Source organism: Rhinopithecus roxellana, chromosome 13, assembly GCF_007565055.1.
Source record: "Rhinopithecus roxellana isolate Shanxi Qingling chromosome 13, ASM756505v1, whole genome shotgun sequence".
Taxonomy (NCBI): Eukaryota; Metazoa; Chordata; class Mammalia; order Primates; family Cercopithecidae; genus Rhinopithecus; species Rhinopithecus roxellana.
The window spans coordinates 74,684,191-74,740,031 of NC_044561.1; the positions used below are offsets into that span (position 1 = coordinate 74,684,191).

At 44.5% G+C, this 55,841-nt stretch overlaps 3 protein-coding genes across 4 annotated transcripts; 2 read left to right on the top strand and 1 right to left on the bottom strand.

Annotated features, from left to right (window-relative positions):
• Positions 1–20,047: 20,047 nt before the first annotated feature.
• On the top strand, positions 20,048–30,147 carry PRELID3B (PRELI domain containing 3B). Of its 2 annotated transcripts, none has more exons than XM_010365158.2 (6): positions 20,048–20,257; positions 24,677–24,845; positions 26,022–26,111; positions 26,536–26,606; positions 26,721–26,823; positions 28,161–30,147. In XM_010365158.2, exons 1-6 carry the CDS (start codon positions 20,226–20,228, stop codon positions 28,278–28,280), a joined length of 585 nt encoding a protein of 194 aa, XP_010363460.2. In that variant the 5' UTR covers positions 20,048–20,225; the 3' UTR covers positions 28,281–30,147. The 2 variants fall into 2 exon arrangements, with proteins under 2 accessions (XP_010363460.2, XP_030770399.1); XM_030914539.1 differs by having other exon boundaries at positions 20,150–20,257; positions 24,663–24,845.
• A 754-nt stretch (positions 30,148–30,901) lies between these two features.
• Positions 30,902–34,584, top strand: ATP5F1E (ATP synthase F1 subunit epsilon). Its single transcript, XM_010365157.2, has 3 exons — positions 30,902–31,058; positions 32,844–32,970; positions 34,421–34,584. Exons 1-2 carry the CDS (start codon positions 31,027–31,029, stop codon positions 32,965–32,967), a joined length of 156 nt encoding a protein of 51 aa, XP_010363459.1. The 5' UTR covers positions 30,902–31,026; the 3' UTR covers positions 32,968–32,970; positions 34,421–34,584.
• A 1,909-nt stretch (positions 34,585–36,493) lies between these two features.
• TUBB1 (tubulin beta 1 class VI) lies at positions 36,494–44,071 on the bottom strand. Its single transcript, XM_010365156.2, has 4 exons — positions 43,803–44,071; positions 40,158–40,266; positions 39,516–39,626; positions 36,494–39,412 (listed from the first exon to the last, which is right to left on the bottom strand). The coding sequence occupies exons 1-4, from the start codon at positions 43,857–43,859 to the stop codon at positions 38,334–38,336; spliced, it is 1,356 nt and encodes a 451-aa protein (XP_010363458.1). The 5' UTR covers positions 43,860–44,071; the 3' UTR covers positions 36,494–38,333.
• Between the last annotated feature and the right edge of the window lie 11,770 nt (positions 44,072–55,841).

Sequence of the window (55,841 nt, forward strand, 5' to 3'; positions counted from 1 at the left end):
TAATTGTGAAGTTTGTGTCATTTTGTATTCTACTTTTGTTCCCTGTGTAATATTATATCAGATATTTTACTGTGTCTTTCGTGATGCTCACAGGTCTCCATTTTAATGACTGCAAAGTTTTCTGCTGCGTGATTACAATCCCTCTGGCCTAGCCACTCCTCTTATATTGGACATTTAGGTGACTTCGGATTGTTCATTAAAACAAATGACCCTCCTGCGGACATTTATGCATGCATGCACCCAGTGAATGGAATATTCATTTGAACCTCTGTTCCATACAGAGGACACATAAAAGAAATACAACTGTAGACTCTCTTTTGAGGAGCACTGAATGTGCCCTGGACGGCAGAGTCATCCTAACTAATTACAGCGCGGTTGTGTTTGTTGAGGCCTGCGGCATGATGGCCACATGACAAGCCCATCTCTGGACTCAGCTCCAGCTGGAAAGGCAATGCCCGACTGGGTTTGCTTCATCTGCCTCCCTATGGCCAGCACCTAGGTCAGCACCACGTCACTCCTAAACGCTCAAGGTCAAAAGAATGAATGCGTGCAGGAATGAATACATTATCTCTTTTGATTATCCCTATAAGATTGTGAGATAGGTATTATTATCCCATGTCACAGATAAGGAAACTGAGATTCATGAACAAAGGAACGAAGTGCCATAGAAACATAAAGCTTTTCCATTTACCCCCAGGCTATTGCATTTAACCTTCAGCCAAACCCTCTGAGGGACACATGATAATCCCGACTTTGCAAAAGAGAAAACTAAGGACCAGAGAGAAAAATGGAACAACTTTCCTGGGACTGCCAAGCTTGCAAGTATTAAAATCTGGCTTCAAACCTAGAATTTCCAACTCGAAATTCCATGCTCTCTTCCCCATGCCATGCTTTTTCTCAAATACAAGATTATGGGGCAAGAAGGCAAAAACATTTTTATTATTCTACTTTTATATTGCCAGTATATATTTCTCTTATTTCTGTTCAAGAGAAAATTATTTGAACAGAGTAATAAGCAAGTAAAATAATTTGAACTATACCATGCAAGTTACTAGTGCAACTGCAGCTTTACCAGCAATGTGCGTCTTTTTAAACACAACGTCACTCACGTGAACAGTTTAAATGGCACCCCACTGTTACCTTACGTAGCATCTTTACTAATCGAGAAGCCCCACACCTCTCCTTACGTTCATTTACTCCTCGCTCTTGTGTAAATCATCCACATGTGACTTTTGTTTCTTTGCTCATCAGACCCTCCATGTGGTTTCTTTAAATATTAACCCCTTGCCATGTTTGATGCTCACATTTTTTCCCAAATAGTTTCCTTTTTGATTTTTGTTAATTTTCATTTTATAAAAATGCTCTATATTCTAGTGATTGAAATGTTTGGCTTCTTTTATTGCTTCTATTCTTAGAAAGTCTAGTTTAGAATCGAGTATTTTAATTTTTTTTATTTTCTTGAGATGGAATCCCACTCTGTTACCCAGTCTGGAGTGCAGTGGCACGATCACAGCTCACTGCAACCTCTGCCTCCTAGGTTCAAGAGATTCTCCTGCCTCAGCCTCCCAAGTAGCTGGATTACAGGTGCCCACCACCATACCCTGCTAATTTTTGTATTTTTAGCAGAGATGGGGTTTCACTATGTTGGCCAGGCTGGTCTCCAACTCCTGACCTGCCTGCCTCAGCCTCCCAAAGTGTTGGGACTACAGGCATGAGGAGTATCTTAAATTTAATGTGCCAATCCACCTGGAGCTCAACACAGCATGGGGTATAGATCTAAAGTGCAATTCCCTGGCCTGGCATGGCGGCTCATGCCTATAATCCCAGTACTTTGGGAGGCTGAAGTGGGTGGATCACTTGAGGTCAGGAGTTCGAGACCAGCCTGGCCAACATGGTGAAACCCCATTTCTACTAAAAATACAAACATTAGCCGGGCTTAGTGGCATGTGCCTGTAATCCCAGCTACCCGGGAAGCTGAGGCACAAGAATTGCTTGAACCTGGGAGGCGGAGGTTGCAGTGAGCCGAAATCACACCATGGCACCCCAGCCTGGGCAACAGAGTGAGATTTGGTCTCAAAACAAATAAATACATAAATACATAAATACATACAGTGCATTTCCCAATTTCCTAAGTTACAGCAGGGATGACATGAAGTCCATACACACTGGTTCGGCAGCATATGTTGGGAATGGCCAGTAACTGTCGTTACCTCTCAGTGCATGGTGCCCTTGCTATACCAGTTGTTACTATTTTGAACATCACCTAGTTGTACCCAATACCGTATACTAAGTAATGTGTTCTTGTGTTCTTTCATATTTTTTGTGACACTTTCTCCCGTATTTATTTTTTCCCTCCTTTCTTTTCTTTATTTTATTGTACTTTAAGTTCAGTAAAATGCAAGTGCAGAACGTGCACATTTGTTACTTAGGTAACACATTTTCCAAGGGAAACACCATGCACCATGGTGGTTTGCTGCACCTATCAACCCGTCACCTATGTTTTAAGCCCTGCAGGTGTTAGGCATTTGTCCTAATGATCTCCCTCCCCTTGCCCCCCGCCCAACAGGTCCCAGTGTGTGATGTTCCCCTCCCTGTGTCCATGTGCTCTCATTGTTCAACTCCCACTTATGAGTGAGAACGTGCAGTGTTTGGTTTTCTGTTCCTCTGTTAGTTTGCTGAGAAGGATGGCTTACAGCTTCATCCATGTCCCTCCAAAGGCTATGAACTCATTCTTTTTTATGGGTGCATAGTATTCCATGGTGTATATATGACAGATTTAAATTTTACACATCATTTTATTTACTTCTGGCTTTTCTGTTCTATTGACCTATTTTTCTTTCCTTTTTTTTTTTTTTTTTTTTTTTTTTGAGACAAAGTTTCGCTCTTGTTGCCCATGCTGGAGTACAATGGTGCAGTCTCAGCTCACTGCAACCTCCGACTCCCAGGTTCAAGCAATTCTCCTACCTCAGCCTCCCGAGTAGCTGGGACTAAAGGTGCACATCAACACACCCAACTAATTTTTGTATTTTTGTAGAGATGGGGTTTCACCATGTTGGCCAGGCTAGTCTCAAACGCCCGCCTTGGCCTCCCAAAGTGCTGGAATTACAGGTGTGAGCAACCACACCCAGCCGGATGTCTTTTAATTATTATAGATTTAGAATATAATTTTATATCTGGCATGGTGGCTTCAAGTATTGTGGCACCCGAAACTTATACAATTGGGTGAGGGCTGGTATCTCGTGAAGAAAATATTTACTTACATAAAATTTACAAAAGTGTATCACTGTGAGAAAAATAGAGCTCCTCCCAGGCATTACCGGGAGAATCTGTGCCCTGAGTCCGTAGGAGTGAAAGCTTCAGTAGCTTCGTAGTATATCCACCTCGGTCAGCCAGGCTGGTCGCCACTTGCTTAAATTGTTTATAGCTGCACATGACCATTCTTTTCTAATGAATTTTACAATTATTTACGTTAGCTATTTTTGTTTGTTCTGTATAACATCTTCTGGGAATTTTAATTGAACTTGGGGAAAATTACCATCCTTAGCAAATGTGTTCCCTTGAAGGACACAGTATATTCTACCTTCCATCATGTCTTCCTCTGTACTTTTCAGTACATTGTTCATTGCATTTCATGCATCTAGTCCTTACTAAGCTTATTTCTAAGGATTTTCTACTCTTATTATAATTAATGAAATGTTAATGCAGATACACAGGGATACTATTGATTTTAAAGATTTGTTCTGTATCCAGCAACTTTTAGCAGGTTTAGTTACATGTTTTATCACCTGAAAATGAATGTTTTGTCTTTATGGGTCCATTACATATTCTTATTTCTTAATTTTTGATTTTATTTTATTGAATATACATCTCAAAGCAATTTTAAATTAAGGCAGCACCTTAATTTCATTTTGCTTTTAGAGCAATGTCTCTAAGGTTGTCCTTTGGCTATGTTACTTGCTTTTTATTTATTTATTTTATTTATTTATTTATTTTGAGACAGGGTCTCTTTCTGTCACCCAGGCTGGAGTGCAGTGGTGTAATCACAGCTCACTGCAGCCTTGACCTCCTGGGCTGAAGCGATCCTCCTGCCTCAGCCTCCTGAGTCCCAGACTGGGACTACAGGCACGCACCACCACACTTGGCTAATTTTTGTGTGTTTTGTAGGGACAGGTTTTTGTCATGTTGCCCAGGCTGGTCTCAAACTCTTGGGCTCAAGCAGTCCTCCCGCCTTGGCCTCCCAAAATGCTGAGATTACAGGCATGAGCCATCATGCCTGGCCTTGATTTAAAAAAAAAAAAAAAAAAAGTTGGCCAGGCACAGAGGCTTGTGCCTGTAATCCCAGCACTTTGGGAGGCCGAGGTGGGTGAATCACTGGAGGTCAGGAGTTCAAGACCAGCCGGGCCAAGATGGTGAAACCTAATCTCTACTAAAAATACAAAAATTAGCAGGGCGTGGTGGCAGGCGCCTGTAATCCCAGTTACTCAGGGGGCTGAGTCGGGAGAATCACTTGAACCTGGGAGGTGGAGGTTGCAGTGAGCTGAGATCATGCCACTGCACTCCAGCTTGGGTAACAGAGGGAGACCCTGTCTCAAAAAGCAAACAAACAAACAAACCAAAACTATTAATATATTAAGAAAATATACCTCTAGTCTTTTTTTAAAAAAATATGTGGTAAGAATGTGTGCTGAATTTTGTCAAATTACTTGTCAACGTCTATGGAAATGGCTATGTATGGATTTTCATTTAATTCAGTGATGTAGTATTACATTTTGTCATTGAATGTAATACATTGAACCATCCCTGCATTTCAGGGATACATTTTACTTCATAATCCAATGTCTTTTTAATGGGTTTCATTTAAGATTTCCCCACCTGTATTTATGACCTTGGCTAGTTGTTTGGGGTGCTTATCCTTATCAGTAGTATAAGTGTTTCTCTGTCAGGAATACTCATTGTAACATAGTATTATTTATTTCTTTAAAATATTTTTTAAATTATCTGTCGGCCGGGCGCAGTGGCTCAAGCCTGTAATCCCAGCACTTTGGGAGGCCGAGACGGGCGGATCACGAGGTCAGGAGATGGAGACCATCCTGGCTAACACGGTGAAACCCCGTCTCTACTAAAAAATACAAAAAACTAGCCGGGCGACGTGGCGGCGCCTGTAGTCCCAGCTACCCGGGAGGCTGAGGCAGGAGAATGGCGTGAACCCGGGAGGCGGAGCTTGCAGTGAGCTGAGATCCGGCCATAGCACTCCAGCCTGGGCGACAGAGCTAGACTCCGTCTCAAAAAAAAAAAAAAAAAAAATTATCTGTCAGATTCAGAGCCCTCTTTCTTGAAATCTTAATAGTTCTTCAATGATTTTCTGAATGTGTTCCTCTCTTATTAATGTGTAAAGATTTTCTTCATCTCGCATCAACTTTAGAAGCTTTTTTTTTTTTTTGAGACGGAATCTCGCTCTGTCGCCCAGGCTGGAGTGCAATGGCCGGATCTCAGCTCACTGCAAGCTCCGCCTCCCGGGTTTACGCCATTCTCCTGCCTCAGCCTCCTGAGTAGCTGGGACTACAGGTGCCTGCCTCGTCGCCCGGCTAGTTTTTTTGTATTTTTTAGTAGAGACGGGGTTTCACCATATTAGCCAGGATGGTCTCGATCTCCTGACCTCGTGATCCGCCCGTCTTGGCCTCCCAAAGTGCTGGGATTACAGGCTTGAGCCACGCGCCCGGCAGAAACTTTTATTTTGTGTGAAATTACCCATTTCCTTGAGAGGCACAAATACAGTTACATAATTATAAACATTGATTTCTTATAACTTTTATGTCTATAGAGTTTCTGTTTCATTTCTAATTTCTGCTTTTTATGTTTGGCTTTTGTTTTGTTTTGTTTTTCTAGATTAGACTTATCACAGGTTTGTCTATTATCAAAGTTTCAAGGAATCAGCTCTTGCCTTAGTTTACTGTTTATTTTCTTGCTTTCCAATTTATGGCTTTATCTTTTATTCGTTTACTGTGTTCTTTTTCCCCTAAGATGTAACAATGAATAATAAATTTACTTTTTCTTTTTCATTTTAACAATAAAAATATTTAAAGCTGTCATTAACTTGTTCTCTAAGCATTGACTTTTATAGATTTTGATATGTAGTATAATGTTATTATTTCCTAAATTGTCTTTATTGAATTCTTCATTTTCCCATTATCCCAGTTGTTCTTTGAGGGAATACTTTAAAATATTGCAGTAATTTTCAATTTTGTTTGTTTATTCTTAAGACATTTTCTTTCAAATTTTGGTTGTATTTTGGTCACAGTGCAGCCTGTAAAACCCCTGGTAATATTTATTCATTTGATTTTACATAAACTAGCAAGTGATAAGAGTAATGAGCGTTCTTTGAATACTCATAAGGAAAGTATATCTCACTTATAGACTACAGGATTTTATTTACTTTACCTGTTGTGGTCTTGATTATAAGAAATTTAATGCTGCTCCATAACATAACATAATTTTTGTTAGATTCCACTTGAAGTTCTTCTATCCCTCACTTTTTGTGTTTTGTTGCCATGTTATTTGGTGCATATAAATTCACAATTGCTATGTGTTAAGTATGTACTGTATTTATCTTTGTATAACCACCCATTTATTTCACATAATGTTTTATCTTGAATTATTTGATAAAATATGATATTATTTGATAAAATAGGATATTATTTGATAATATAGAAAAGCTTTTGCTTTCCCATATTTATTATCATTGCTTTATCTTTGTATAAACTTTTAATTTTAGGTTATCTGTGTGACTTTTTGTAAGTATGTTATTCAGAGAAAGTGTAATGTTGAAATATCTTTTAGGAGTTCTTTTGAGCATCTGTGCCTTTTAATGGGTGTTCCACTTGGTGCTTTTTTTTTTTTTTTTTAATTATTTTAGTTTCATTCTTTTTTCTTCTACAAAAGTTTTTAAACTTTTGATTGCATATGATTCACTTTAGTAATCATTTCCATTCCTAATATTTTCCTTTGTTTTAAGACACTTTATAAACATTTTTAAGGAATGGAAAGGGAGAAGATCATTGGTATACCCTATATCATCATTTCAAAAGAGCACAGCATCATCTAATGAAATGTAGGCACCTCCCAGTTTCCAAACTCTACCCTTCCACAAGTGGCTCTCTTTTCCTGTTCAGATGGTGTTTTCCTTAATTCTATAGTTTTAATTTTCTCTCAGGAAATGCTAATTCTCATTTCATATGTTTTGATCCCAGGGCTTATTATTCTGGCACAATATTTTTAGCTATATTCTTCAAATGTTAAGTATGCCAATCAGGTTCCTCCTTGTTTCAAAAATACCATATACAAACCTCATTTTATTTCCCCCTCAATTTCTCTACACAACACCACAGCTCTCTGTACTCTTTAAAATTTCAGTAAACCGTGGCATTTTATTAATTCTATTTCATAAAGAGAACTTTGAGAAAATAAAGTTCCAAAAGTGAACTCCTTTTTAATGAATACTTTATGAAATATGCTCTCTCTAAAGGTCACTATTACTCTTCTTTTAATTATAGAATTTGTGTCCCCATGGACTATTAAATATCACCTCCATTTTTTTCTAGTATTAATACTTTCTCACCTTTTGTGATTAAAAATGTGTCATGAATAAATAAGCGCAATTTAAACTCTTCATGCAGCATCAATTTCTCAAAAACGTCACACTTACTTGTAACAATTTAATAAACAGCAACATTAAATTAACTCTTATTAAAATCCAGTTTTATGACTGGTGGTATGTGTAGCAATGAGAAATTTTTTAATGTGGGGGATAGAGAGTCCTGAGAGGGCCAAAGAAGGGACAAGTAGTAAGCAGGACGAAGGACTGTAAGATTAACAAATAAGTGCTATTATTTATTAGTATCAGAATTTCCAGCATTGGTGCACCCCCTACTGACTGAAGTCCAAATAAGGCTGTTTTAAAATATCATTTAACGCATGTCGTAAAAGTAAATCAACCATGTTACTTCGGGAGAGTCTTTATTAATTTTCTTCCTAAGAAACTTTGCTGGATCTTTACTAGCTATAGAGGAAAACCATAACTTAGTAACACAGAGATCAAAGCCGCTCAACACTGAAAGAAATCTCTTGATTATCAAGCAGACATTTGTTAATTAGGAACTTGGAACGATATAAAGATAACCAACCCAGAGTCCTTACATCTTAAATTCTCATGCACAAGATAGACCACTACACAAGCCTCTGAGCCTCACCTCTTCTTACCCCTCCTATCTGCCCCGCACTTGGCCTTCCAGGGCACACTACAGTTTCCAAATCAAACTTGCAATGCACTTTCATGTACCTTTTCTATCATCCTTGCTGCTCTTTCTCCCTAGAATACTCCCACTTCTTCTCCCTCCCCTTGAAACGCAGATTCTATTTCTTCATGATCCAACTAGTGAATCTTTTTTTGAACACTTCAGCTTTTTCCAGCTTTATATTATTACAGACAATTCTGTGACTTAGATTTTGGTCCAAATTTCTGAATTTCCTTAGAGTAAATTCCTTCATTGAGAATCACAAGGGCAAACAGGAATGTTTAAGACTCTTCATAGATACTGCTAAATTGTTCTCCAGAAAGATTGTGCCAACTGATACTTTGAATCAAAGTGTTTGAAAGTACCTACCTCACTTCATATTCACCAACTTTGAATAAGAGCTATATTTTCATTTGCTAAGTTGATCAGCCAAAAATGGTATATGGTTTTAATGGGCATTTATTTGATCCCCAAAGCAGTGGAACATTTTTTCACATTAATCACTTGCATTTTTTCTACCAATTGTCTGTTCATGGTATTTTCATTTTCTAAAGGGTTTTAGTGGGTTTCTAATGGTTATATGAGGAGATATATATATATATATATATATATATATATATATATATTTTTTTTTTTTTTTTTTTTTAGATGGAGTCTCATTCTGTCACCCAGGCTGTAGTGCAATGGCATGATCTTGGTTCACTGCAACCTCTGCCTCCCAGGTTTGAGCAATTCCCTTGCCTCAGTCTCCCAAATAGCTGGGATTATAAGCTCATGCCACCACACCTGGCTGATTTTTTTATTTTAGTAGAGACGGAGTTTCACCATGTTGGCCAGGCTCGTCTTGAACTCCTGACCTCGAGTGATCCCCTTGGCCTCCCGAAGTGCTAGGATTACAGGCGTGAGCCTCTGCACCCAGCCTGTATTTTAAGAAAATTAACTCTTAATCCATTATATTTGTGGTAAATATTTTCATACTATATTTTCCTTTTAATGTTTTTGATGTTTTCTATATTTGTGGCTCTGTCCCACCTAGGCAATTGAAGCTGTATGAATAACTAGATTTTTAGTATTTCTCTCTTTAGGTAATCTCTGATTGATTTAGATGTATAGCCTGAGATAATCCTACTTTCTGTCTTTTCCAAATACCTAACTGGCTGTTCCAGCACCGTTTATTTACTAATCTATCCTTTCCCCTTGGATTTGAAATGCCCATTTAAAGTACATGCTAAAGTGTCATACATATTAAGGTTGATTTTAAGGGTATCCATTTCTTTCTACCCATTTTTGCTCAGCTCCACACTATTTTAGCTACTATAGCTACCTAATATGTTGTACTGTCTGGTAGACTGAATTCCCCTCTTTACCTTTTCAAAACTTTCCTGGCCATCCTCACCTCTTTGTCCTTCCAAATAAACATTAGAATCACTCTGTCAGGTTTCAAAAGTGTCCTATTGAGATTTCAACTGGAATTTCATTCAACTAATTTAGGAAGAATTGACAGTATCAAAACACTGAATCTTCCTGCCCAGAAGCATGGTATATCATCTTTTATTCAAGTTTCCTGTTATGTTCTTCTGAAAAAATTTAAGATTCTCTTCATTTAGATCCTAATACATCTCTTGTTAAGGTTTCTTGCTAGATATTTCATATTTTTAGGTCCTTTTTTTTTTTTTTGGAGAGAGTCTCGCTTTGTTGCCCGGGCTGGAGTACAATGACACAATCTCGGCTCACTGCAACCTCTGCCTCCTAGGTTTAGGCGATTCTGCTGCCTCAGCCCCCCAAGTAGCTGGGATTACAGGCATGAGCCACCATGCCTGGCTAATTTTTGTACTTTTAGTAGAGATGGGGTTTCAGCATGTTAGACGGGCAGGTCTCGAATGCCTGACCTCAAGTGATCCACCCACCTCAGCCTCCCAAAGTGCTGGTATTACAGGTGTGAGCCACTGCACTTGGCCTTGAGTTATTTTTGATAGAGTTTTTCTATTATTGTTTATACATTATCACTGCTGGTTTGAAAGAAAGGTGCTGATTTTTGCATTTTTCAGTTGTTTGATTAACATTTTAGATTTTGATATTAATTTTTCCAATAAATCACAATTACCCAAAGTAGAATTTTAATAAATATATAACCAATGATAATCTTATTAAAAATTAATAATCTTTTAATTATTAATCTTGTTAAAAATGTAAATACCTGAATGTATTTTTGCTGAAGTACCAGTTGACTGATGTAAATGACTAAAGCTATTTGAGGACTAAAGCTTATTTGGAATTATATGCAATACCATGTGAAGAAATGAGAAACCGTTGAAACTGCTTCTTAAGGTAGGCTTTTTCTACATTATTACTCTGAACAGAGAAGTGAGCAAAGGAAAAAGACTAGAGATGTAGATTATGGTCTTAACTCACTGGATTCCAAAGATTGTCAACATATGCGTTCTAGTGCCTCTGTTTCCCCATCTGGTAGGTGTCTGAAGTGTTTGGAAAAAAGGTCTATGTGAATTTAAGATTCCTTTATGATCTATCAGCCTGCAAGTACTCAGAAACATTTTCGTCATTGTTTAACATCACACACAGTCCATAAAAGGGGGTGTTTCCTGTTCGAACTTCTGCCTCACTTTGCAGTCCCTCTTCTTAAGAAAATGTCCTACTTTCCTCTCTTCCCCAGTGGTTTCAGTGCATGCATTTGGCAAATATTTCTGTGATGAAAAATGGAAGTGGAAGGAGCAGGGTGGATTTTGGTACATTTTGACATTAAACAAACTTGCAGCACACAAGTAAAGCAATATGCAAGGGCTGCCTGGTTGCTTTCTAATCAATCATTCGGGCACTTTTTCTAATAGGACCATGCACTGACTAACGACATATGGCTTAGCATTTTTTTCCTCAGCCTAAGGCTCAAGCAAACAGCTGTTGTCTCAAATGAAGGCAGTTCGGGCTGCGGGCACCTGCCTCCCTCCAGACCTGCTCTGCACAGCCAGCTGGGGAACAACTGCTGCTTCTAGGTGCCCTGGTCTCCCCAGACATGGCTTTAGGACCCATAGAGCTGGCAGGGGCACTGCCCAGATTTTGGCATCTGCTGATTCTCTCCCCATAACCTTGTGTTCTTACTGGATTGGGACCTACATGTTATGCCTCACAAGTTGCAAATTCTGGTAAATGTCAGGGCTCATAAACTGTGCACACTATATATTGCTGACCTCCATTGATGATAAATAAGGCATGGTGCTACCTAACACCAGGACTTGGCTTGCTTTCTGTTGATGCCTTTATTCACCCAACAGATGCTTATTGAGCTGTTACTATGTGCCTGGCATTGTGGATATACCTGTGAATGAGACAGACCATCTGTCTGCCTCTTTCTGTCCATGTGCTGTTTCTTACCAGAACTGAGAACATCACAACCCGAGATTCTTGCAGGCCCTTTGATCCTGCTTGGTTTGCCTCATAGTCTAGAATGCTTCAGTTTACTTTACACTTAGTGGGAAAAAAAAACCTTTCAGAAAATTTCTGACGTCATTTTGGAGCATCTAAATATGAAGAGGACTGCCTTTTCTTGGAGGACATGCATGCATAAAGCTGGAAAGGACACATTTCTTTGTTTTATTTTGTTTGGGAGGAGGATACAAGAATGAGAATGTAATGAGAATAGAAGCTGAAATCTCTATCATCTCTTCCTAAAAGTTACTCGACGTGGGCCAGACACGGTGGCTCACGTCTGTAATCCCAGCACTTTGGGAGGCTGAGGCAGGCGGATCACCTGAGGTCAGAAGTTCAAGACTAGCCTGGTCAACATGATGAAACCCTGTCTCTACTAAAAAACTACAAAAAGTAACCTGTCGTGGTGGTGGGTGCCTGTAATTCCCAGCTACTCGGGAGGCTGAGGCAGGAGAATTGCTTGAACCTGGGAGACGGAGGTTGCAGTGAACCCAGATCGCACCACTGCACTCCAGCCTGGGTGACAAGAGCGAGACTCTGTCTCAAAAAAAAAAGAGTTATCCGACGTGACTCAGTTGTGCAAATGCTGTGCCTGCACATGGCTAGAGAGGCTAGCCATCCCATATCTGGGTTTCCATCTTGGATGCCAATAATGTGGCTTAGTCTTTCGTTCATTGAAATGACAGAGTCAACTAGTTTGAGTGCATGACAACAGGACAAGCAATGACCTCCCAGGTGAGTAGGAGGGAGATTACTTCCTGGCCCGCAGGTACCTGTTGTCTGGTGCTTGTTGACCCTTGGGGCTTCAGAAGAGACCCACTGAATATATTACTCTTGGAGCCATACTCAATACCTTCCACCTACAATGTTAGGCTCCTCACTCTACTCCAGGGTATCGTGCTATCCTTCTGCACTGGGGGTTCAGAGTCCTGATGTTGAAACAATAAATGTTTTTTAAAAGGACCAGCTCCATCCCTACAAGATGATTCATGACAAACAACTGACTTTCCTTCTACTCTTCCACCCTTTTCTGCTTGATTTAATGCAATTTTTTAAATGTACATAAAATGTCACACTTCTGCAGAATGGACTTCTCAGAAAGACCATGAAAAAGCAAAACGCTGACTCCATCCCAAATTCCAGGAATAGAATCCAGCAAGTATCTATTACACATCCACTTATGTTCGGAACATTGTGATACACTCACCTTCTTACAGAATGAACAGGGGTAACCTGGCAGGTCCCACTTGGATGAACAGCTGTGCTTTGTTTGTTGCAGTCTGAACCTGGGAGCCCAGGGAAACCCATTGCCTAAGCTGTATATTGATGTGGTATCACCTTTAACACCCCATACCATGATCTAGTGATGAGAGAATAAGGCTAGGAATTGGATGGGAGAGGCACCAGCGTCTCTTCGCCTCCATTTTGCATCTGTAAAACTGGAATAATCGTCCTGCTCTCCCTTCCTTTTCTTTTTTTTTGAAACCGGGTCTCATTCTGTCTCCAAGGCTACAATGGTGTAATCATGGCTCACTGCAGCCTTAACCTCCTGGGCTTAAACAATACTCAGTAAGGTGATGAAAACCGCCAAGCTCCCTGACAAGAGCCAGGCTCTGTCCCCTTCTGTAAACCTAATTATGCGGTTCACAAAGAGGATGAATCTTGGCACATGAGAGAGGATTGTTCCCCTTCCCCCTTCATGATGTGAAAGGCGTGCAGTGGACACGTGGGGTTGGCCACGGTCAGCAAGCAGCAGGTCTGTGTCTGGTGACTACAAATAAAAAATGCCCTGCATAATGGCCGGGCATGGTGGCTCATGCCTGTCATCCCAGCATTTTGGGAGGCTGAGGCAGGTGGATCACCCGAGGTCAGGAGTTCAAAAGCAGCCTGGCCAACACAGTGAAACCCCATCTCTACTAAAAATACAAAAATTAGCCAGGTGTGGTGGTGGGTGCCTGTAATCCCAGCTACTTGAGAGGCTGAGACAGGAGAATTGCTTGAACCCAGGAGGCAGAGGTTGCAGTGAACCCACATTGCACCACTGCCCTCCAGCCTGGGCAACAGAGTGAGACTCCGTCTCAAAAATAAATAAATTAAATTATGATAGTAAGTTTATATATATATATATATATATATATATATATACACACACACACACACACACACATCCATATGCATATATTTAGTGATATATATTATGATAGATATTTATATGAGATAGATACATACACATATGTTAGATTAAAATTATAACTCTATCAAATTGTTATCACATAGAATGAACCAAGTGCTGGTTTCTGCAATGATTTTCCTCACCAAACTGGAAAATAGCACTACAAAATATGTTTGAATTTCACAACTCAATTGCAGAGATGGACATCTTTGCAGAAATATTCAAGGACTCCAATATTTTTCCCAAGAGCCTTTTCCAGCTTTTAGCCATTCATATCATTTTCTTTGTGAACCATCCCTTGCCAATTTCCTCTGCTCAACTGTTAACTGCTTTAATTCTACAAAAAGTCATCTATTGTGGGTTAGTGGATAACGAAGGAGTTCTTGAATATCATTCTCATCAACTTGATGGAATTCTGCATCTTCTCCAAGAGTTTTGGTTTCACTTTCCAACCACTTGTGGTACATTTTTAGCCTTGGACAATCAGTGAGAGACTAACCAGCAAACACACAGGCTCAAGAGATGAGGATCTATGCTGGTGCTTTCATAAGGCACCAAGTTCATATGTACAAATTTGGTTCAGTGGCAAATATTTGTTATGATGATTCTTGCTTCACTGTGTGGCCACATTTATAATAAGGATGGAAACCACGAAGAGGTTGATAAGGAGCCATGCTCCCACCCCCATCCTTCCAACACAGAAGTCATCACTTTGTACTTTAAATTGCAGTATGGACACACACACAACACTTCCACAGTGATGTGTCATAACGAGGGCTATATCAAATGCGAACAGGAGCACAGAAGCCGAAACAAGGCACTGTGCTCAGCTAGTGGGGAGAGGCGTATCCGCGAGGCACTTAGAGAGCAGAGTATTTGCACAGAATATCAAGATATGAGTAAGACTCTCCAGGGCAAGTCAGAGGAAAGTGCATTCTGGGTGGAGAGAACACCATAGGCAAAGTTCAAGGGTGTGGAAGTGCATGACCTGTAAGGATAGCAAGAGATTTATGTGGCTGTGGGTTCAGCTGAGTTGGAGAATGGAAGGACAAAACATCAAAGCCAGACAGGTAGACTGGGACAGAGATAAGAGCCTGTTAGATGAACCTCAGGGTTTCAACACTGACATTGTCAACATTTGGGGCCAGATCCCTCTTTGTTGGGGCGGGGAATCAGTTGCCATCTTGTGCATTGTAGGATGTTTAGCAGCATCCCTGGTCTCTACTCACAGATGCCAGTGGCACCCTCACCACCAGCTGGGACAACCGAGCATGTCTCCAGACAGTGCCCATGTCCCCTGTGGAATATTGTCCCTGGGGAAATTGTCACCTGCTGCTGTAGTGTGATGGGGATGACCTAGAATAGACGATCAGTGGTTATTTGTACAATGACTAAATGAAGGGAGCACAGACAAAAAGACTAGAGAGGAGAAGGGACACATTATCTTGGCCAGGCATGGTGGCATGCATCTGTAGTCCCAGCTACTCAGGAGCCTGAGGCAGGAGGATCAATTTAGCCTAGGAGGTCAAAGCTGCAGTAAGCCGTAATCATGCTACTGCACTCCAGCCTGGGCAACAGAGCGAAGCTCTGTCTCTAAAATAAAAATGTAAAACCAAGGCCAGGCATGGTGGCTCATGCCTGTAATCCTAGCACTTTGGGAGGCCAAGGCAGGTGGATCACTTGAGGTCAGGAGTTCGAGACCAGCCTGGCCAACATGGTGAAACCCCATCTCCACTAGAAATACAAAAATTAGCCGGTGTGGTGGTGCACACCTGTAATCCCAGCTACTCAAGAGGCGGAGGCAGGGGAATTGTTTGCACCTAGGAGGAGGAGGTTGCATTGAGCCAAGATCAGGCCACTGCACTCCAGCCTGGGAGACAGAGCAAAATTCTGTTGAAAGAAAGGAAGAAAGAAAGAAAGAGAACAAGAGAAGAAGGAAGGAAAGAAGGAAGAAGGAAGAGAAGGAGGGAGGGATGAAGGGAGGGAGGGAAGGAAAGAGAGAAAAATTCTCAGAGTTAAGTTAAATTCACAGAAAGGATTCATGAGAATACAAAGAGAAGAAGACAGTTGAAGGAGTTCACAGTGAATTTAGAGATAAAGGTCACTGCTGAGAGATTCGGAGGGAAAGGTGGCTTGGAGTTTGAGGAGAATGGATGAGAGTCCAAAAAGCACCTGGGAAGTTTGGAAGTCAGCACCAAAGTGAGACATGCCTACTTTGGGAGGAGATGAGAAGGTGTTAGGAAGCCCATGGGGCTCACTGCCTTATTTTAAGAGTCATGTATTTAGCATTTATCAGGGTAAAAATACTGGTTTTCTATTGAAAGAAGTTATATAAAGTTTCCTTTCAAGTGTATTTGTAAGGAAGCTGATTCTGACAAAAACACGCTGTTTTTCCTACTACTGGACTGTCAACACAGATACACTCCGACATCAGATGTGTAGGGGTTCTCTCCACCAACCACACAATTCTCTAGCAGCCATTACAATTCCGACACCATCTACCTGGAGATGGTATCAAAAGGAGCTTGTTATGAATAATCAAAGGCATCCCTATCATTCAGGAAATCCCAAGGGTTTTAGGAGCTCTGTGACAAGAACTGGGGACAAAGACCAAGTACATTTCTTCTTAGACCACAGTGATATAAAAAATCAAGTAGTAATGGTGTGGCAGGCCAGGTCTCACTAATGCAGGCCTCCATAACAACTGTTTCCATGTTGACTGAGTGGTTCAATGTGAAAAGCCAAAAGAGCCAGTGTCCTTATACAAGGGCTGGAATGTCACAAAAGCCCACCAAGTTTTGTCTAGGCCTTTCCTGGGCCTTGAAGTATGACAAGATGGCGAAGGAATTCTTAACAGAAAATGCTTAGGTTTAAACAAGCTTTACTAGGGGTCTGAAGAAACTCCCCAGGCCTCCACAGACAAGTTTACTGGGGGTCTGAAGGAACTCCCTAAACCTCCATGATTTAGCAGGAGACATGATAAGGGTAATCATCCCAGCACCTGGACCCATTTAAATTAAGTAAATGTACTGAGGCTCCAGAGGAAAGTCTTCAGGACTCAGATCTTAGTTATAGATTAGAAGAAGTTAATCACTTATGTCTTTAGATGAATGCACACTTACACATAGACATATAGCTTAGAAGATATATAAGCTCTGGAAAACTTTGTAATTTTGAGTTGGTCTGGTGATAATTTCCAGGCCTTCTCCCTGTAACCAGTTCTCTCTCAGTTCATCTGAATTTTGTTATTGGGCCTTGAGAATAAGCAGCCCGACCCTCGATTTGGTCTGAGAACAATGGGACAGGTGGAATGAAGATAGGGCAACAACCGTAAAGATGGTGTGCGAGTGAGGGGAATTTGGAAATAACAGTAGCTGAGGCCCAGCCGACGGTGGAGTGCTTCTCCTGCCAGCCTGGAACTGGCTAACGTGGGGCTGCTCATGTCAGTACAGCCATCTGCCTCTTGCTATACCAATCCCTGATCCCAGCCTCTTAGCCAATCCTCTTCTGCCCACCACCTTCCATAAGGACCCAGAAGATGCACTTCAAAGTTCTGGGTCTCTTGGCTCTGAACACTCAACCCTCCCTTTAAATATTCTCCAGTTGATTCTTGCCAGGCACGGTGGCTCACGCCTATAATCCCAGCACTTTGGGAGGCTGAGTCAGGCAGATCACTTGAGGTCAGGAGTTCAAGACCAGCCTGGTCAACACGGTGAAACCCCATCTCTACTAAAAATACAAAAATCAGCTGGGTGTGGTGGCATGCGTCTGTAATCCCAGCTACTTCAGAGGCTGAGGCAGGAGAATCACTTGAACCTAGGAGGCAGAGGTTGCAGTGAGCCGAGATCATGCCATTGCACTCCAGCCTGGGCCTGGGTGACAGAGTGAGACTCTGTCTAAAAAATAAATGAATAAATAAATAAATATCCTCTAGTTGATTCCCGACGTGTGTTTTGGTTTTGGTTCCTGGCCAGTTGTAAAGTTCCTTGTAGGTAAGAGTCACATCTTCATTCTCGTCCCAGACACGGAGCTCGGCAAGATCCCAACAGGAGATCCCAACAGGAAGGGTGTGGAGATATGTGTCATCCCTGGGGCAAGGGCCGTAACTACCAGTCACCTAGTTAATTTCAAATCAAATTAATGACCTGTTGTTAATGACTTCTCTGTTTCTGTGAGAGGCACTGTCAAGTAATACAAGGCTTAGGTATCTAAAAACCATTAATTTGCTTCCTCTGTGTCTCCTAAGAGAGTCTCCGAGAGATAATCATTATGAAAGTCTTGCCCTCCAAATCCAAGTAAGAGGTGGTATTACTTCCACCATGAGGAGACACACAGAGAAGACACTTGGGTCCTGGATCTCCATCTTTCCATGCCCCATCCCATCACTCTAGATCTAGTAAATAAAATTAGACTGATGTAGTGTGTGTGTTGCGGGCAGAGGAGATAGGTGTCATTTAATTTTCATGACTAAAACACAGAAATTTTGAACTTGAGGGCAGAATAATGTTCTCTAAATTAAACAGAACAGGAATGCTGAACGGTGAACAGCCTCATGGAACTCCAGGAATAGCAGGGACAGGCTGTTCTGTGCTGATGGTTCCTGAACCAGTGTTTTTAACAGCCAGCGATGTTAACTTTGCATCTTAGTCAAGGCTGAGGTACTCTCAGCAGCAGTTAAAGCATTACCTCCCCAAGAAATCACTCTTAAGTACTGTAGGTTTAAAAAAAGAATATCGCAGGTACCACAAATTGCACTTAGCAACTACCCAACCATATTATTTCCTTCCTGTCTAATGTAATTTTTGTTTTCCTGTATAAAGGACTTATGCTATTTTGAAAAATTATCCTCCCTCCTAAATTAACCTGACTTTTTATTTGTTTTTAGCAATCAAACCGGCTAAGAACAAGAATGAGGTGGTCCTTCTAACTAGCTTCTAAGTAACTAGATGTAAAGATTTTCCTCCATAACCTTTATTTAAAATGGCAAATTGTTCTGTTAGGAGGTAGACGGCTGTGGAGAGTGGGGGAGAGCAGGGTGGGAAGTCGTATTCTGAAAGGTAAACCAGGCAGTTTGTCCCCTGGACAAGGCTCATCTCTGAATGAAACCACGTGCCACCTCCTCCTGCCCCAGCACTTCTTAGTCATTCTTTCATCCATTGATGCAACAAATAATTGTCATGTAGGAAGGGGGAAATCATTGAACAAGTCTGGCAAGAGCCTCGCCCTCAGGGGCTTACACTCTAGCGGAAGTTACAACGAATAAACTAGATGACTCCATTAATTCATTCATCCCACAAATAGCTATTGATTTTTTTCATTTTTCAATAAATTATCATTGAGCCGTGACTATACGAGACACTGAGAATTATTTTTGAGCAAGACCGGCAAGATTCTTGCCTTCAAGGACTCAGTTCGATTGGGAATTATAACAAATAAATTAACAAGATGATGTCAGAGGGGTAAGTGCTATAGAAAATGCAACATGATATTGTGATGGAGCAGAGCAACGAGGTGACAAACGGTGACGAAGGAAGTCTCTCCGGGAGGCCCATCTCAACTCAGATCCATTCTATGCACCTAGGGCAAGGTGTGCCCGGCAAGGAAGCTTTTCCACCCGACCCCTGGCACCGTGCTTCCGGACTGCACCCCTCGTTGGGGTATTATTATTCATGGGCATGTCTGATGTTAGCTTCTCCGCGTCGTGCCTTATTTATCCCCTCCGAGGGCTCCAAGCTCCTGGAGGGCAGGTGGGACGGCCACAGCTGGTCGGCTGGTTGGCTGGTGGATTTGGGACAACAGCGGGGGCTGACCCAGGAGGTGGCAGGAACTCTCCTATGGGGCACTAGGAAATGTTGCACAAGTGACCACCACAAGGTACATCCATGTCAGCAGGCTGACCGCATGCGTCCACACGCCTCGAAATGCCAGGCGAGGATATGCTGGGCCAGAAGGACAAGTTAGGCCAGGCGGGCGCCCAGGCACCTCCTGGACCGGACCCAACTCTGCCCAGAGGTCAAGGCTCCCGCCCCGCCCGCCGCGCCTGCGCAGCACAGCGCCCGCGCCGGCCCCCGAAGCTGCCGTCTGCGGCGTGGCGCCGGCGCTAAGGGGTGGGGTTTCCTTGCGCTGCGCGCAAGGCTGGGGCAAAACCCGGGCCGGGATAGGGCGTAGGGCCGCGCGTCGGGACGTCCCTCGCGTCGGCCCGACAGCGCCTGCGCACTGCGCTGCCGGCTGGGGTGCTGGGGGCGGGGCAGGGGCCGGTGTAGCCTCTGTGCCTCGTTGTCCCCTGGCGCTACCCGGACATCGCTCAGGGTGCCGGCACCATGAAGATCTGGACTTCGGAGCACGTCTTTGAGTAAGTTTGGGGAGCGGGGGCGGCTCGGTGGAGGGCGGGCACGCTGGCCCTGGAGTCGAGGCGAGGCAGAGGCGGCCCGCAGAAGGCTTCTAGGCGTCGGGCCTAGCAAGGGAAGCGAGCCCAGAAGTCTGCGGGCCTCGGCGACATGGAGAGCAGGCCAAGGTCACGACCCCGAGACGCCCTAGCCGAGGGGACGGCTCTGACCTCCAGACCCAGGCGGCCCTGCGACCGGGAGGGTGACAGGGGCCACTTCCGGGCTGTCCCCTACCATGAGGTAGCCTCGGGCCGGCGGCCTCCTGAGGTCCTGGGGGCGTCGCGGAGCACGAGGCCCTTGACAGCACTCAGGGTTGCCACATCCCGCCCTGCGAAACCCCTTTGGGACGTGGACCGGAGGATCCCAAAAGGGAGGTGTTGGTTTTCTCCAGAGTGTACTTTCACTGGCCGCCTTTTGGGTGGAGTTTCTACCTCCGAATGTGAATTTCGGGTGAACTCTGGCCACCAGGATGTGAAACCTTTTTCACAACTCGTTCATCTACGCAGCACAGCCTTGGATTTGGAATTCAAGGTCTAGCTCTGGCTGCAATAAGCGTGTGACCCTGGGTTACCCATTTTCATCTAAGAGATGGAAAAGGACGGTCGTCAGGGACCACCCATGTTAGATCCCTTTGAGGCCACGTTCAGGAACATCTTTTTGGATAATGTGAAATGTTTACTAACAAAAATAGGCCTTGAACCAGTGGGATGTGGAGAATTAAATTCTCTTCCAGGTCCCTGATTCCGTTTACAAAACAGCCACAAATTTAAGCAGCGAAATCCTTTTTTTCCCCGAGTTACCTGCTCTGTTCCGCTGATCTTAATGTCGTTGCCACACTGTTTTAATTAGTATAGCCTTGTAAATAAATACTACAAAGCCATTTATGTTTTTAAAAGTGTCTCTGAAGGCAACTGTTACTTTTTATTTCGTTTTTGAGGCAGAGTCTCGCTCTGTTGCCCAGGCTGGAGTGCAGTGGCCTGATCTTGGCTCACTGCAACCTCCGTCTCCACTGTTCAAACGATTCTCCTGCCTTGGCCTCCCAAGTAGCTGGGATTACAGGCGCCCACCACCACGCCCGGCTAATTTTTGTATTTTTAGTAGAGGTGGAGTTTCACCATGTTCGTCAGGTTGGTCTCGAACTCCTGACCTCAAGTGATCCACCCGCCTCGGCCTCCCAAAATGCCGGGATTACAGGTGTGGGCCACTGTGCCCAGCCTCTGAAGGCAACTTTTAAAACGTTGTCAGCATTTGTACTTAGTGGGACACATCCTAGGGCCTGCTGTATCCTGCAAAGTATCAAATATTGGAATCAGAAGGAAGCTTTCTTTTCTCCCTACAGTTTACAGTCTTTCTGGGAGGAAAAAGACCCGAAATTTGTAGTCATTGAGATGTTCATTAACCTGGTCACATTCATCACTAGTCCGTTTCAGCTCTGAGGATGTTTAATTTCAGTCCTCTTCTAGGTTTGCTTGCTTCAGAAGTTCTTGGCACTGAGTATCCCTAGAACTTTCTTCTCCCATATCTTCCCTAACTTTTCTTCCTGGCTCATCCTTCCCTGTACACTCTTTCTGCCTTTGTCTTCAGTACTTCCTTGTCTTTTCCCATGCAGTGTAAATGTTCAGTAAGATTCTGTTGGCCTTCCTGTGTTGGATTTCACCTGTGATATTAATTTCTTTTTCTTTTTGTCAAAGCCTTTTTTTTTGTCCTGGGAGAAGCAGCCCTGATCGGTGCTTTCTCCCCACATAATCTGAGCTGTTTGGTCAAAGTCCCAAATGATAGGTATACATTTATGGCACCCAGGTCTGTACTTTGAGCTCCAGCCTCTCTCGAGCTTTGCTTTTCATTTTCAGGTGCCTGTTAGGCATCGCTACCCTCCTGTCCCACAGGCCCTTCAAACTCAACCTATCTGAAATTGAAGTCATCGTCTCCCCTCACAAATCTGAGTGTTGTTTCTGATCTTTAGGATGTTACTCTCTAACAATATCTAAGTCATCATTCTACAATTTTTTTTTTTTTTTTTTGAGACGGAGTCTTGCTCCGTCGCCCAGGCTGGAGTGCAGTGGTGCGATCTCGGCTCACTGCAGGCTCCGCCTCCGGGGTTCATGCCATTCTCCTGCCTCAGCCTCCCAAGTAGCTGGGACTACAAGCTCCCGCCACCACGCCCGGCTAATTTTTTGCATTTTTAGTAGAGACGGGGTTTCACTGTGTTAGTCAGGATGGTCTCAATCTCCTGACCTCGTGATCTGCCCACCTTGGCTCCCAGAGTGCTGAGATTACAGGCATGAGCCACCACGCCCAGCCATCATTCTACATCTTATCTTTGATTTTCCAACACTTTTCTTCTGAGGCCTGTAGTTGGTATCCAGGTGAAGTCATTCATTGCATTGATTCCTTCAACATACAGAGATGCCCAGTATGTGTCAGGCACTGTTCTTTGGATTGATTACATTTTAATAAGTAAATCAAGACATCGATGCTGCCCCAGTGGAGTTAATAATGTCCTCACCTCGTTTCAAAGGTGAAGAAGTTGGACAGGTCAGTGAGCCATAGCCAGGTCCTGATTGTACTTTGGTGTGGTCTTTGAATGTCTTCCATTGTGAGATCTTTCCCACGTAATTATGTTAATACAGCTCAGATTAATTGCTGGAACATTCCTAATCAAAGTAAGTATTGTTTGTAATGTTTGAACTGGTTATGGTTCATAAAGCAATCTTGAGCCAAGCTAAGTCAACATCAGTGGTTTCAAGTTGGTTCAGAAAGGAGAGATGGACTAAATTACAAATAATGCATAACCACCCTGAAGTCATGTGATTATTAATTTTTTAGAGAGGGTTGGAGGAAGAGATAAGGGCATGGAAGCCAGTTAACCATGGTATATGACTGAATGGAGACCTGGGGAGGGTTCATCTGATTTTCATTTTAGAGAGTTGCCTTGGTAAGAATCAGAGTGCTTGGCCTATATGCTTCTATTTGTGGGGACTCTTCAGATTGATGAAGCAACTCTGCTTATATACCTGCATTGATTGCTGGATAAGGCTGGAGACTAAAGACAGAATGAGGTTCATTGGTACAATATTGTAGAGAAAAGAGTATTATAATGAAAACATTAAAAATGATGTCACTGGTTATCCAGGGTTCTGGGAAATCAATGGAGTTGAGATTTTCCTTTTGTTGACAAGATATAGTTGTCAATCTGAGTTCTCTAAAAAGTTGGAATAACGTCTACTTGTTTCACTTTTAGAAAAATAGAAAGTAATGCTGTGTGGCTTATCAGTCATTGCAGCTTGAAACATCATCCCCAGATCTTGTCTTTTTCCTTTAAATGAAGATGAGCGCACAGATAAGTAGTGTAGAAGGCATTAGAATCAGACTGCAGGTGGACTAAATCACCTTTAATACTGATTGTACTAATAAGGGGTCCTTTTGAAAATGATATTTTTTTAGCCAGGCGTGGCGGTGGGCGCCTGTGGTCCCAGCTACTCTGGAGGCTGAGGCAGGAGAAAATGACATTTTTTGTACAAGTGTCTTATTCACAGAAGTTGTGACGTGAACAAAGGTGCATCACATTTTGAATCACCCAAGCACATGTGCCTTTTCAAGAATATAAAGATCCTGCAAGTTATCAAGTGATGTGATATTATTATCACTTCAATACTAGGTGATAAGCAAATGCTTATTATATTAAAAGAGAATATTAGAAAATAGTATATTAGGAGTGTGCCTTAAGGACATTTTGTTACATTGAGTGACCTTTTCAAAACAGAAATCAGAATCACTCCTTTGAGAAAAACAATAGATAAAGATTGACTGGAGAAGCCACTGTTATTTATTACATTAAAATGAAGGGAAAGTTCAATAATGAAATCAATGCTTTGGATCTTTTTGTGATCCCTGTAAGAATTTATAGTGCTCATACATTCTTTTACTTTTTTTACTTCCTTATAAACTGACAGAATTGGGGTCAGAAAAAATAATAAATGGCATAATCATACTTTTGGCTATTTGTTTCAGAACATAATTTTTAAATACATCTTCCTGAATCACTGGTTCTTCCTAGAAACAATTTACATGTGAAAGTGGATAATGATAGGTAGGAAAGATGGTTTGAGAAACTATACCATAATGCTTTGTAGGCTGCTTTGATCTTTATAGATAGGAGTTTTATTACATAGCCTGTATTGTGGAAAAATACTGAAGCCTGTTAAAAATGTAGATCAGTTTCCCATAATCATCAGTGTTTCAGAAGGTCATTTTTCCTAGATAAACTCATTAAACTTACATTGGAATGAATGATTTGATAGATTATAAAATTTGTTTAACTCATATGCATATTTTTAAATGTTTGATTGTTTTGTTTTGTTTTGTTTTTTGGTTCACATCGGCAGCCACCCATGGGAAACTGTTACAACAGCTGCAATGCAGAAATACCCAAACCCTATGAACCCAAGTGTGGTTGGAGTTGATGTGTTGGAAAGACATATAGATCCCTCTGGAAAGTTGCACAGCCACAGACTTCTCAGCACAGAGTGGGGACTGCCTTCCATTGTGAAGTCTGTAAGTGTGTCTTTATTCCTGGAGAAATGTGACTGCTGTTGAGAAGTTTTCTAAACCGCATTATACTTTCAAATAGGTTGTGGGAGCCGATTCTGAATGTCATTTTTTTGCATCCGTTCAAGTTGTATTATAATAAACTTGAATTATGAGTGTATAATGAATTGGAAATATTATTACAGTCTTCATGAAGGCACCCAATAAAATTTTCGTAAGGAAGCCAGCTAATGCTGTGTAATCTGAAAGGAGTTATATTCTGCTTTTTCTGCTTTTGCCAGCAACTTGAGACCAATACTAAGGTTTGGCAGTAATGGTCTGGTCATAATTGTTAGGTGACAGTTCTGTGGTCAGTGGTGGGTTTTGTACCTTAAGGAGTATGTTCTCGGACTTGTTATTGCCACATTTGTTCCAAGGTCTGGAATTCCTTCCTGTACATTTAGAAAATTCTATTCCCTTAAGAATGAACAGGCTTTAGTGAGCAGATTTTACCAGGAAGAAACTAGAATGCCAGTTTACCATAATGTGAGAAAACTGGTATAATAAGTGGATCCAGGTTTCTTTAGAAGGTCTCTTTATGGAGAGTAGGTTCACCAAGAAAACTAAAGTACACGTTTTCAATAGGAATGTACTTACTGCCTCCTTTATGCAAACCATAGTGCAGACACAGAAATGAGCAGAGTTGGGGGTGGGCTTAGGGTCATAGCACAGGGAGTGACAGTGGACACTGATGTGTGATCCTCCATCGTGAGAAAGCTGTTTTTCTGTCTGAAGAATGAAGCTGAGGTGCCCCCTCCCTTGGGCTGTTCTAGGACGATACTGACAGATGCCTTTGAGTTCTCCTTTTTCTAGCTGCCATGTTGCCCCAAACCTGATTTCCATATTTCAGCCTCAGCGCTCCACTGTCGCACTGCGGCAGATTCAGCTTGGTGCCTCACGTTGCAGACATTCTCAGTGGGCTGGTTTCTAATTGCCCCTGGGAAAAGTTTTTGTGTCTGGCAGTCTCCTCTCATCCATGATATGTGAGTAGGCCTCCTTTCTGACCTTTGTTTTCTCTCGTTTTTAGGAAGCAGATTTTTGGTTCAAAATATTTTAACACATTTTTTCCTTCAAATAAAATATTGGCACACTTGGTAAAAAATTCTTCCTCCTCTGATTCCTAATTCTGAATGTTTTACTTAGCTTATTGGTGCAGCAAGAACGAAAACATATGTGCAAGAACATTCTGTAGTTGATCCTGTAGAGAAAACAATGGAACTTAAATCTACTAATGTAAGTCTTGGCTTCCTTTTGTTTCATTTCTAACTGTCTGGCTGAGTTCTTTGTCTCTCTCCTAGTTGCTCTAGAAGTGAGTGCATGTTCATGGTGTGGTTCAGAGAATCCCTGCTTATGTGCTGGCCTGACTTGGCCCTGGGTGTTGCTTCCTTACCCTTCCTGCTCTCATGATCCTGCCTATCTCTAAGGGGATGGCACTCAATAAAATGAGTTTGGGATTATGTGTATTATCATTATTATACTTTATTTCCTCAACTTTTTAAATAAAAAGCAGACAGTGAATAGTTTATGCAATAATAGCAGCGGTTTGTTTGTTGTTTTATATGTTTAGTAAGATTTTGGCTTGTGTGTTGATTTTGGCAGCATTTTGAATCTTCAGTTCCAAAATGATTTGACCTTTTTTTTTTTTTTCATTCTGTAGATTTCATTTACAAACATGGTTTCAGTAGATGAGAGACTTATATACAAACCACATCCTCAGGATCCAGACAAGTGAGTAAAAAATATTTTAACAAATGTATTGTAAAGGGTGTTTAAGTTTTTTTTATCAAGTTGTTTGAAAATGAAAGCTGGATCATCTGAATCTGTGAATATGTTTTGTTACAGAACTGTTTTGACTCAAGAAGCCATAATCACCGTGAAAGGCGTTAGCCTCAGCAGTTACCTTGAAGGATTGATGGCAAGTACGATATCCTCAAATGCTAGTAAAGTAAGTGAGGCTGCTTCTTGGTTATTATCCCTGGTTCGTTTCATGGGAATGGAATGGGGTGCTGACTGCACATGTGTCCTTGTAAGCCAACCCTTGCAAATTCTACCATAGGAAACTGCAGCACGTTGGACAGTTACTTACCAAGGCTCTGGGTTCACATCCAAGCTCTAACTTTTAGCCTCTTAACCTCAGGCAATTAAGTTAACCTTTCTGTGCCTCAGTTTCCTGTTTTTGAAGTGGAGATTACCCATTTTACCGGGTTTGCATGGAGTAAATGAGATAACATATGGAAAGTGTGGAGCCTGGGGCCCCACACTCAGGAAGTACTCAGTGATGTGTAGCTGTGTGTCATTTAAAGCACTGTTTCTCAACCTTTTTCACTATTGTCTCCCCCCAACTCGTTTGAGACATATTTTCCCTAATTGCCACCTCCATTAAGTTATGTAACATATACATATGTGCGGACTTTATACATAAAAGAGGGAAATTTTTCCATCCCCCCCAAGAACCAATTTTTGCTTATTGAGAATGCATGATCTAAAACAGTAAGTTTAGAGAAAGATGCCTAATGCACTGTTGCATAACACATGGTTAAGGTAGTTATCAGGAGATACTCATGGATGCCTTCTCTGTGCCATACAGAGTGCTAGGCTAGACGGGGGATACAGCAGGGAGCAAAACAAATGTGGTCCCTGCCCTCGTGGAACTAAAAGGCAGGTGAAATTAATCACACAGCATTTCATTAGGAAAGAAAAGGTACAGAAAGGTATGAGAGTGCTTAATGAGTGTTCAGTAACTGATGTTTCTGATGAGCGCCAAATGGGGGCAGGTGGATTGCGAGCGGTATGCCAAGAAAAGTGTTCTTGGTGGAGGAGCTGCGTGTGCAAAGGCCCTGGGACAGGAAGTGGGGAATGCTCTTTCTGTTTTTCAAGGATCTGCATAGAACACTAGGAGAGAAGGGTTGAGGAGGGAGTTGAGGACCAGATCCCTTGTACAGGATTTTGGTTTACAATATAAAGAAAAGGGATTTGACCTTCTTGTCCCCCTAAAAAGGGGACCACTATAATCATGAAACAAATAAGACATTCTATCATTGTAGATTCATTTGAGAACATCTTTTGCATACAAAATAAAAGTCAGTTTATGGATCAAGCCAGTTGCTCAAGGCATTTGATGTTTGCTAAATAACATTAGAAAAAGCCAGGACAAAAACGATCTGTCATCCTGAGATTGAGTTAAACTTGTCATACTCCTTGTTACTTCCTGGTGTGTCATTAGTTCGATATATGCCTTTGCTCTCACTCAGTAACAATAAATATATTGGATTTTTGTTTAAGGGCCGAGAAGCAATGGAATGGGTAATACATAAATTAAATGCTGAGATTGAAGAACTGACAGCCTCAGCAAGAGGAACCATAAGGACTCCAATGGCGGCAGCAGCGTTTGCAGAGAAGTGATCCTGACAGTTGGTAGACAACATCGGGTACTCCAGGTCTCTCCAAGCTGACTATATATTTATTTGTTATTTAAAAAATACAACTATATTTTGGGGTGTTTTTTTTGTTTTTTGTTTTTTTATAAGTAGGTGTAAGGCTATGTGACTTGATCTAAACAGATGCAGGGCCTCTAAATAAAAGGGATCATCTGAAATTAATGTTGTTTGAAATTACTATCTGATTTTGAGGGTTCCAGTATTTCTGTGAAAACTGAACAAGAACTCCTTGGAAACTAGTACTGATATTCAGTCTCCTTAAGGTAGAATTTTCAAGCTTTTCATACATTGGAACTCCACCTGACTTTGGACCAACCCCAGAACAGAGCAGAGCCACCTCCTATAGACGCCCATTGCCCTGCTGCTGTACACTTCAACAGCTTGCACAAGGGAGCTCACTTAAAAGGAAAAATTGTGTAGTTTTAAAATATATTTTGTGTAAAATACCTTACTCTGCTATAAACCACCATTAAAAACAGTGTTTTGATTTGGTACTTAAATATTTTTGGAGTGAAAAATTATCACTGAAGTAACATGACTCCAACAAAAGTATGGTTTCATTATAAAAGAGTACTGTATTGATTTGCCAAAGTTTTGTGACTTAGTAAAGGTATTAACTTCCTTGAATTTGTACTTTGTGATTTAGTATGCTGTGTCGTGGGCTGGTTATGTTAACCGAAAAAAATAGTTACCTGAGTTTTGCAGCGCTCTAACTTAAACAGAAGAACAGCTGTTCACATCTTTTAGCATTTCACATTTGCCTAACTTAAAAATTGCCATGTGTCAAAATCATGGTTTTGTAATTGCTAAGGCATGATATGTCAGGTTATTTGAATATAATTACTTTTTGAAGTAATTGTGACCACAAAACATCTTTTTTACATGAAGGAGCCGTACATCATTTGAAATCACTCAAATGATGTCTTGCTGTGAGGCATAAACCCCAGGTACTTAGTGTTTTTAATAATATGGTGCCACTGCAGGATTTGGGGGTGGTGGGGAAGAACAAGGATAATGGTAGGGGGAGGCTTGGCCTGAAACTAACCACTACGTGAATTGCACTGCAGGTTTTACTTACAGGAATTCCTTATTTGGGATGTCAGGAGGGCAGCTGCAAACTGAAAAACAATCTAGTAAATGTACTTTGTTTTATATATTGTAGCAGGCAATTAACCACTAAATAATAGCTTTGACATTTGCAATTGTTGCATAGAGTATTTTTGTTAGAAGGTGATTAGCTCTTGCCTTTATTTTACAGTGCTTAGTGTGATAAACTTCTAGTCATGTTTCCTATCAAAGAGACCAGTTAATATATGTACATAAACCACAGAAATAGTATAACAAACTATTTTTAAATTATCGTTTTCCTACTTAAACATTGTTTAGCGTAAGACTTCTTAGGACATTTGTAAAAGCAGGTTAAATTTAGTAAGGTTTCTGATTATTTTTTTGTAACCAGAGATAGTTTTTACAAGTGAAATAACATTTCAGCTAAATAAAGTATCGCTAAATAATTAATACTTGATGAAAATCTGCTTTGTATAATTTCTGCAAATTATCCCTTGTTCTGAAAAAGGTGTAATGCCCTAATGATAGAGATTTTTAAATCCTTATCCTTTGATTTTTTTTAAACTCTGACCTAATGATAAAACCCTATAAATTTTCATTTTTCCAGTGCAGTTACCTTTTTAAACATAAATGCACAAGCAAATGAATTTAAGAGAACTAAACTGGAATAAGTGTTCATAAATGAAACCCTTGGAATATTTAATACTAAAGTTGATATGTGGATTAAGAAAAACTTTTGTTAATAAAAACTTTCTTTTAAGTGATGTTTTTCCTGATTATAATTTCTTTTTAGTAATTAAAGGTGAAGGGCAAAGGCTTCTTTTCTTTATGACAGAAACACTTTAATTCCTAGACTGTGAGCCTTCACTGCGTTGGGTTAGAGTTTCCATCACAGGCACTGAGATGAGCATTTTCCCGGCCCCGTGGCAGCTCCCCTGTGCCTGCAGTGGGTTTTCCTCACATTTTTCTTCCCATCCATTACGGGCAACAGTGGCAACTGTTGCCTTACCCTCCCTCTTGTCGCACATCGGAACTACAGAAAACGCCAGTCCTCCACTGGGTTTCCAGGGTTTAGTGTCACTCCGAGAAAGGGGGTGCCCTAAGAGCCTTTCTAAATCTCAGCTCTCAGGACACGCTTGTCTGCCCACAGATATAAAAGAGCCGGCGCCGTTTCCCTGAGCGGGTGCAAAGCCAGGCCCTCGGGGCTGCCGTGCCCGCGCCGCCTCGCGTCCTCGCTTCCCGAAAGTACGCGACTCCGCGGCCCTCAGCAAGCGGAGCTGCCCCGGCCTTCTTGCCTTCTTGCCCCAGTCGCCCCCGCCGGGGTAATACGGAAGCTCGGGGACACACTCCCCGGCGCTCTTGGAGCCAATAGGGGGGCGCGGCCGGCCGACCCGCCCGGGGATTGGCACCCGCAGTCCAGACCGCGCGCTCCCATTGGCTCCCGGCGCCGGGGGGCTTCCGCGGCAGGGCAGCAGGGGCCGTGCGCAGGGGCGGGGCCGGGTAGGAGGCGGCGATTGGCAGGTCCGCACGCCCCGCCCCTTCCGCTTCTGTGGTCTGCTCTTCCTGCGGCTGAACCGCCCGGCTGAGCCGACATTGTCGGCGTCTTAGCGATTCGGCCCGACGCGCTCCACCTTGGCTACAGCATGGTGGCCTACTGGCGACAGGCTGGACTCAGGTAGGCCCAGGCCTCCAGAGGGAAGGGCTCCGCGAGCCCGGCCCGCGCGCATCCCGGTGCCCAGAGGTCATATAGGACACGGAGCAGTGGCCCCACGCGTGACCGGGGTTGGGCCGAACCTCGGGCGTCGCCGCCAAGATGGCGTCGCTGTGGGCAAAGCGCTCAGGCAGGCGCGGCCTCGGCCTCGCGTGGGAGTGCCTCTGTGTACTGCCTTGCTTCCCGCAGGTGCGGCCCAGCACCCGCAGAGTGCCCGTGGACACCTTTGTGAATGGGAGGTTTCGAGAGAGAGAGAGGCCAGCTCTTAACTCAGCAAACCTTTTTCTTCTAGAATGGTGCTGGAGCCAGGTGGTGAAAGTAGTACAGTCACATCCACCTCACTAAACAGGAGATTTCTCTCCATGTGACAGCTGTTAGCCGCTTTGACCTTTAATCCAGCATCGAGATGGAGCCTTTTACAACTTTACACATATTTTTTTTAAACTATTAAGTCCTGTTGATCTCAGGTTTCCGTGTAAAAGGGGTAAAAGCCACTGGTAAACTATTCAGAGCTCCGCACAAAGGTGAGAGGTGGTTGCTGGAAAGCTCAAATCTGGAACCCACTTGAGGACATGGTGTCTCAATAGTGGAACCGCAAACCATTGGTCTAGGTGTCACATCTAATTTTTTTTACCCGTGCACCTGAGTGAGCAGAAGTACCTTGCTCCAGGTGACACACCTTGTTGACTAGATGGTGTAGCACTTTCCATTTTGTGGGTACATGTGACTACAACGGAGCTTCCCAACTTGCTGAGGTCAAGCAAGCGAAGTCTTGTAGAATTGGAAGGATGGAAGGTAGTAGATACCCTTTATTAGGCAACCTACCCTGTGATCCATACCTTTTCGCACTTGTTTTTCCTCCTCCCAGCTATCAGCAGGACAGGTATTACCCTTTTATTCTATTGTTTTTTCAGGTGAATAAACATGCTGAAAAGGTTGAACAGCCTGAAGGTCACCAGTTAGTAAGAATGGAAGCAGGCATTGGAACTCATACCTCAGAGTCCCCAAAATAAATTCTAAAACATGAGAAAATAGCACCCCTCCCCACTTCCTGTTTTTCAAAAGTGGGAAAGGTGATCTGACATCTTTTGGAAACTACAACGTTGATGGGAGTCCATCTACCAAACAGGAAGCAGGTTTTACAATTTTGCTAGAATTGATAATGTTCTCTAAGCACTTTTCAGTGTAATTTAGAAATCTTGATTAGGAGGTATTTTCAGTGGCAGACTTGTGAGACAGAATTCAGTATTCTCAGAAAAGAGTTTAAATAATTTAGAAAGAATTGTTATAATTCAAAATAGTTTTCTCTTAATTTTGTATACCTCATTTTCCAAGAGTAATATAATTAAAGTTTTAAGGAGAGAAATTGAGGAGAGAATTGATGATGCATTCTTGTTATAGTCTCTAAACATTTCAGGTTTTTTTTTTCTGTGCTGTGGGATTTTTAAAAACATTTATGCGTCTTATATTTTGAAGTTACTATACACTAAAGAGAAAACACAGTACAAAGAAGAAAAATCAAAGATCATCTGTCCAAACACCAATTAATACTTTGGTACATATTTTTCTAGTGTTCTTTTTCTTTGTATAGATTATTTTTGGCATTAGTCATATTTTTAAATCCAGTTCTGTAATAAGGTACTACCAAACCACAATAAAAAGTACAGGAAGAAAAGCGAAAGCACAGTAACAGCTGGTCTGGCTGGAATATTGATAATTAACTGTATGCTTTTTCTCATTTTCTCCCAGCTACATCCGATACTCCCAGATTTGTGCAAAAGCAGTCAGAGATGCACTGAAGACAGAATTCAAAGCAAATGCCGAGAAGACTTCTGGCAGCAGCGTAAAAATTGTGAAAGTAAAGAAGGAATAATCTGTAAGTTAGTGATTTATTTAGAAGAGCAGTTGCATCTTAAGTTTTTGGAGCACCGTAAAAACCAAAATAATTTTAATTTTGCGTTCTATTCATTTTTTAGTCAGTGTATTTGGAAGTTATTGGGATAATATAATTTAAAGCATGCAGGTTGTAGAAGTCCCGTGGCCTAATAAATAAAAAGAAAGTCTTTTTGGGCCCGACAAGCAGAAGTAATTGGCACATTGATTTTCAATTCATTTAGCAATGCTTAGGTAGAGAGCCATCTTATTATAGTTAAACCTGTTTCATTTGTCTGCACAAATCAAGTAACTTGGAGGATGAACTCCCCACTTTTATAATTGCTATTGGAGTTACATAACAGTTCAAGAGCATAAAAAACTACAGTTCTTTACATTTTTATTTCCCCCACATCTACTAATATTCTCACAAACCACTACTTCCCGAACATAATAACTGCAAGTACAGGCAAGGGTCCTGCTGTTGCATCAAGCAATAAAATATGCAAGAACCTGCAGTGAATACTGTTTTGCTAATTTATTATGTTTTCAGAGGGTTTGGTTCATTTTACTTTTTCAAAGATGTTGGTGATGTAAAGTTATATTCACATGAAATAAAAAGTTCTGTACAGTTGATAAGTGTAGACTCCTGTGTTCCAAATTATAAAAGTGGTTTGATCTCAAAAGTACTTTCTTGACATTATTTCAAAAGTAGGCAAGGCAAATTAGCAGAGATGTTTTTCAGGTTTAATTTTTCTAGTTTTGCTTTTAAAAAGCTTCAGACCCATAATAGCACAGAAATGTGATAAATATTAATCCTTTGGCAGCTTGTGGTTATGAGCAATTTTACTTATTGAAACTGTCTCCCCTAACTTTTCATTTTCATTTTGAATTAGTAAATATTTTATTACAAGTCTGGAGATGCAGTGTTTTGAATTTAGCGCTTTTTCTAGGGGCTCTCTGTCTAATCTCATAATTCTGAGTAATGAGACCTGGTTTTATGTTGGGTTGTTTTATTTTAACAGTAAGCTAACAGAAAATCATTTAGCCTCACTCGGCTCCGAGCCACCAGACTGCATCTAAGGCTGAGATTTTGCAAAGTCCTGGGGGTCAGGAAGTAGTGTCGATCCCCTTAAAGCTTTAGCCCCTCTCTGCTATGCCCTTCGGGGTTACTGACCCTACCTCATTAGCACAAGGAGATATTAGTGTCTTTTAAAGGCAAAGTAGTTTCTTTATTGCTGGGAGAGTGTTTACTTTTACTCAGCGGAGAAATGCCTGCTTGACTAAGCCTGTGTACTTCAACCAGCGCTTTTTTTACATCTGAGCCAAGGCAGTGTGAATGATAGCCATGGTTATACAGTTCACTATAAGGAAGTTATTTCTTATATTCATGTTGAGTTTTTAAGAAAACCGAGAACTAGCCAGCAACTGTTGCATTTTCTTTTTCCTCCTAGACCCTGACTAAAGCTTGAAATGCTACATTTCCAAGGTGAAGATGTGTGGGCACATGTTATGGCAGATTGAAAAGGATCTCATTTCATGGGGGAAAAAAAAATCCTGTCTTGTTCATAAATTGACAATGTCAATAAATTGAAGTATGGTTCACTGTTACTCTTGATTTTTAGTTTGTCAGACTTTTTCGTCTTCTTTAAAGGAACTCTGCACAGCTGCATGATTATGGCCATGTGAACCAGGGTTTCTTAAAAGCAGGGGAAGCCAGATTTAATATTTAGTGACCAAAGGGATTCAGAAAGGATTTTGAAAATGTCTCAAAATAGTTGTTTCATGACATTAATTGGTGATCAAAATTACCTGCTGTCGCTGAGGCTTTGTAGTCCCCTTCCTTATGTCTGAATTGCTGCCATGTCAGAATAATGACGTGGTCATCAGTAACCTAAATGGAAATAACTATTAAATACTAAAAGCATTGATTAGAAGAAGAAATACTAAATTGTACTCGTTTTGGATTGTGCACTTAAAACCTATAGATAAGAACAATTACAGAATTGAAGCACAAAATGTTTTTCACATTGTTTTATAAATGAATAGATGCTGGTAGCATTGATCTTAGGAAATGAGACAAAGCTATTTAATAACTTGCTCATTGAGTTGATAGCCAAACTGAAATTAAAACCTAGGAGTTTTGACTACAGGTCTGAGACACGGTGACCACAACATCAGTTTCTTGATATTTCCATAGTGATTCATTCATTCATTATTTAGGGATGAAAAATTGTTGCAAGTTATGTCGTTATCTTTCTTTGAAACTTGGAAGCGCTTGGACAAGTAAAACACCACTGAAAAGTTAATTGCCTGATTTTAACTGTTTTAGGAGAATGGAGAAATAAATTTGAACTGGAAATTTTGAAACGCCGTTCTAGGACCAGTTTTCACATGGTACTTAAGCTCACAATAATTTCTCAGGGCCACTGTCAGCAATGCCGAGGCTAAGCCGAATAGAATGTCTTTGTTCTCGGCTTCTGGGAATGACTTATTGTCCCAACACTTGACCTGTAAGTTTTACTGAATTCTCAGCATAGCGCGAGCAGGGAGGCAGAGCCGATTGAGTGAGAGGGTGCCTCTGGATAACAGCGGGTTAGGAGCCCTTGGAGTCCTTCGCCTCGGAGCTGTCATCCTCCTGCTTGCAAGTTAGGGCACCTCAGTTCAGTGCTGTGGTCCCCAAGATTAAGATACTAGGAAGCATCCCCCATTATAGAGAACAGGAATAAATGAATCAAAAGGCTGTCAGGCCTTTTTGACACAGGACAAATAAAGTAACTAATAGGCAAAGGGGCTAAATTATTTCCAGTCCGGTAATTAGAGATAAATCATTTATTAAGGAGGCAGATGGGGTATTATTGGTATATAGATGGTATAGTAGATTGGTAGATTATTGGTATATAGATGGTATATTATTAAGGAGGCGGATGGGTAGAGAGGTGAGACTTAGGGACAGGGTTTGTGATATGGAAAGGAGTGAAGTAACTGAGTAAAAGACAAGTTTACTGTCCAGCAGAGATTCTTAGAGGCTCTTTTCTCTGTGATTAGTAAATATCCTGAACCAGTAGTATAATGAAATAAACTTCCTTTCTCCAGCAGTGCTGGGTCACTGGCAGGATGACTGTGCCCAATGATGAGGTGACCCCAATCAGACCAACTTAATGAGTATCCCACTAACTAGTTGGATGATGTTTGAGGTTGTCAGTTAATCTCTTAGTTCACGTAGTCCTTATGAGCAAAGTGAAGGAATTGGATAAGCTCTAAAATTCGGTGATTGTGCTCAGAGACCTCGGTCTCTGAGAGACCGAGGTCGCCGTAGCAACCATACTGCTAAAGGAATAAGCTCTTCAAAATCAAAAGGGACAGATTTCTTAGGTTTCTAGTTTGTGTTTTGTGTTTTTAAATCTATTTCTACCATACGAAAGAGTAGGATGGTGAGATGCATTTCTAAATATTTTTAACTAAGTCTGGGTGGTTAGGCTTCAAGAAAAGGAATTTATTTAGTCTGAAATAAAGCAATTTTGCCATTTAAAATTGAATTATTTTGTACTTTAATGATTACTATTGAGCAAACAAATCTTTACAGTAATATAAGTCAGCAAAAGTTTTTTAAAAGGTTTAAATCCCTCTCTCCTTACACCTGTTTCATTGCCTTTTTAGATTTTAGAAGTAAAGCACCAGAGGAAGCATGTGTAAATCCTTTATAATCGCAAGCTGTAAGTCTTTAGCATCTCAGGAAGTTACTAACTTCAAACTAAGTGTATAGGTGGAGTTTCTTACTAAATCTAGTACTTCTTGAACCACAAGTAGAAAGCATTTAAAACATGATTGTTGCATTGTGTTTTTTGAAGTTTGTAAATAGAAGACTTGTTGATGATCCGATGGCAAGGTATTTTTCTCTTGGTATGTATTTAGTATTTCCTCATGATGCATACGTGAAAAGAGTGAAGTTTCTCAGAATGAGCAACTGTCATCCATCCACCTGCTATTTTACTATTGCCGATTACAAAAGCAAATCAAGAGATGAGAACCCAGTTGCCTGCAAGTAAATATTTACTGCATTGAGGGTCGGAGCATTTTCCCATTACCCGTTATCCATGGATCAAATAGTGTATCTCAGTGGTAATTCTAGAGGGCCATTAAAACCCTGATGGTGCTGGAAGAGATGGCAGTGCTGCATGTCAGAAATAGGTAAACTGTAATTAAGAAGTTACGGATGATTTGATTACGCTCTTGTGTATTTGGTCCTGTTGTAATGTGAGCAGATTAAAATCATGTAGTGGTTAAAGCTGTGTCATTATGCAAACATTTATGGCAACTTCTGCAAATTAATTTGAACTGTAAAAGTTCCCTAATGAGACGATGTCCTCTGTAACTGAGAAGGACACTGCAGCCATTGCTGCTTAATTCCTGCATTTGAATGGTTGCCGAGCGGATGGTGTGCCGTTTCTCAGAGCAGAGAGGCTGCAGAGCATTTTGGGGGGTGATGGCTGAATGAAAGTGAAAAGAGCATTTCAAAAGAGCCTTTAAAAGGAAAACCAAGGATGATTATTAATGAATTACTGGGATCTAACAGTAGTAAGAAATTTAAACTATATAAACGTATATGTTAAAGGCTAGCGCTTCAGAAATAAAGATCAGAGGACTGCAGTTCTGTCGTTTTGCTTGTCTTTTTGTTTTTCATGTTTGGACCAGGTGTTTTTGTGGAGAGGATTGTGGCTTTTCTTTTTTCCTCTTTTCCAGTTAGCATGTTTGCGCACAGGTCTACACAACATGGATATTTCTAGTGGATGTTGACTCACATTGACCTTGGCTCTGTAGCTCCCCATGTACTAGTTAGGCACCTGGCTCTTCTGGAGGATGGCAGGCACAGGAAGGCAGGATGGCAGGCAGTGTTTGCTCAAAGGAAAGAACCTAAGGGAAGAGTCTTAGTAACCCTCGGATACCAAGTGAGGATTCCAGGGTGCTTATCAGTGCTGCTAAAGTTTAAAAATGTTAACAACAACTCCAGTGGCTTCCTGCAAATCCACACGTGTAGTCTGCATGCCTGGCACAGGGCATGTAATAAAATACTCAGTGAACACTTTGAAACAAAGGGAGCACTTTACAATAAATTTGCTGTTTTTTTAAGTTAATAAGTATGCATTGAATGTCAAACTCTTCAAGGTTAGTAAATGTCAGCAAAGACCCTAATGCCTGTCAGCTGTTCCCCACCTGTCTCCCGCAGTCCCTGTGTCGAAGCTAATGATGAGTGCGTATCATTCACTGTGCTGCAGTGCAGAATAGGTTTTGGAGTGCTGCAGGAGAAACACTCATCTAACGAGAAACTGTTCTGTAAGCAACTCCACGGGACAGCTTCTCTCACTGTTAATGTCCCTTATCTTCTGGCTCCATTTCTGCCTCCTCCATGACCTCTTCATCTTCCTCTAGAACAGCTTTGGCATCTTGAAATTGTTGGTACTCGGATATCAAATCATGGATGTTACTTTCAGCTTCCCCAAATTCGCTTATGTCCATCCCTTCGCTGGTGTACCAGTGCACAAAAGCTTTCCTCTTGAACATGGCTGAGAAATGCTCAGAGACCCTGTTAAAGATCTCTTGGATGGCCGTGTTGTTGCCAATGAAGGTGGCAGCCATGCTCAGCCCCCGGGGCGGGATGTCGCAGACGGCCACCTTGACATTGTTGGGAATCCACTCCACAAAACAGCTGCTGTTTCTGGTCTGCACGGAGAGCAGTTGCTGGTCCACTTCCTTAGTGGACATCTTGCCCCGGAATATGCAGGCCACTGTGAGGTAGCGGCCACGGCGGGGGTCACAGGCAGCCATGGTATTGCGGGCGTCAAACATCTGCTGGGTAAGCTCAGCCACGGAGAGGGCTCGGTACTGCTGGCTGCCCTGGGCTGTGAGCGGGGCAAAGCCAGGTATAAAGAAGTGCAGGCGGGGGAAGGGGACCATGTTCACTGCCAGCTTGCGCAGGTCTGCGTTGAGCTGACCCGGGAACCGGAGGGAGGTGGTTATGCCGCTCATAGTCAAGGACACCAGGTGGTTGAGATCCCCGTAGGTGGGTGTCGTCAGCTTCAGGGTACGGAAGCAAATGTCATAGAGGGCCTCATTGTCAATGCAGAAACAGGCATCTGCATTCTCAATCAGCTGGTGGATGGACAGAACTGCATTGTAGGGCTCCACCACCGTGTCCGACACCTTGGGAGAAGGCATGACACTGAAGGAATTCATGATCCGGTCCGGGTACTCCTCTCTCATCTTGTTCATGAGCAGAGTGCCCATCCCGGAGCCTGTGCCCCCGCCCAGGGAGTGGACGACCTGGAAGCCCTGCAGGCAGTCACAGCTCTCACTCTCGCGCCTCACTACCTCCAGCACGTTCTCAATCAGCTCGGCTCCCTCCGTGTAATGGCCTTTGGCCCAGTTGTTGCCAGCTCCAGAGTTACCTGTGACCAAAAAGAGTAACCAGCAGGGGAAGAAAAGTGAAACGAGAAGGGCACCAGTAAGGCATCCCCCCTGCTCCTGGTGGAACCTTCTGGAAAAACCTACCATGAACAAAACTGTCAGGTTGAAAGAGGGCTCCTAATTTGCTAGATCGAATGCTGTCCATTGTCCCAGGTTCTAGGTCCACCAAGACTGCTCGGGGCACATATTTCCTACCTGTGTAGAAAAATAGGAAAAAGTCAGCCTACTTGTTTTTCTAAAAGTTAATGTTTTATCAAAATAGAACTTTGTGATACTGGTCCAAAAACTTCATGGATATTCTAGAAAGGGGCCCTTGGTAGGTTGAGATTTGAGTAACATATTTTTTACCCCAACAACAATACCACAAATCTATAGAATACCCAAGAAACAATTTCCATCGTCTGCTCTGTGGTATTGCCAGTGACAGAGATTCTCTTTCTTCGCATTGGAAATGATTCTGGTTTCATTTGTGAAGCCACAAAGGGAAGTGAGTACTTGACCTGCTTGTGTTAAGGTGTGTGCCCCATCCAGCAGCTCCTTCCCCAGTCCTGCCTCTTGACCAAGGGTTGGGGACCCACCACTCTGGGATCCTGCTGCTGCCCTGCCTGTCGCCTCCCTGAACCTAGACATCACTGCTTTGACATTTCCATCTCCTGAGCCTCTGCCCTTCCTCTGCTTATGTTCCCAGTTGCGGGACCACTGCTCCCAGAGCCCTGCCAGTCCTACCGTAGGCTTCATTGTAGTACACGCTGATTCTCTCCAGCTGCAAGGCAGAGGCCCCGCGGTCGCTCCCAGCCAAGTCGATCCCGTGCTCCTCACCAATCATCTCCCAGAACTGAAAGCAGGAGGAAGGTCAGAGTAAACGGATCCAGAAAAAGGCTGTGTTAACCAGAGAGAAAGTTAGCACCCCCAGGCCTGTTTCCCTGGGGTTGCCTGACCCTCCCCAAGACATTCTTTTTGGACCTTTTCATAACCATGGCATTCACTTTTTGCCTCTACTAAGCAATATGAAGTAATATGAAGAGTGCATTTTCTCCCCACCTGAACTCCTTAAATAAAATGTCAAACACAGAATACTAAATCAGATTTTCCTCCTATTAAACTCAGGCCATTATACATATATTAGCGCTGTTGTTTAGATTTTAATGTCAATATACCTCTAATTTCTCCTTATAATGCTCCAAGCTAGTAAAGTATAGATTCCATTACAGGAAAATAAACTGAATTCTTATCTGATTTCACAATAATATCTCATTTCACTTTGGGGATTTATTTTCATGAACTTTTCCAAGCAACCCATAACTTGGACCTGTGTGCATGATTTTAAGTAATTAGCACTTTTTTTTTTTTTTTTAGACAGAGTCTTGCTCTGTTACCAGGCTGGAATACAGTGGCGTGATCCTGGCTCACTGCAACCTCCACCTCCTGGGTTCAAGCAATTCTCCTGCCTCAGCCTCCTGAAGTAGCTGGGACTACAGGCATGCGCCACCATGCCCAGCTAATTTTTGTATTTTTAGTAGACACGGGGTTTCACCATGTTGGCCAGGATGATCTCTATCTCTTGACCTCGTGATCTGCCCACCTTGGCCTTCCAAAGTACTGGGATTACAGGCGTGAGCCACCACGCCTGGCCTTTTTTTTTTTTTTTTTTTTTTTTTTTTTGAGACAAGAGTTTCACTCTTGTCACCTAGGCTGGAGTGCAGTGGCACAATCTTGGCTCACTGCAACTTCCACCTCCTGGGTTCAAGCAACTCTTCTGCCTCTGCCTCTCAAGTAGCTGGGATTACAGGCGTTTACCACCATGCCTAGCTAATTTTTGCGTTTTTAGTAGAGACGGGGTTTTGCCATGTTGGCCAGGCTGGTCTCAAACTCCTGACCTCAGGTGATCCACCTGCCTCGGCCTCCCAAAGTGCTAGTATTACAGGCATGAGCCACTGCGCCCGGCCAGTAATGTGCATTTTTGATGATCAGGTGTACACATAACTGAAAATTACGCATTGTTGTCCTCTAGTAACTATTTGAAACATACAGCACTTCCAATCACATACACAGTAGGTATTAATATAGATACATGCCAAACTCTTAATATGGAAACAGTTACTGGGAAGACTCCTTCTGATCACCCTGAAAAGCACATATTCAAATGCAATGAAAATGTATTCACGGCCAGGCGTGGTGGCTCAAGCCTGTAATCCCAGCACTTTGGGAGGCCGAGACGGGCGGATCACGAGGTCAGGAGATCGAGACCATCCTGGCTAACACGGTGAAACCCCGTCTCTACTGAAAATACAAGAAACTGGCCAGGCGAGGTGGCAGGGCGCCTGTAGTCCCAGCTACTCGGGAGGCTGAGGCAGGAGAATGGCGTAAACCTGGGGGGCGGAGCTTGCAGTGAGCTGAGATCCGGCCACTGCACTCCAGCCCGGGCGACAGAGTGAGACTCCGTCTCAAAAAAAAAAAAAAAGAAAGAAAATGTATTCACATACATTAAAATCCCCAAGGGTATGTTTAAAACTCCAACCGTATCTTGTAAATGACAGCGCTGCTCTGGCCATGGTCTTAATAACAAGGCACTAGTTCGTGGTAAACTGCCAGCACTGTTCAGGGAGTGGAAGAATAAATAAATTCAAGTTCTAAGATACCCCAAATTAAATGTGTCTTAAAGTTCTTATGGCTCTAAATGATGAGTCAGCCAGGACTCTCAACGCTAGACAACACAATTCTAGAGTGAGAGCTAAGACCCTATCTGAACCCAACAGTCTCTCGAGGGCCCCTTTCTGTGTTATCTTCCAGCTTCAGAGCAGCAGGGCTCCTGCCTCCCACTTCTCTGTGTGTTAGTTATGAATGTCTCACCCCTGAGGCATGGAGGAATGGTGACTTCCTTGCCCCGGATTTAAAACACCTGCATTTAACCGTCTTCGTTGTTCCCTAGCAGCATTACTCACAGTAGCCAAAAGGTAGAAGCAAACCAAGTGTCATTGATGGATGATGCATGTGGGTGTTTTAAAACCTTACCTTTAATGCATCTCATATTAGTAAAAGTAACTTCACAATAGCAAAGAGAACACGGTAAATTTTCTCAGTGCAGTTGGCCATCTTAAAATCAAGATTGGAGATCCTGGGCTCGGGCATCTGTGTTCTTGGGGTTGGCCAAGTAAGTTACATACTTGGTAGAACATTTTAAGCAGGGGGGCAAGGGAGAGAAAAACTCATTTATATTCCAGGCAGTGTATTTTAATTAATGATGTTACTGTACACAAAAACTTTATTTTAGGTCTATCTCTTACATTTTCAATTGCATAGTAATAAAACAGTAATTGATTTTTTTTAAGGGTTATAATAAACATGAGAGGGGAGGGAAAAGACACCATAGTGACAGGGTATAGAAAGTTTCTCAAAAAACTTCAAAAAGCTGTTTTGAGACAAATTACTGTTTCTAGATATGAGAAGTTCATTGTTAAGATGATAAAAGTAGGCCAGGTACAGTGGCTCACACCTATAATCCCAGCACTTGGGGAGGCTAAGGCGGGCACATCACCTGAGGTCAGGAGTTCGAGACCAGCCTGCCCAACATGATGAAACCCCATCTCTACTAAAAATACAATATTAGCCAGACATGGTGGCAGGTGCCTGTAATCCCAGCTACTGGGGAGGCTGAGGCAGGAGAATCACTTGAACCCAGGAAGTGGAGGTTGCAGTGAGCCGAGATCACGCCATTGCATTCCAGCCTGGGCAACAAGAGCAAAACTCCATCTCAAAAAAATAAAAGATGATAAAAGTGCCACACGCGGTGGCTTACACCTGTCACCCCATCACTTTGGAAGTCGGAGGCGGGAGATCACTTGAGCCCATGAGTTCAAGACCAGCCTGGGCAACAAAGTGAGATCCCTGTCTCTCAAAAAAAATTGAAAAATTAGCCAGGCATAGTGGTGCATGCCTATAATCTCAGCTACTCAGGAGGCTGAGGCAGGAGAATAGCTTGAGCCCAGGAGGTTGAGGCTGTGGTGAGCCATGATTCTGCCACGCTACTCCAGCCTGGGCAACAGAGTGGGCAAAGAAAAAGACGGTAAGCATATTATCTAACGTAATGGTTGGCATGTGTCCATAGGTGTCTATGGGTACAATTAACATTAACTAAATTAACACTGTAAGCCCTTCATGTGTCTTGTGGCTCTTTAAAGATTGTTTCCTTCTTTTCCCGTGTGAAATTCTTTTTTAAGAATTTTTTTAAAGCCCAAAGGCATTGTCTGATACTTAGCAAGTACATGAAATCTGCTCGACTCATTGTCTTCCCTGCTAACTTAGGGTATTTTCTTGGTTGTCTGCCTCTGTGGACTGTGGCAAAGCTAGGATTAGTAGCCAGACGTTACTTACCTTGGCTCCGATCTGGTTGCCACACTGGCCAATCTGAATATGGACAATTTCACGCATCCTTGCTCTGAGCCCAAGTCTGAGATCTTCACGGAATCCTCAGACTCTCAGAATCCAGAGCCTCGGTTCACTGGTGTGAGCCCAACACAACTGTGGTCACGGCAGTGGTGGGACTGGCCAACTAAGCTACCCTCGCAATGTGACCAAGAGTGTGTCCACCCCAGAAGCCCAGTTCCCCGCCCTCAGCCAGTCCTGGCCCTTCTCTGCTTTCTGCCTGTCATGCTTTTGGAAGGTGGTGTTTTTCCTCTCTCGACACAGAATACTGCCTCATCATTTCCTAGAGAGTGAGTGCAAGATTAAAGGCCGCCTCAGTGCCTGGAGGCTGGCACTGTTTGCAGGCTTCTAGGTGCCCATGCTGGCCCTGATGCCTGTGGTGTGATGACTCTGGCTCCTAGCTCACCCCGGTAACCAGACCACCTCCAAGGGCTTTCCCTGTCCAACTTCCCGGGCCCTTTTCAAGACTTTGGTCCCCAGAAGCCCCGTGCCCCGACGCAGCGGGAGACTTCACAGCTAGGCCTCACAGGTCCCAGAATTGCCTGCATCAGGCACTGTCTGCCCACCCCTCCCCCACATGCCCTTTCTCGCCCTGTCTGCAAGTTACTCTGCAGTGTCCTGCAGGCCTCTTGGACCCCTGCCCTGTCCATGCCAGGGCTGGGCTGCGCCTTCCCAGCTCCCGCTCTGTCGTTCCGTCTCTCCCGTCATGGTGTCTGGGGTCTTACTATTTGCCATAGGGTCCCTTTACCAGACCCTGAATTCTCCAAGAGCAAAATGGACTCCCAATTGCATTCCCTTAGAGTTGGGCGTGGTGGCTCACTCCTGTAATCCCAGCACTTTGGGAGGCCAAGATGGGCAGATCACCGGAAGTCAGGAGTTCAAGACCAGTCTGGCCAACATGGCAAAACCCCATCTCTACTAAAAATAGAAATATTAGCCAGGTGTGGTGGCACACACATGTAGTCCCAACTACTCAGGAGACTGCAGCAGGAGAATTGCTTGAACCTGAGAGGCAGAGGTTGTAGTGAGCCACGATCACGCCACTGCACTCCAGGCTGCGCAACAGAGCAACACTCTGTCAAAAAAAAAAAAAAAAAATTGCATTCCCTCACACGCAGTACTTAAGTGGCAGCAGGCTGGGTACTCAGCAGCTTGAAAGCAGCTGTTCTGTCTCCTGGTCCTCAGTACATCCCCTGCCACCAAGCTTCTATCAACGTCGAAAGCCAGCCCTAGGCTTTATTACCTCCAACCAGGCAAGAGCATCCAGGCCAAACACCAGCTCCATATCCTTGCGCAGGAGGATGGCAGTTCCCCACCACCTGGGGGAGAGAAGGTGGACACTTCCAAAGAAGATGGGGAATGGACTCCCCGAGAAGGCGTGAGAGACTGACTCAGAAGGGGAGAGCTGGTAGGCACTGCCTTGTGCCTGTTGAACTCTCAAGGTGCAGGTGGGCAGGTACAGGGCAAGGTCTCCTGAAGCCCTGAGGATGTGGACAACCACCACCCAGTGAGCACCTGCCTCTTGAGGCCTCTTTAGCGTCTGCCGGGCACCCTGAGGTTGCCCCCATTCCTTGAATGGCTATGGAAGGGGACCTGTCATACGCTGGGCTCACCTTGGGTGCTGCGGACAAGGGAATGAAGGAGGTAGATGCGGCCAGATCCTGCACTCTTGGAACTCTGGCTTACTTAGGAAGAGAGCACTGCTAGCTCTGGAGCAGCTCAAGGACACCATCTCTCAGGACAGGGACTCAAGGCAAGACTGCTGAACTCAGAGCCAGAAGCCTGGAGGTCCTTCCCTCCCCTGCCTCTCGCCAGACCCGTGACCTTGGTTGGAGCATTGGAGCCCAGCCTGATCCATGAGGAGCCTGTGCTTCCTGTACCCCAAGCCCAGGTTTGACTCCTAAACCTTGTGTTCCCTCTACAGGCCTGGTGGGGCCCAGGATGTGAGGTCAGGAACACAATCAGGAAAGTTGCTAGCGATGGAGTGTCTGGGGGAAATCGCTTCTGCTTACTTGCAAAGGAGCTCAAACACACAGCCAAAGGGCCTGAGCTATAAACCAGAAGAGAAACCTAGAGGTGGGGAAGAAGAGAGCACTCTGTCCTAAGAGTGCCCGGACTGGGACTGCTTCTCACCTCTGTCTAGTGTGTAGATCCCAGGCTGCCCTTGAGTACTGACAGTGCACCCCGTGATCCTGGGCTGGATCCAGGACCGGGGAAGAGAGCTCCTATAGAGGATGGTGTGAGGATAATTGTCAAAATTCAAATAAGAACTGTGTATACTGGAAAATAGTATTGTATCAGTGTTCCATTTCTTGACTTTGATCATGGCATGGTGGTTCTAAGTGGAAGTCCTTGTTTCCAGGAGATCCCATATTATGAAGCACTGTACTTCAAGGTCATTGTGATGCTGGCAGCTTACTCTGAACCAGTTCCACGACCACAATAATGTGATAAACAGAGAGACAGCAGTTAAGTAAAGGGGCAAAGTGGTAACAATTGCTGAATCTTCAAAGTTAGCACAAGATTAGAACCCTTGCAATGTTTCTCTTAAGTTTGGAACTTTTTTGTGCTCAAACCTGAATGTCACATGACTCACAGATGCTTCCGGTCCAGTCAGCCCTCCTCCCTGCCCAAAGGTAAAGAGAAGAATGTGCAAATTCAAGAGGAGGATATTCATAGGTCCTCAGCAGTATTTTTCAGAAATTAACACAGACTATTTTAAAATTAAGAACAGACCATTCTGTTTCCATAAATGTTAGCCCATCTTCCCTCACTTCCAGCCTCTCTCCCGGCATGCCTCGACCTCTTTTCCCCCTTCTCTCTGTCCCCGCGAGCTCTCCCCAGCCTCCCTCCCCACCCAGGGGCCCCTGCCTATCAGACTCCTCCAAAGATCAAAGACAGCTCCATGATCTTCCCGCAGGCGGTTCCTTCGCCAGAGACACCTCCCCTCCTGGGGACCAGAGCACTTGAACCTGCAGTGCCACACACAGCCCTGTTTGCTAATTACTTATACACATGCCTTATCTCCCGCCAGCCTGGGAGCTGTCCGTCTCATTTCATCTTTGAGTCCCCAAAGTGCCTGATCCACTGGCAGGGCCTCAGTAAATGTTTGTTAAGGGCACATCGACAGCTGGGCAAGTTTGAGCAGGGATGCTCAGAGTGGGCTGTGTTCTTAAAGCCAGTGATGTGTTTATTCACGAGCGTGTCCTTCTCTAGGTGGGGTCACCTTTTTCCTCCATGCTGTAAGAGGTGGTCTAGGCTGAAGGTATAAACTGCTCCAAGAAACCTGGATGTTTGGGGACAGACTAGATGGAATAACCGCAGTGAGCTATTATGGGAAGGTGTGACCGGTGGGCAGCCGTGGCCTTCTGTGGCCCAGCTCCTGAAAGGAGCCCCTGTTGGCCACAAACCGCCTCGCTGCAGGGACCACGGGACTGGGCCCAAGGGGCATTTCTGACCTGCCTGTGTTCATTCTTTGCCATGTGAGCAGGATCCAGGGTGCTGGGGTCCTCCGCCCTACCCTCCGCACTGCAGCACATTCCTCTTGGCCATCTCAGTTTGCTTAGGGAGGGGAAAAAGCCAGGTTTCCAGGTGGGCGCTTAAAAGGTTTTTCTGTTAATGGGGCAGTTGGCAAAAAGGAGGAAAGAGAGAGAAGCCCTGTTTGCTTTGATTCCTGTATCGCCGGCCATGTTTATCCAGGCCAGGCGAGCGCTGAGCTTTGGATGCTGGGCTGTGAAGGGCTAAGGGGCGGAGTGGCAGCTCCACCACCCAGGGGCTCATCTTCGCCCTAAACCTGAATTTTTTCACGTGAAAAATGAAATTAAAGTTCCCGCGTCACAAGTCGGTGTGAGGAATGGGCCTGCCAGGGCTGACCCCTAACATGTAGCTGCTGGTGGTGGTTTTCAAGTGGGCTTCACAGGGTGGGAGGGGGAGATGCGGCTCTCGGTGCAGACAGGCCCCTGCATTCCACACCTACAGACGGAGCACCTAGCATGCGGCAGACCTGACATGGCCATGGGCATCGGGGCCTGTCTCAATGGAAAATGCCTGGGCAGAACAGAGTGGCAGGAAAGGCGGCAGGTCTGGAAAGCCGTGCATCCCGTCTCAACTCTCTTGTCCTTGTTTCTGAAGGTACCTGCTCCCCAGAGGAAACAGCTCTCCTCTGAGTGCCAACTTAGTGCCAGCAATGAGGTGGGGAATACAGTCTGCCTTGCCCTCGGACTGGTAGAAGCCGGCCCTGTGCAGGACATAGGCGAACAGTGCCCCTGGAGAGGCCAGCATGACCCCAAGGTCTGTTTTGCCAGGTGAAGGTGACCGCCCCCAGTCCTGAACTGCAGCAAGTGACTAACAGTGGCCACTGTGATGAGTGACAAAGTTGTTTTCTGCCCCCCTACAAAGGGCTGTGACCAAGGCAGGTTAGCGGTGACTGCATTTAGGTGAGATCAGCAAGCATTGCCCCAGAGCGGAGGGCAGGCGCTTCCTCCCAGCAAATGTGGCGAGGACGCCCATGGCCCACAACACTTGAGATTCCCAACCGGGACCAGCCCAGCCCTGAGCTTGAAACCCTCTCTTCCAGTGGCCTGTCACAGCAGTCCACAGAAGGCTCCATGGCAGCAAGCCTTTTCCTGCATGACACTTGGGTCTATTACAGGAATAGAACCAGGAAGATAAGAAAAACCAGTGTCACCCAGAAACCCTGAATCGGCTGCTTCCAGACTTCCCCCAGGACTTATCCCCCAGGGGTCAGATGGAGCTGCCCCCACCTCCATTTGGCAAATGAAATAGAATTCAGAGAAAAACAGAGCACTCAGAGAATTCATTGATTTTATCCGCCCCGATCTTCCACTTCTGAGTGCATTGAAGTTCCTTGAATAACTCAGAGAAGATTGTTGAATTATACTGTTTGTGTGTGATTTAGAACCAGAAATTATTCCAAATGTCTTAGCAAGAAAATGACATCTGAGGGGCCATTATGAGTGACTCAGCGGGTGTGGGCAGGCCGCCAGAGGAGCTGAGCTCCACTTTCTTGTACCCTGCCTCGGTGTGTGTTCTCTTACTGGAAAAGAAAATTCTAGGAGGATGAATAACTAACTACAAGAGGAGAGGGACTAGGAGGACATTGCTGGTGTTCACTGAGCCAGGAGTGTTAACCTTCCCCCACAGCTGAGATGCTTATGGTTCCTGTACCAGGCAGACCCTGGCTGCTCCTCACACCTGTCCAGTCTCCAAGCCCAGAGGGTGGATACACCTTGCTGTCTCTCTGGGTGCACTGGTGAACAGCATACAGGCTGCGGCAGCTCTGATTTACAAGAGAAAACATACACGTGTGCACACACACACCCCACCATCACTTCCCCTGAACTGCAAACACACACAGGCGCGCACACACACACACACACCACCATCACTTCCCCTGAACTGCTGCAGAGATCAAAGAGATGGACACACGAACCTTCTCAGTTACATCTTTCCCGTCTCCCGAAGTTGCAGCTAGTGATAGACGATGTTCTGTGGCATGAACAGAGATAAGCATAAAATGGGTCAGCACCTGGAGCTAAAATCGAACAAAAATATATACTTCTTCAAGCCCAATGTTTGTCCAAGAAATCTCTGATGTATGAGTTTTGAGGGACCTCAGAAAAGTAGAAAATATGGGCCCTGCCCTCCAGGGACTTAGAGGGTGAAAGCAGCACCAGCCTCCCACTCTGCCGGTCTTGACCAGTTTCTCTGCCGTGGCCGTCTCCCACGTGCGCCCTCGTTTAGCCTGCAGGACGCCACCACCTTCGAGCCGAGTGATGGTTCTCACCACATTGTAGAAGAAGAAACTAAGGCTCAGAGAGGAATTGACATGTTCAAGTCTCAGGATAATGTGGCAGAACCAGAAATGGATTGCAGGTCTTCAGACACCTACATCCAGGGGTCCAATTCAAGGGGTCAAGAGGCAGGCTCCAGGAGCCCGGGGTGCTCACGTCCCCTGCTCCTCACTCTGTAACTGCTTCCTGCAAGCCCTGCTCCCAGGTGGATGTCCTGATGCATCTACTCTCCCCTTCTCCCCAGCAGCATTCCTCATCCATCACCTGTGGCTCTCCCCTCCAGGGGCCTTCCTGTCCCACAACTGTCTCCACTCACAGCATCCTTCCCACAGCCACCAGAGGGATCTTACAAACAGAAATCAGCTCTCAGCCACTGCCCTCCTGGAAAGCCAGTGGCAACTGGGAGAAAACCCAAACCTCTTACAAAAGGAAGGTTGATATGTGCCTTCACATCTTCCAAAATGCACACGCCCCATGAGACAGGGATGGGAAACCCGCTAGGCAGGGAAATTAGGTGGGGGATGAAGGAAGCCAGCAGAGCCTCTGTCAGATGGCAGAAGCGGGAGGGAAGGGGAGAGGTGGGCTGGCCGTGTGAAGCTGGCCTGAGCGCCCGCATGGTCCCTGCAGCTTGGAGGCTGAGCCCACCTGTCCATGGCCTCCCCGCGGGCTTTCCCCAGTGCATCACACACTTACCCAATGCACTCACATTCTCAGGCCTCTGCAGGTGCTCTCCTTCCAGCACCTTCCATGGCTGTCTCATTATTCAATCCCAACTCGCTGGATACCTAAAAGAATGGTCCCAGACCAGACTTCTCCAGAGACCGCCCCCAGTCTCTCCCGTTCCCCATTTTAACTGTTTCCAAGCACTTCCTACCTCCTGAGCATTTTACTTTTCCACATGTTCCCTTATGCAGAACACATAAGTCCTTGCAGACAGGGACTTTGTTCACTGCCGAATCCCCGGGGAAGAAAACAGAAGCCTGCACATACTAGGTGCTCAACAAATATTTGCTGACAGCCTAACTTTAGAGGGCAAACAAATTCAATCGGGTAAATAGTCATTGAGTGCCCCTTTGAAAGACTTCCTGGTGAGTTCATGGGTGGGCTGTGTCTGTTACATGCTGTGCTGCACAGGGCGTGCCCCAAAGGTGATGCTGATGAGGCTGCCCTCATCATGTCAGCCCAAGAAGCCACATCCACACCTAAGCAAGTGTGCACCACCAGTCACTGTGCAACTGTCAGAGGCGTTTGAACCACAGCGACTCCATCTTGAATACAGACTGGGTAAAATAAGACTGAGACCTACTGGACTGCATTCCCTGGAGGTTAGGCATTCTACGTCACAGGATGAGATAGGAGGTCGGCACAAGGTACAAGTCACCAGGACCTTGCCGAAAGGCCGGGTGCCGTGGCTCAGGCCTGTAATCCCAGCACTTTGGGAGGGTGAGGTGGGTGGAACACCTGAGGTCAGGAGTTCGAGACCAGCCTGGCCAACATAGTGAAACCCCATCTCTACTAAAAAAAAAGCCAAAAAATTAGCCACGCATGGTGGCAGGCGCCTGTAATCAATCCCAGCTACTCAGGAGGCTAAGGCAGCAGAATCACTTGACCCCAGGAGGCAGAAGTTGCAGTGAGCCAAGATTGTGCCATTGCCCTCCAGCCTGGGTAACAAGAGCGAAACTCTGTCTCAAAAAAACAAAACAACAAGACAAAAAAAAAAAGACCTTGCTGATAAAAGGATGTGATAAAGAAGCCAGCCAAAACCCACCAAATCCAAGATGGCGATGAAAGTGGCCTCTGGTTAGTCCTCAGTGCTCATTATATGCTAATTATAATGCATTAGCATGCTAAGAGAAACTCCTACCAGCACCATGACAGTTTACAGATGCCATGGCAGCGTCAGGAAGTTACCCTGTATGGTCTAAAAAGGGGAGGAACCCTCAGTTCCTGGAATTGCCCACCCCTTTCCGGAAAACTCATGAATAATCCACCCCTTGTTTAGTGTATAATCCAGAAGTAACAGTAAGTATAAATAGCTGAGCTTCCCATGCTGCTGCTCTGCCTGCGGAGCAGCCATTCCTTTATTCCTTTGCTTTCTTAATAAACTTGCTTTCACTTTATGGACTTTCCCCGAATTCCTTCTTGCATGAGGTCCAAGAACCCTCTCTTGGGGTCTGGCTTGGGATCCCCTTTCCCATAACACAACCAGGCCAGGATGTGATGCATGGTGGTGCCTGGGGACAGTGGCATGGTGGATTGCAAACCTGACCCACACTATCTGAAGACCCTCACTGCAGAGATATCTGGCTGTGAGCGAGTGCCTCTGACCCGTTGACCAAGTGGATCAAGAGGAACTCCTGTAGCTGGTGAGGGAACCGTTGTGCCCTGCAAAACCAGCCTAGCCTAGCGAGCATTGTCGGCATCCACCCAAACAAATGCTGGTATCCAGGATGTGGCTAAACTCAGGAATGTGGAATAATAGGAAATGTCTGTAGCTTGTCGGGGTGGGAGCCAGACAATATGGCACAAAGGGAGAAGGAGAAAAAGGATTTCGAGGCCATTCCACAGTCAGTTAAAACTCATCTGTGTTCTCCTCCGCCAAGTTGGGAAGGTGGGCCAGCCCTGGCCTAACTGAGTGCTGATCTTTATCATAATGAGAAAAATCAGCCTTATTTTTAGAAATAAATAGGCTTTTGTGTCTGTGGCCTTGGATCATGTGTTTTCCAGGAGAATTCATGGGGTTAAAAAAAAAAAAAGGGACTGGATTCGAACCTGCCACCCAGGAGCCTCATGCTGAGCACAGGTTTCCTGACATCTCCAGAGGCTCAGTCTTTTCACCAGTAGAATGGAGTAATAGCATCTGCCTCCCCACCCCCACCCCCACCCACAGCGTTGTGCAAAGGATCAAATGGGGCTGCAGAGTCCTCTAGAATGTCATTGGCTCAGCCCTCTGCCCTCAAGCACCACTGGGAGCAGGAATGACTCCGTTACCTCCAGGGAGGAAAACCCAGGGCAGGTGCCAGCTTTCCAGGCAAAGTGGTTTCAGGGGAGACGCCTCGCTCTAAATACCTACTCAATTCTGCCCCCAAGCTGGAAGGTGCTGGCACACAACTGCTTATAAAGGGCTGCTAGAAGCAATGCTTAGGCAAGTAAGGCCTCAGAGGTAGGAAGGTCCAAGTGCCCTGCCCCAAGCCTCCTCAGATCCCGGCCCGGAGGAGATGAGTCAGTATCCACAAAACCACCTTGCAGGCACCTGCAGCCAGCTCAGGAGGAAACACACCTTTCCGGTTTCCAAGAGTCCCCAGACTGCTCTGCAGGTGAGTCTGCTTTGAAGAGAGAGAGACACAGCTCTGGGGCTAAACTCAACCCCCAGCAGGCAGTCCCCAGCAAGAAACGGCTGGGGTGGCCTGTCTATCAGGTTCCCAATGTGCTCCTCCTATTTTTTCCAGTCCCAGACACCTCCCAGCTTTATCTGTGTGCCCTTCAGAGAACTCCTCCGGCTAAACATCCTTCACTAACAGCAGCACTGGAATTTGAGTTTGGGTGGGTTTGTGGCCATTGCCAGCCCCGCCCCCACAAGGAACATGTTTAAGATCTTGCATCAAGTTAAGGGAAAAACAAAAACAACAAACAAAAACCCCAAAACCAAAAAAAAAAAACAAAAACAAAAAACCTATTTAGGATCCTCTGCTGCACAATTTTAGTAACCCGCAAAATGACACAGCCCGCCAGCTTCTCGGAGCAGTGTGGCAGCCATACATTCATCCACTCGACCAGGGCCAGGTTCAGAGATGAGGAGCCTTGTCTCTGCTTGGTTTGCTGTGTTGGACCCATCAGAAGGCGCTGAAGAGGTAAGTCTGATCAGGCCCCTTCCTTCCTTCTTGGGTTGAAAATGATTTTAGGCCAGGCGCGGTGGCTCACACCTGTAATCCCAGCACTTTGGGAGGTGGAGGCGGGAGGATCTCGAGGTCAGGAGCTCAAGACCAATCTGGTCAACATAGTGAAACCCCGTCTGTACTAAAAATACAAAAAGCCAGGTGTGGTGGTGAGCGCCTGTAATCCCAGCTACTCAGGAGGCTGAGGCAGGAGAATCACGTGAACCCAGGAGGCGGAGGTGGCAGTGAGCCGAGATTGCTCCATTGCACTCACCCAGGCAACAAAGCGAGACTGTAACAAAAAGAAAAAGAAAAAGAGAAAAAGAAAAAGAAAAAGGGAAGGGAAGGGAAGGGAAGGGAAGGTGAGGTGATGATTTCAAATGGATGGACTCCCTCCCTCTCTTCCTGCCCTGTTCTTCCATCAGATTCTGATCTTGAATTGCTTCTATGTTAGGGAAACCCAGGGGCCACAACTTGTCAACTTTGGATGTCCTTTTTGTTACCAGCCTAAAAATATCCTTCCCTTTAACCAACTTTCAATAGGGTAAATCCGGAGAGTCTCCTCTTCGGAACTCCCCAGATAAACTAAGCCTTGTGCCAGCATATTCGGGAGCAGCACTGTGACTGTTTATTCCCTCCCTGACCGTCTCATCCCTCCTCCTAACCCTTGTTTGTGAGTTTGATTTGCCAGAGGCTCTGGGCTGAAAGCGGGTGATGTACAGGACTTGTGATGCAGCAGGTGCGGCTGCTGTCATCAGACCCAGCTGCATAATTTGTGGGACCCAGGGCACAGTGAACCTGGAGAGGCCCTTGTTCAGCTCTGCATTACACTTCAGGACTTGGGGCCCCATGTGACTGCAGGGGTCCGTGTGCCTGCCTTGCTGGACCTGCCTGCCTTGATACCTTCTACTTGCACTGGACCTGCTTGGAGAGTCTCGGAGCATCTTCAGAGCACCCCAGCTCTCCCCATGCTACAGGAAAGAGAAGCTTACACCTTGGGTGCCTTTTCACCCAGATTCAGGGATGAGGGTCCAGGACATCACAGCTCAGGCACCAGAGGCCAAGCACAAGGGGCCCTCCCGTCTCCAGGCTTGTTTCTCAGGCTGTAGAATGTGCTGTTGGACTTCATAGCACCTGGATCATAACAGTCTATGGGTCCTTGGAGGGTGGGGGCACAATGTCTCTTACCACAAAATTTTGTGAGTTCTTAGCTTTTTCTTTAGAAGAGGCCAAAAACCGGCCGCTTTGGTAGACGCCACCTGATGACCCAGCAGGGGCAGCTGTGTCTGGATTTCTTCCTCACAAGGACCCAGCTCCTGTAGTCAGGGAGGCCAGAGAGTTGACATGAGCGGAAGAAAGCCCCCTATTGGCAATTCTCTTTCCACTCCTTTTATGCCCAGAGGCTGGGAGGCCTGGCTTCCACCCCCACCGCCAGCTCAACTTTGGGGCGCTTCTCTCAGGATGGCCACCCCACCCCGCCTTCTGATGACTGATGGACACTAATGGTTTCCATGAGCAACTTGCCAAACAAACAAGAGACACATCAGTAGATAGAGCCCCGGGTCCACACTTTGCCTCAGTGACCACTTTTTGGGGAACAAGGACCGAAACTTCTGGGCTGACGAAGCCGCTCTCCAGCCTTGCTCTCCGCTCAGTCATACGGGGATTTCATGGCCACCTCAGGGCTTCCGGGAATGGTCATGGAAGCTGCTGGAAGTCAGGAGTCAGCTGCTGTGACTTCCCCTTGCCCACGTGGCACCCTCGGAATGTGGTGAGTGCCACTGAGTATGAAGAGGGTTGGGCAAGCTCATCTGAGGGCCCTGTGCCAAGGGCCCCCAGCAAGGGCCTGTCAGGCCCAAGCCCAGAATGCTGGGCCCTGTTCTTACCAGAGAAGGAGGCCATGGTGTAGGCCCGAAGGCCGTGACAAGCACTCAGAGGGGCCGCAGGGAGCGAGAAGCCCTCCTCTAGTTACAAAACCACGTCCTGGGGGGCCACTTCTGCTTTTGGTTCCTCATTTGCCTAAGAAGAGTTTTGTTAGCAGAAAACCTTTTCAGACATCTTTGCAAGTCACACTGTAGAACTCCTGATGCATGCGCCAAGTGGAATTTTCCTTTGGGGCATCTTCTAGAAAGATCCCTCCTTCTTTCTCTGCAAAGGGAACCGTCCCTCCGAAAGGGCCTGGGCCTTTGGGAAAAGGGGTTTAGAAAGCCAGGCGCTGGCACCCTTCTGTGGGGGCGGTGGCCGCATCCCTGGGTCCCTTCCTAGGGGAGGCCTGAGCCCACATGTGAGGCTGGGGCCTC

Excerpts from the sequence above, each read along its gene's own strand:
- PRELID3B (XM_010365158.2), top strand. The coding sequence starts at position 20,226 with ATGAAGATCTGGACTTCGGAGCACGTCTTTGA. Across the intron at positions 20,258-24,676 it reads ACTTCGGAGCACGTCTTTGA|CCACCCATGGGAAACTGTTA; the intron begins GTAAGTTTGGGG and ends TCACATCGGCAG. Across the intron at positions 26,607-26,720 it reads CATCCTCAGGATCCAGACAA|AACTGTTTTGACTCAAGAAG; the intron begins GTGAGTAAAAAA and ends GTTTTGTTACAG.
- ATP5F1E (XM_010365157.2), top strand. The coding sequence starts at position 31,027 with ATGGTGGCCTACTGGCGACAGGCTGGACTCAG. Across the intron at positions 31,059-32,843 it reads TGGCGACAGGCTGGACTCAG|CTACATCCGATACTCCCAGA; the intron begins GTAGGCCCAGGC and ends ATTTTCTCCCAG.
- TUBB1 (XM_010365156.2), bottom strand. The coding sequence starts at position 43,859 with ATGCGTGAAATTGTCCATATTCAGATTGGCCAGTGTGGCAACCAGATC. Across the intron at positions 40,267-43,802 it reads GCAACCAGATCGGAGCCAAG|TTCTGGGAGATGATTGGTGA; the intron begins GTAAGTAACGTC and ends TCCTGCTTTCAG. Across the intron at positions 39,413-39,515 it reads ACCTGACAGTTTTGTTCATG|GTAACTCTGGAGCTGGCAAC; the intron begins GTAGGTTTTTCC and ends TTTTGGTCACAG.